The sequence below is a fragment of the Coffea arabica genome, chromosome 3e, assembly GCF_036785885.1.
Source record: "Coffea arabica cultivar ET-39 chromosome 3e, Coffea Arabica ET-39 HiFi, whole genome shotgun sequence".
NCBI classification, from domain to species: domain Eukaryota; kingdom Viridiplantae; phylum Streptophyta; class Magnoliopsida; order Gentianales; family Rubiaceae; genus Coffea; species Coffea arabica.
In genome coordinates, this window is record NC_092315.1 from 47,379,403 (window position 1) to 47,451,491 (window position 72,089).

General features: G+C 35.2%; 6 protein-coding genes across 6 annotated transcripts; 3 read left to right on the forward strand and 3 right to left on the reverse strand.

The window, feature by feature from the left end:
• Positions 1 to 5,004: 5,004 nt before the first annotated feature.
• LOC140038582 (uncharacterized) lies at positions 5,005 to 7,470 on the reverse strand. The gene is made up of 2 exons (XM_072083967.1): positions 6,020 to 7,470; positions 5,005 to 5,875 (listed from the first exon to the last, which is right to left on the reverse strand). The coding sequence occupies exons 1-2, from the start codon at positions 7,468 to 7,470 to the stop codon at positions 5,005 to 5,007; spliced, it is 2,322 nt and encodes a 773-aa protein (XP_071940068.1).
• A 7,794-nt stretch (positions 7,471 to 15,264) lies between these two features.
• Positions 15,265 to 21,953, reverse strand: LOC113736985 (ubiquitin-like modifier-activating enzyme 5). The gene is made up of 14 exons (XM_027264221.2): positions 21,645 to 21,953; positions 20,864 to 20,932; positions 20,657 to 20,770; positions 20,048 to 20,176; positions 19,700 to 19,768; positions 19,096 to 19,248; positions 18,892 to 18,928; positions 18,245 to 18,327; positions 17,848 to 17,922; positions 17,276 to 17,350; positions 17,103 to 17,189; positions 16,895 to 17,010; positions 16,674 to 16,720; positions 15,265 to 15,720 (listed from the first exon to the last, which is right to left on the reverse strand). Exons 1-14 carry the CDS (start codon positions 21,744 to 21,746, stop codon positions 15,575 to 15,577), a joined length of 1,302 nt encoding a protein of 433 aa, XP_027120022.1. The 5' UTR covers positions 21,747 to 21,953; the 3' UTR covers positions 15,265 to 15,574.
• A 9,629-nt stretch (positions 21,954 to 31,582) lies between these two features.
• Positions 31,583 to 34,447, forward strand: LOC113737742 (tabersonine/lochnericine 19-hydroxylase-like). Its single transcript, XM_027264924.2, has 2 exons — positions 31,583 to 32,735; positions 33,671 to 34,447. Exons 1-2 carry the CDS (start codon positions 31,626 to 31,628, stop codon positions 34,277 to 34,279), a joined length of 1,719 nt encoding a protein of 572 aa, XP_027120725.2. The 5' UTR covers positions 31,583 to 31,625; the 3' UTR covers positions 34,280 to 34,447.
• A 7,280-nt stretch (positions 34,448 to 41,727) lies between these two features.
• LOC113737743 (uncharacterized) lies at positions 41,728 to 50,002 on the reverse strand. Its single transcript, XM_072083968.1, has 2 exons — positions 49,839 to 50,002; positions 41,728 to 41,960 (listed from the first exon to the last, which is right to left on the reverse strand). Exons 1-2 carry the CDS (start codon positions 50,000 to 50,002, stop codon positions 41,741 to 41,743), a joined length of 384 nt encoding a protein of 127 aa, XP_071940069.1. The 3' UTR covers positions 41,728 to 41,740.
• A 10,452-nt stretch (positions 50,003 to 60,454) lies between these two features.
• Positions 60,455 to 68,213, forward strand: LOC113737745 (tabersonine/lochnericine 19-hydroxylase-like). The gene is made up of 3 exons (XM_027264927.2): positions 60,455 to 61,451; positions 62,345 to 65,893; positions 67,343 to 68,213. Exons 2-3 carry the CDS (start codon positions 64,946 to 64,948, stop codon positions 67,949 to 67,951), a joined length of 1,557 nt encoding a protein of 518 aa, XP_027120728.1. The 5' UTR covers positions 60,455 to 61,451; positions 62,345 to 64,945; the 3' UTR covers positions 67,952 to 68,213.
• On the forward strand, positions 60,507 to 62,716 carry LOC113737744 (cytochrome P450 71A3-like). Its single transcript, XM_027264926.1, has 2 exons — positions 60,507 to 61,451; positions 62,345 to 62,716. Exons 1-2 carry the CDS (start codon positions 60,507 to 60,509, stop codon positions 62,714 to 62,716), a joined length of 1,317 nt encoding a protein of 438 aa, XP_027120727.1.
• Positions 68,214 to 72,089: the final 3,876 nt, after the last annotated feature.

Genomic DNA, 72,089 nt, shown 5'->3' on the forward strand with positions numbered 1-72,089 from the left:
TATGGTGGTTGCCACGGGGTGTCAATTAAATGAATAATTACGGATTCTATTTAATTAACGTGGCAGTAGGCTATTAAATTAAATCAAATACCCGGCCGTTGATATTCAATTAATCAAATACCCATGAACAATTAATTCAGGAAACGCACGAATAGCAACAAAATTGGAGGAAATAATGAAAGCTTGACTAGATCTCACAGATATTATGGACCGCGCCCTTGCGTCAACCTTTTGGGTAGAGGGGGAAATTAGCCGCTTCTCATCGTTTCAATCCCGCGTGATTTAATTGAATTCATTCAATTATTTGCCAAGGAATTGGGAAAGGGAAATTAACTGCAATAACAACCGAAAAGGCCCTGCCTTCGTCCCTGCTTCGGAGTCCCAATTACAAAGCCAAAGCTACGAATGAATTGTCCAGCGGAAAAGTTGAAAGTCAGAAGAGGATAGCGACGTCTAGTGCCTGGGAAAGAGAAAACTAAAGCTACTGTTTTTGATTCAATGTCAATCTAGCTATCTAATTTGCTGCCGAAGAAAAAACCAAAAAGAAACGACGGAAAGCGTCTGACAAAAAGTAGAAAAGGAGAATTAAAGCTAAGGTCTTGATGCTGTGTGAATCCTACTTCCTCCCTTCTTTATAGCCGCCGCACTAGAGAAAAATCAAGGCCAGAGACGTCTGGAGCAATTCAAAAAGCTATCCCCTTTGGAGTTTTGATCCCCCGCTTCGGGTTCACGTGGACCACGGTCCGTCTTTCGGTTTCGTCCACCTTCCAAGGCGTGGCCACGCCCTGGGACGACAAGTCTTCTGGAAATTTTCCCCGCGAGATCATTTTTAATGCCGATCACCTATAATTCATACCAATGTGAAATACGAGTTAGACCTCAGTACTTAGCACAGTAAATAGCCAAAATTAGGCCGAAATAACACTGCAAAATGTGCCAAATAACTGTTCTATCAAATCCCCCCACACCTAGACAATGCTTGCCCTCAAGCATTTTAAAGCTCAGAAGTACAACCAAGAGAGCAGAGGTCATGCAGTAGTCTATACTAACACAAGCATCTAGGGTCCCTGACAATATCACCAAGGGCAGAACACACCGGACGTGTTGTAATTCAAAGAATATATATGAATAATAGGAGCACTCAATTCAACATCACGGAATGCCATTACCATAGGCTTGCACATTTATCACATCTCCACCCCTTAAAAATGAACTAAACACATAAATCAAAGGGACTTTAATAGGGTTGTAACGGGCTCAGGTGAAAGGCGGGTTAAGAGGGTATAGATAGGGGGTAAAGTGTCAAGAGAATGTCCGAAACTCACCAATAACCACAGTGCTTTACCGGAGGAGTTTCACTAACAAGGCAGTTTCCATTTGCTGTACACCCTGTACAAGTGCCCCAAAATTTTATTTTATTTTATTTTATTTTTTTTACTGCTCGCAAGGCGTGGGCACGCCTTGTAGTCCATAGTCCTCTGGTCACGAGGTCTCTTCATCAAATCTTTTTTTTTTTTTTTCCGAGAGACAGTCCTGTAAGGCGTGGGCACGCCCTGTAAGCCAAAGTCCTCTGGTCAGTGGCCTTTTTTCCAATTTCTCCTCCTTTACACAAAGATAGCATCATATAGCTCCTAATCTATCAGCACTTTCAACCCCAAATTCGTTTGCTTTGCGCAACTGATGGATTTCAGACATTCCTTGACAACACAGGGATGAACAAGAAAGTTTAAAGAGGTCTTGGGTTAACAAACACGGATATCAACCAGAAACGAAGGACAGAAGCTCAAATTGGTTCACTATTGGGATATAAAATGAGGGCTTGATTTTTTAGATAGCTGAAGAGGGTTAAATCCTAAATGCCCTTATCATTTCAAATGCACTCAGTTCATCAAAATGCGGTCTTGACATGTACAAAATAGCAAGTTCTAGAATGTTCATACCATGTGCGATACCCACTCAATCAAACAAAATAGAGCAAACAAGAATAATATGCTCAAGTAAGGCTCAAAAGCTCCCCAAAAGTTACAAAAATGGGTAAATTCCAGCATACTCAACATTCAATGACATTGCCAAGGGAAACAAAATGCACAGCCAGCATATACGATCACATACCCACTCACTTTGATTATGTCATTCATCACAGCAACATGCCCCAACACAAACAAGCATAAAAATAACCAAAAAGACGACTAACTACAATGTTTTTTTCTTTTAATTTTTTTTCTTCTTTTTTTTTTTGAAAGAGTAACAAAGCAAAAAGAACTAATGACAAAGAACTAATGGAAAAGTACTAATGGAAAAGAACTAATGGAAACCACTCCCCCCACACCTAAGACCTACATTGTCTGCAATGTAACCTGGAAAAATAATTTGCAAGGCTAGAGGTAGCGAGAACTTCCCTGACTACTGAAAAGGTGCGGCTGGAGCCTAAGGAGGCGGCGGATGCGGCGGCTGGAAGCCAATATGAGCATAGAAAGCCGCTTGATTCTCTGCCTGAATGCGGGCGAAAACCTGGAGCGCCCTAAGACGACCATCTATCCTTGACAGTTGGGTGTTAAGCTCATGGACACTCTCTTGGAGATCCGGATAGCGGGGGTCCCCAGCAGGAGGAGGATGAGAGGAGGACGGACCCGCCTGATCCGGATGGGGTGGCGAGTTAGTGGAGGGTGCAGTTGTAGGCACCCGAGGCCGCGGCCCGCCCTCACCAGGAGGCGTAAACTGATAAACATCGCCCACTTTGAAAATAACCCCCATTCGCTCCAAGCTACGCAAATCCAGGGGTTCATTTTCTCGAGTTAGAGTGTAGTTGTGCTCCTTGTCCAGATCAAGCACTCCCACTCGAATGGCCAATGAGTAATGAGTGATCCCAGTATCACCGGCTTATTATGCTTTTGCATGACCGTTTCCATCTGGGTGGCCACCCAACATCCAAAGTTAACCTGAACCTTGTTGCGCATGCACCAAAGAAAATAGGATTCCACTTTGGTAAGCGTGCCGGAGGTATCCTTTCGCCCCGAGAAATTGTGAGCTAAGAACCTGTGGACAACCTTCAAGACCGGATCCTTCAGATGGGAAGCCTTCGACTGACTCGGATTGTAAACTTGACGATCCGTGGACCACTCCCTCCAAATGTCAATGTAGTCAGTAGAGAACGGTCGGGTGTAGTCACACGCACTGTTTATATATGCCCCAGAGGCAATGGTGTCCTCACTAGCAAACCCCAAAGTCAGGTTAAACTCATTAATGGACATACCAAACTGAGTACCTCCCAATCTGAAATTAATGACCTCCGGCTCATCCAAAGTGATGAATTCATTTCTGTTGAACTCGAATGTGGAGAAGAATTCACAACACAGCTCCTCAAACGTAGGGTAATTAATGGTTAGATATTTTTGCCAACCTATGGCTGAGAATAACTGTTCAACTTCCCGTGCAATTCGCAAATGGTCCAAGGTCGGGGCATGAAAGCACTTACAAGGAGTAAAAGGACGGTTTGCCAAGTTATTAAACCGCTCCACTTGTGCCTGTGTAAGATTAGTGACCGTTTCCCTCCCTCCTCCAGGAGACATAGTGCTCTTATTCAGGCCCAGACGAGACCGAATGGTGGGTTGAACCGGGGCTCGCCTCTTGCGAGGTTGGGACCCAGACGACCACCAAGAAACAGATAGGAGACCACAGTCCACCGAAATTACTAAGTATTCAGCAGCTCACAGCAAAAGGGGACACAATTACCCCACCAAACAACAACCAGACAACAAACACCAACCAATGCCCCACTGCTGTCAAGTAGCCGACAACAATAAAGAAGACCGAACCAACTTCCCCCAAATCAAGAAATCAGTCGCTAAAAGGCAACAATCAGTGAGCTACCGACCACGTGTACCAAAGAATAAATTCACTAGAGCCCACAGATTTCTCAAGTATATAATCACAGGGAAGCAGAAATAAGGTCTCTCCCTTCAGATAATCAAATAGCCCAACACAAAGCAAAATCCCAACAATAAAAACTCCAAGACATCAGTTGCCAGTTCAAAAAGAGAGAAACAGGAGTACCACTCTTATGCTCAGTGCTCCTTCTAACCGGAATTGGCCGAGCCAGTGCCGCACGGCGAGAGGACTGCGGACGTATGACTCGCGTGGCTGTGCGCAGAGCTGGCGGTCGCGCGCTGAGTGGGGCTAGCGAGGCGCGCTGCTGGGGTCGCGCGCGGGCTAGTGCTGGGCTGCGCAGCGGGTGGTTGCTGCCTGCGTCGCGCGCTGCTGGGGTTGGGCCTGAGTGTCGTGCGCGCGGTTGCGCGCCTGGCTAACGCGAGGGGAGGACTGGCGCGCGCGGATCTGCTCGCTGTGGGAGCTGGGCGCACGCGAAGGCTCGCGCGCGGTGAGAGGTGGGCAGCGTGCAGAATGCGCGCTGGAGGTCGCGCACTTGGCCGAGCGCGCCTGTTGCTGAGGAGGGCAGGGCCTACGCTGCGCAGGTAGCCAGATCCGGGCGGAGGCTTGCTGGGCGCGCGAGGCAGGGACGCCAGTGGCGGCGGACAGCGATGGCAAGCGGCGGTGACGGCGGTGCGAGGTGGGCGGCGAAGGCTCGACCAAAACAAAGAGGAGAAGTCTGGAAACGAAGGCAATAAAAATTGGAAGAAGATTGTCCAAGACTAGTCAAAGAAGATAGAAAAGTGGGGGGAGTAGGGTCTTGGTCAAAGTTTTTTTTTTTTTTTTTTAACTTTTTCGCTATCGGAGGGGTTGGAAGGCGTGGGCACGCCTTGGAGGGCATTTTCTTCTGCCCACAACATGTAAATGATGTCCAAACGATTTTTTTTTTTTTTTCAAAGCGTGGGCACGCCTTGGAACCCCTACTCTTCTGTCCAACACCACAAAAACCATCAAAACATTAAAATAAAACTGAAAAATCATAAAGTAAGGAAAAATGATCACAACTAATATTGTAATCCTTGGGTTACCTCCCAAGCAGCGCCTTTCTTTAATGTCTTTGGCTAGACATAGCACCACTCTTTAGTCTGGATGTAATTGAATTTTCCTTGTAATTGGTGGCCCTCCTCCAGGATCCACATGGCCATTGAGTGCAACTTTTTTCCTAAATTTTCTCTCCATTTTTACCTCATGAATTGCTTTCATCCTATAGGACTTGTTCGCAGCAACCTTGAATTTAACCCTATAAGCAAACTTAGAAAATTCTTGCACAGAGGGATTAGTGGTATACATAGCAAACACAGAATGAGAGTTAACAGGATGTTTCATTGTATCAAAAATATTAAAGTGGACTGTTTCTCCATCAAATTTCATCGTGAGAGTACCCTTACTAACATCAATTTTAGTCTGGGCAGTACTCAAAAATGGTCTTCCTAGTATAATGAGTGATGAATTTGGGGCACTTCTATCATCCATGTAAAGCACATAAAAATCAGAAGGAAAAATTAATCCATCTACTTGCACTAAAACATCCTCAACTATCCCATCCGGATAAGCACATGTACGATCAGCCAATTGAATTATTATCCCCGTTTCTTTTAAAGGTCCTAAATTTAGGGAATCATAGATTGACTTAGGCATCACATTAATAGAAGCTCCTAAATCTATCATGGCATTTTTGATACTAGAATGACCAATCTTACAGGGGATAGCAAACATACCTGAATCTCCGCATTTGGGTGGGAGTTTCCTTTGTAGTACAGCTGATACATTCTCTCCTACCATCACTCTTTCATCACCCCTTAGCTTTCTTTTGTTAACGCACAAGTCTTTCAAGAACTTTGCGTACTTGGGTACCTGTTTGATCGCGTCCAATAGGGGGATGTTTACTTGAATTTTGCGGAACACATTCAGGATTTCTTTTTCCTTCTCTACCTTTTTTGTCCTCTCCAACCTGCAAGGAAAAGGAGGTAAGTTAGATTTAATAGTGGGCGGAGGAGTGAAGGTTACCTTAGGATCCTTGCGAATACGCCCTTCCTCTTCAATTTCCTTCTCTATCTCCTCTTCACTTTTGCTTTTTGAACTTTCCATTTTAGGCCCTTCCAGTTCCTTGCCACTCCTCAGCGTCATGGTACTTACATTCCTGGGATTTACCTCGGGTTGCGATGGCAGTTTCCCATAAACGTGGGACTCTAAGCGGTTGATGGCAGTTGCCAGTTGGCTTATTCGAACGTCTTGGTCCTTCTTGTCAGCTTTGGTGTCCTGCTGGAGCTGCGCGGTATTCGCGGCTAAGAATCTGATCTCCTGTTGAAGCTGGGTAGTAGTCGTGGCCAGGTTGGTAGTAGTCGTGGCCAGGTTTTTGACTAGGTCCTCTAGAGAACTTCCTGAGTTGGAGGACGAGGGTTGCGATTTTGGTTGCCATGGCTGGTGGAATCCTGGTGGACGATTTGGAAATGCATTTTGTTGCCTGTTCCCATAACTGAGATTGGGATGGTCCCTCCAGCCCGGATTGTACGTATTGGAGTATGGGTCGTACTGCCTGCGGGGCGCGGGCACGTCTCCGGCCATGTTTACCTGTTCCGCCCCGTCCTCTTGCAAAATGGGGCACGAGTCTGTGCAATGGTCCATGCTAGTGCATATTCCACACACCTTCACTCGCGGCGCGTCTCTCATGGCTAATTGCCTAACAACTGACGTCAATTCTGACAGTTGCTGCTGTAAGGATGAAGTCTCTACCTCGTTGACTCTACGGGGAGGGTTGCTCTCACGGAAGCCAAATTGCTGGGAGTTCTCTGCCATGGCTTCGATGAGCTCCCACGCTTCTCTTGGTGTCTTGTTTGCCAGTGCTCCCCCACTTGCAGCGTCTACGATACTCCTATCGGTTGATTGGAGCCCTTCGTAGAAGTATTGGATTAACAGTTGCTCACTAATTTGATGCTGCGGGCATCTAGTACACAACTTGTTAAACCTTTCCCAGTATTCGTACAAGGACTCACCGGGGTATTGTTTAATGCCGCAGATCTCCTTCCTCAAACTCGCAGCCCGGGATGCAGGGAAGAATTTTTCCAAGAATTTCTTTTTCAGCTGCGCCCATGTAGTAATACTACCTGCTGGTAGGTAGTACAGCCAATCTTTAGCTGTATCTTTGAGAGAGAACGGGAAGGCTCTCAGTCTAATTTGCTCTTCAGTGACCCTAGGAGGTTTCATACTAGAGCAGACCACCTCGAACTCCTTTACGTGCTTGTGGGGTTCTTCGCCAGAGAGACCATGGAAAGAGGGTAAGAGTTGAATCAACCCCGACTTCAGTTCGAAAGCGGTATTCTCAGCCAAAGCGGGGAATGTGATGCATAAGGGCTGGTGAGTCAGCTCCGGGGCAGCCAGCTCCCTCAATGTTTGGTTGTTGGCCATGCTTACTTCGTCTTCCGCTGACTCGTTTGCAGCAAATAAGTGTCCTTCTTTTTGCCTCTTGGTCTCTTGCCTCCGCCTACGCGCTGCCTTCTCAACCTCAGGATCGTATACTAATTCACCTGTGCGAGAAGAACGGGGCATAAACCAGCAAAAGTACCAAGAACAATAGAATAAAATAAAAATAAAAATAAAAACTGAATTTGAAAAGAAACAAATAATCCAAACGCCGGCTCCCCGGCAACGGCGCCAAAAATTGACAGGTGCCGAACCTGTGCAATAATAATTACTAAAAAGTCCTAATTACCACCTCAATTAAATAATTATAGAACAAATCCAAGTACTGGAGCAGGGACCCTAGGTGTGCAATGGGTTACTTGATTCACCCTGTTCCCGAAGAGTTTGCTTGATCCGATATACCGGATTTGTCTATAAAAATACTAATTTTGCGTACAATGGCAAGTAGGGTCGATTCCACAGGGAGCAGGTAGGAAATTATTTCTTTCCAAATTAGTAGAACGAAATTGGGGGATTTTCAATGGGAGGCAAATAAAAATAAAATAAAATAAAACCAACAAAATTCAAAACTAACTCACAAAGCACAATTCACTGAAAATAGCAATTAACAAAAGTTCTACCCAAAGGATCAACTGCGCAGGCACGGTCCAATTAAATGATCATCGATGCAAAGATATTTCATCCATTTATCACTAGATTGGTTATAGTTATCAATAAGCTCTGACAACCAGTTCTTCCTTACCTTTTCGACAGTCAAAGTACGACCATTGACTGCTTCCCTAACCAGATAACAACCCTAGGTACGACCGTAGGAATTTAATTACCCAATTGCATTAAAGCTAGAAGAACCCAACCCTAACCAATAAACGCGCTAAGAGGGTTTATTTAAGCTAGATCCTGCGTTTCCCCATCATAAAACCAATTATGGTGGTTGCCACGGGGTGTCAATTAAATGAATAATTACGGATTCTATTTAATTAACGTGGCAGTAGGCTATTAAATTAAATCAAATACCCGGCCGTTGATATTCAATTAATCAAATACCCATGAACAATTAATTCAGGAAACGCACGAATAGCAACAAAATTGGAGGAAATAATGAAAGCTTGATTAGATCTCACAGATATTATGGACCGCGCCCTTGCGTCAACCTTTTGGGTAGAGGGGGAAATTAGCCGCTTCTCATCGTTTCAATCCCGCGTGATTTAATTGAATTCATTCAATTATTTGCCAAGGAATTGGGAAAAGGGAAATTAACTGCAATAACAACCGAAAAGGCCCTGCCTTCGTCCCTGCTTCGGAGTCCCAATTACAAAGCCAAAGCTACGAATGAATTGTCCAGCGGAAAAGTTGAAAGTCAGAAGAGGATAGCGACGTCTAGTGCCTGGGAAAGAGAAAACTAAAGCTACTGTTTTTTATTCAATGTCAATCTAGCTATCTAATTTGCTGCCGAAGAAAAAACCAAAAAGAAACGACGGAAAGCGTCTGACAAAAAGTAGAAAAGGAGAATTAAAGCTAAGGTCTTGATGCTGTGTGAATCCTACTTCCTCCCTTCTTTATAGCCGCCGCACCAGAGAAAAATCAAGGCCAGAGACGTCTGGAGCAATTCAAAAAGCTATCCCCTTTGGAGTTTTGATCCCCCGCTTCGGGTTCACGTGGACCACGGTCCGTCTTTCGGTTTCGTCCACCTTCCAAGGCGTGGCCACGCCCTGGGACGACAAGTCTTCTGGAAATTTTCCCCGCGAGATCATTTTTAATGCCGATCACCTATAATTCATACCAATGTGAAATACGAGTTAGACCTCAGTACTTAGCACAGTAAATAGCCAAAATTAGGCCGAAATAACACTGTAAAATGTGCCAAATAACTGTTCTATCATGTCTTAATCTATCCAACAAGTATTAGGATAACTTTAATTAAGAAACTAGAATTCTTTTGAGACCAAAGACTTGGACTTATATCCAATTTGGCACCAGCCGGTAATACCTTTCAAATACTCTTCAACCCAATTTTTCTTTTCTTTCCTCTGGTTTTTCTTAAGACAGACAGAATATTACATAGGATCTTGAAGGCCCATTTAACTGGTTGGAACATGAGCCATATAACTTTGAGCTTCTTCTCAGACTTTCAAACCATTCTTTTTCTCCCTCCTCCTTATGACGAGTTTCATTCGACCGAAAAATATACATACATACATACATACCTACCTACCTACCTACATACATATATATATATATATATATATATATATATATATATATATATATATATATATGGACATGCACACACATTCCAAAATATCAAGACTAATGATATTTTTTATATAGTAATGATAATGATAATACTAATCTTAGTTTGTTACATTAAGCATTCTAAAGTTGATCATGATCATCGTTATTTGTAGGGCATTAAAAATTAGAGTTTAGTGTGGTGCCTAATCAGCCTAATCAATGAAATGGTGATGCAAGCTTACTTCACTGAGTAGGTTGAAATGCACCTAATCAAAGAATTTTCCATGTGTACATACTCATAGTACGTGCCAAAAAATAAAAAAGTTAACAAGCTTGTGGGTTTTGTACATGTATTCGTAACATGTAGAAACGTGTGACTTAATTTGTCCAGATTCATGATTCTTGACGAGTTCCTTGGAATATGGCCTTTCAAAAAAAATCCGTCAAATATGGATGTGTAGAACTTTGTTCTTGATCTATGCCTGTCGTGCCTACATGACACAACAGGCCAAGGAATTTTTCTAAAAAAAATAAACAAAGGATCATTGCATAATGTGAAATCTATGCTCGTAGTGAATCAACTACTTATAACTAATTCATACCTACTCCGTGGTTAGATATAAATTCATTATTTCTATGAAATTGTATGAAATAAATCACTAAAACCATAAAAGTGCACATCTACTCTAGTGAATGTACTCCCTAGGTATAGTATTTCTTTGTACCAGTGATAAATTTCGATTTTCATTGCAAATCTAATATATTAAGATTATCATAATTAATGACCAGTAAATCATGATTAGAAGAACAAAAGTGCTAAATAATTTACTCAAGATAATAGCATCAAATAACCAAAAAAATTAACACAATACAATTATAGAAAATTCAATCGAAACCCAAAGTATAAACTTGAGAAGACATAATAAACATAAAATTCAAAACTTATTTATTAACCAAACATAAGAATCCAATACAAATGATAAAGAATTGGAGAAGAGAAAACCCTTGTGGCATAAGTTTCATGCCCTCCTTCTTGATCTTCATCTTCATCCTAATCTAGCTAATGTACAAGAGTTAATGACGCACAATACTACCTAAACTATACCATACTAACCTAAAAGTAAGAAAATATAAGAGCTACATTTTTGTAGTGTGCTCTTGTACTCTCCAAACTCCCCCAAAATGAAAGATACAAGTTCTATTTATAGAGAAATCTATAAGTTCCTTCACTTGTATCTTCAATATGAACAAAGCTTCCAATATGTCAATATTTTGCGCTTCAAAGCTAAAACACATCATTATAGAAGAAATAATATCAAGAATTATTGCTAGAATCTCCATTTTATAGCTATAAATCTTCTATAAAATGTCTCTCAAAAGGTGTGAAATAATGAAGTTGAAATCAAGTTGCGCAAGTTGTAGCCGCAACATTGACCTGAATCCCTCTAGCAATCCTTCCAAAATTGTGGCCGAACTCTTGGAGGGATTGGTCTCTGTTTTGCCAAAACTATCTACCTTGAATCCCTCCGAAAATCCCTGCATGAATTCTTGGATGGATTTGGTCCAATTTTCTTTTTCGACAAGTTTCTTTATACCCTTGAAACTTGTCAACTTTGTGAATTTTAGAACTTTAATCAACATAATGCAACCATTTTTTTTGTCCAAATTGAAATCAATTACCAGCTCATACAAAATCAACCAAAAACATACGAATAAAAGGGATAAAAAAAATCTCATTTAAGCACTAAGTAGCATTTAGAACTAATTCAAGCCAAAATAGATCATTTTCTTCTTATTATAAAATATTGAAAAAAAAGTGACTAAAAGTAACATAAAATGTTATTCAAATATAGCACAAAATAGTCACTTATCAAAAGGGCAAAGGAAAAAGGACTAAGGAAACTATATGTGTTTAATGTTAAAAAAATATGTTACTTCATTTCTTATTTACATGTGCTCATTTATATGCATCTTTTGCAGGCTCATGAACCTGAAATACCACTGGAGAGTGATTGCAAGGACTCTAATGCAGCTTCCATAGATGTTGCTGAAGAAGTTGAAGTCTAAAGGAAATTATAAATCTTTGACATATGTTTGTGACCTTATATAACTCACTACAATTATGTATATTTTTGGTGGCTTTTAACTAATATCGAATGTAGACTTTGTTTTGGTGGCATATAGACTTGTATTCTGATAACCGGAATTATATGCATTGCTAAATTATATACTACTTTAGTGATAACTGAATTATATACTAAATTTGGTGGCTGATGCAGTGATTGTTGTTGAATTTTTCAATTTAGGGATATTGTTTGTTTGGTTGCTGTTTGGGAATGCTCATATTGCAGGGTAAACATTGCCAAATTTCTTAAAATAAATGTTGTCACATTAAAACTTTTTTTAATGATTTTAATGCATGCTGGAATATAAGCTTCTTTTTTGTGCCTCCTCTGTCTACGAGAGAATTTTGTATTATTCGTGATTCAACTCAAAAAGGACTAAATTGACTAAACATGTATAGTTAAGGGACTAAATTAGCCCCAATTAAAGTTTAGAGACTATTGTAGCTTCTGATAAATAGTTTAGGGACTATTTTGGCCGTTTGCTCAAAATTTTCTGCTGTAGAAGACGTATCTTGTAAGTGTTATTTGACTGCATTTAAATTCAGAGTAGTTCTGAACTCATACCCATATGTTTTGCCGAAATCTACAACCGGATGACAACCCAAGTGCCCAAGCGACAAGGCAATTAGACCAACCGTTAATTCATCAATATTTCTTGATAGAAGACTCCTAAATGATATAGATTATGGCTTAAATATCTCTTCCAGCTCAGTTAGTCCAATTTGGATTATGTATTGTATTGTGTAGTTATTGCACATGCCTCTTATTCGCTGTACATTACTGTTTTTATCCTCTCTCTGTCTTCTCCGGCAATGGCATTCCTCATGTTGTCCAGCACCAATTGTCTATCTATATCTCTCACGAATATGAACATGAGGATTATCAAATAATCACATTCACAACAAAATAGAAGGAACTTTGAACTATCAATAGTGTTGTGAGTTTTTTCAACAAATTGTGACAATGTTGCCACTGGAATATGGCTTCCATTATTTGTTCTAAAGGCATTAAAGATGATTATTATTCCTCCAACTAGTAGGTGGATTTCAAATCCAAACCCCCTAAATTATCCAAACCACAATAGGGGCTTTCAGTAGGGATTTGATATCGGCCATGTTTGATAACTCAATTCAATACTTAAATTTAATTTATTCAGATATTAATATATTCAGACGCGTTTAATAATAAAAAATAGAACATCTAAATTAATTGACACTGAATTTTTCAAACAAAACTCACTCCCAAAAAACAAAAAAGTAACAAGCTATTCACTTATTACTTAATGTAATATCTATTTAATGTATCAGATTTAGTATTTAATAATTCAATAACTTAATGGATTCAAGTTTCACATTGGATGTTTTCCATTATTGACATTTTACGTACAACTATTAGATTGGATTTTTTTATCCAATTTTCAATTTAGTTGAAACCACAGGAAGCTGTAGTGTAAGTTTCCAAACCAGAGGAAGTTAAATTATACATTTGGCAAACCACAGGGAAATTTTTGGTATTTTACCCTTATTTCTTTGTAACAGTTCATTATCATCAATTGAAATGTCATTGCAAAGTAGTGGGTTTTTTCATTTTCATTTATCTTTAATTTTTCTTATAATCTTGTTTGAAAACAATGCAACATAAAGCGCAAACAACATGGACTCCATTTTTCCTATTAATCGTAAAAATTGCATGTTTAACATGGAGACATTTAATTTTATTATTGGTGCTTTTTGTTTTGTGGTCTTAGATGAAGTAGTTAAAACAGAATCAACTTGGTGTTTATAAGTGAACTACATGAAAAGTTTTTGTTGTTTGCATCGATTTTGATGAGATGAAATGTTGTCTCCATTAAAACTAAATTGTTTATTGTTTGTTGGTTGTATAAACATTTTAAGTGCTCTCTTTTATGTCGTGCTTATACCTGGCAATTGGACGGGTTGGGTGGATTTGGACGGATTAATATTGGGTTTTCATTTAAATGGGTTACACTCAACCCGCCCAACTTTAGATTGGGTTAATTTTGGGTTGGGTCATATTGGGTCATCTCAAACCCATGACCCAAATATAATCCAATATATTAATTAATAGATTTTGATACATAAATTCTCTCAAATATAATTTCACGTACAAAAAAAAATTTTTAAGTGGATGCCCAACACAAATACCCAAATCGCCCAAAAAAAGATTTTATGCTAATATTTTCACAAAGAAAGTATGGTAATTTTGGATTTATGTAGTTTTTACATATTGAGAATACGGTTTATAAAAACAAAAATCTTTAGCATGAATGAGTTATGTGGTAGTTATTAAGCACCGAGGGCACGAGTAGTGGTAAGTTAACATTAACATCTCAAAATTAATTTCAAATTTAATAATGTTCAAATTCTTCACACTACACATTTTGATGACGATAATATAAATGAAAAAAAGTCACATTCGAACTCACATTGTCACGATGAATCTGGCAATTATTCTAACACATCTGGCCTTTTCCATATCTATGGTAATACCCTATTAAGTATGTAACCAAGGAATTAAAAATAGGCCAAGTAAAAAAATTTTAACTTGCTTGGCGAATTATGTTATAATCACAAAAGATGTTTATAGCAAAAAATAATAATAAAAAAAGTCTACAGTTGATGCTTTTGAGTAACTATTCACCCTTTTAAGATTGTGTTGATTATTCACTTGATTCAATTAGCATAAGTTGGGTAACGGATGCCCAATACAAATACCCAAACCGCCCAAAATATATGTGGATTTTTATTACCCAACCCAAAATTGATCCAATACCCAACTTACCCAATCCAACCTCTCAAATTAGTGGGTGGGTTGGGTGGGTTGTTGGATTTTGGGCATAATTGCCAGGTCTAGTCGTGCTAGTTGTTCAACTTTTCAGTTTTTTTTTTTTTTTTTGAATAATGAATTTGAATTGGATAAAGTGAGGTGCAATATTTTATTGAATTTGAACCATTTGCATTTTCAGTTGTTTAGTTGGGTGTTTTTCTTTTTAATTTTATTTTGTATTAAAAAAGAAAAAGTACATAATTGTTCAATTGACTCGTGATCTTTGTATCAAGATATACAAATGAATTATGGACTCTTTTTCTCGTTATATATTTCTCCAATTTTCACCGGAGCATTTATTTTTCAAATATTGATTTTTACAGTCTCAAATTGTGGCTAGTGAAAATTTTTATCATTGCTCTGAGTAAGAAAGTTGACATATAATAATTGGAGATGGAATGCATGAGTTGATAAATTGTTTTAAATGAAGAGTTTTCAATTTTAATTATCAACATGATTGAGATGCAATCAATTGAAATGTTCTATTTTTCTAATTAGTACCACAATTGAAATAATGCCAAGACGAGTACATTGTATACCTGACAACACAGTTTACTTGAAAAAATTTGAGCCAAATGTATGCTCCAAAAATTTTAAAAATATATATTTTTTTTTTATGCTGCTGTTTTTCAGAGTTAAAATGCCCCTCTAAAGCCTTAATTACTGATTGATCGTAAACAAATCTACCTATAGAACAAAGTTATAGTACACCAAATTGATCTCACAAAACTGTCAAGCCTCCTTTAGGGCAAAACACAAAGGCAATTGCCCTGCAACTACAATACAGATTCCATCTTTGTTGACAAACTACTCTTCCCAATAACAAGCTTATACCTGCAGGTTCCATACAGGTAAAGCTGTTGTGTAAGAACTGAAGAAAAGAAGCCTATTTAAAATCGCAACAAAAACAATTGTACAGTTTAATCACTTTTTATCTTCATGACCCTTTGAGCACTTAGTGTCTGCCTTCACCTGAGATTTTCCTAGCTTAAGATACTAGCTGAACAAATTTATCATGTACTAAGTCAGGACTTATCAGCATTAAGGGCCTCAAGTTGCTTTCTTAGTTCATCCAAGTCGTCCAGCAGGTTGCTTCCCTCCCCAGAAACAGGCAGATTTGAAAATCCATCTGCACTTGGCAACTCGTGCGTAAGGCCATCCGGAAGAATGCCTGAAAGAAAGAGATTTAGGATCTTGTCAACCTCTGCTGGCCTTTGAATAACAATAATAGCAGAAAAAAAAATAAACCAAAGAAATCGGATTAGTTAATATCAAGCCCTTCATCTTCTTAGCACAAGCTCGAGATACTGGGAGGACATTTTTTAAGTGCAAAAACACTTCTAAGATGACAAAACATGACAATAAAAAAAAAAATCAATAGTTTACTGCTACCTAAAGTTCAGTTGCAGATTTGTTGTAGAGACTAAAGTGGGAACAACAGAACTAGGAAAGCACCAATTCCAGGTTCGTATTTTGCTTCTCTCCAAGTGAGAGAACAGAAAAACAATATGAACAAAGGTAAGATATAGGCTCCAAATTTCTGGCAGAGCATTAAACTGTTAATCTGCCACAATATGTTTTGTCCAATCTCCATCCTTACCTTTAACTTTTCAAGTGAAAAATGAGAAGTGATTATTGACACCTTTGCTGCCTCAATTAACACCATCCTTTCCTTTCAACTCCAAAAATAGGTGGTCTAAAAGGGCAAGCATTGGTTATGTAGTATGATAAAAAATGCTGATTTTACCCATGGTTCAAGAATATAGATTCCTTGATCTTAAGGAAAGAACAAAAAGAGACCCAAAACATTAAACAGAAAAGGAGTAATATTTCCAGAATCTTATAATCTGCCTTTGAGACTATTAAAACAGTTCTCTATGAAAACTGAAACCATCTAACCAACACATTCTTGGATCTTATATGAGGGAACCCCTTATAAGCATGTGACTTCAAACCAACATCACAAAACTTCTTGTTCCATGATTAACATTCTTTGACCAGCTTTACATTCTAAAGTTAGATCTTGAAAAATCAACAGAAAGTTTTAACATCAAGTAATAGTTGCCACAGGCTAATTAAAATCAAATTAATGATAGCATGATTATTCTGGAAAAAAAGAAAAACCTGAACTTCTGACATCTGGACCAGCCACTTCACTGTCATCAACGACACTGAAAAGCACAAAAGGACATGATACAGCATCAATCACAAGGCCAACAATAAAGACTAGAGAAAACAAATGTACTCCTCAAATAGATCATCCACTAACAAAACAAGGAAATCTTAATGTCAAATGTTTGGACTACAAGACTAAGAAAATCAAAGAAAAACTTCTATAGGCTTACCTTATGTTCCATTCATTATCTGCATGAATGGGACATTCTGTTGCAGACTGTGCTTCGGCCTCCATCTTTGCTCTAGCAGAAGCATCCCTGGCAGGCTTTGCAAGAATGTATTCTTTCTGCAGCACATGTAGCACTTGCTCAACATAGAAGCCAATATGTAAAATAAAAAAGCAAACAACTTGTAAATTCTCCATTGTGCTTTATTTACCTGTCGTTCCAAACATGCTGAATTTGAACATTGAGGGTTTGGCTTCATTTCCATTGTTGGGAAATAATCTTTGAGGGCATTGTAACCCTGATATCAAAAACAAGAATCAGTGACATTTGATGCATAATTCCAAATATATTTCTTACGGAGGAGAATGAGGATTTAAATTGTACCAGATAAGGGGTAACTTGCCCGAACTTTAACAAATATTTAAGAGCATTTTGAACAAGAAGCCCAGCAACAACACCCTGTCAAGTCAAGCAAAATAGCAAAAACATAGAACACAAAATTCAAAAACTAATCAGCAATGCTCAAGCCTTCACACTTAATATGCACAAGAAATTTGGACTTATAACCATGTAATAAAAATTAATGAAATGCAGCATTATGTAAAAGTTTTAGCAAAAAGAGAGGAGTGATCAATAATCAAAAACTCATTATGTAAAGAAAACCCCATCCGGTTAAAAAAGGGTTGCAAGACGGTCTCTCAGGTACAAGCATGTAAAATAACATGAATGTCATGGAAAGATTTCAATCCAAGATTGAGATTTCCTATCATTTATTAGTTAATCATTGGTATACGATATTACTCTATTTTCAGGAATCTAATGCTGAGGATGATGAAGGTTCACTATTTGCCAAAGGAAGTTGTCAAACAACTTGAGTTATGCTATATATAGCAAATAACTCCATGACAAAAAGATAGAAACATCTCTACATTTTCTGAAAACTGAAAAGTTATTACCATGGTAGTTGGTAGAGATGCAGCACAAACCCCTTCACGCTTTAGTGTGCGTTCATCAACACCAGAAGCAACAACCTGACAGATAATTTAGTTGTAGATTACTTTCTTAACTTTGAAAGATAAATAATCTCCCTCCCCCCCCCCCCCCCCCTCTTCCCAAAAAAAAAAAAAAAAAAAGAGCATAGCAAGCAAAGATGCAAAGGACCAACATAAGGCCAATTGATTGCAAATGCAAGATAAGTTTCAGAATAAAAAATTTATCAGTAATACATAAATGCTACAATATATGTCAACTAAATACAGTTTTCATGAGAAAATGGAAATGAATCAAACAAGAATCCAACTATGAAAGTTTTGGCACCAAATATTTCAAATCCACCCAGATCACTGAAGTTACCAAGGGAGGTGCACATGCAAAGCACGCAGTTTCTCCGGGAACCAGCAATTGTATGTGACCTGAAACCGCATTTTCAGATACACCTGCCCAAACAATCTCTCTTGTGAGTCCTCCGCAAAATTTCCAGCTCAAATAAAAATTTTCATTTGAAGCATCCCATCAACTATGAGACAGAATCAGAGATGAGAATACAACAGCCCTGAGGCAGAATCAAAATATTGACTTGTGTCTTGATATCCTAAGCTCAACAACTAGTTACATATAGAGGCATAGCATTCAAGTATTGTGTGTCATATAGACGGCAAATAAGATGGATTCGAAAAGGACAATATGCTAAATACAAATTTAATGAGATATAGAGACATAATAACCAAGCCTATTAATGCTTTGTCTGTAGCCTAGCATTTTAAAGATGTTTTACACATGGTTTTTAACCAGATTAGGAGGACAGAAACAAAAATATTGCAAAGCATTTCAGCAACAGAAATTAAATGTGCTACGATGTAGCATGTCCATCATTGGAGTTTGATATACCAATGAACCTACAGAAAATGAATAACCATACTCAAAGATGCAACAAAACTTTGTATGATGCCAAACAAACTGACGTTTTCATACAGAAGATACAAAGGAATCATCTTCCTTACCAGATTCCATCCATGTTTGGTTTAATTCATTGCAAGCCTGGAAAAAAGTGCAACTTTAGTTAAGACAAAATTGTAACATTGAGTCACAAAAAAAAAGAAAGAAAAAAGGAAACGGAAGAGATTCCAACATTTTCTATAGAACTAGTGGAAGTAAAACAAATGCATCAGAACCAATCCGAAAATGCATCTAGTATCAACTGTTACCTGATTTACTACCATCCTTGCTTCATAATTATCCACACAGCTTAATACAAGATCCACTCCGCTACCTTCTGTATGTGGGCCAAACGACTTATTTTTGAGACTTGACATAAAAGTTTCAAAACCTTGAACAGTTGTAATATTCAGTGTATAGCTCTGCAACATTCAAAACCTAAATAGTATCATTATCTAAATGATAATGTAATAGCTATATAGTGTTTTTCTGCTAACAGGAAGCAAACTTCATGCTCAAATTAAGAATAACAACATACAGTGAAAGCAGACAATAAAAGTGATAAAAATCAGAATATTCTAGAGCAAAACTACTAGCACATTCACTTTTTGATTTATGTTTCTTTGTTTGGGAGCTGGGGTATACAAGGTGCAAAGGTGCTAACACAAATTTTAGTAATGTGGATAATACCACTAATGAACGAAACAGGATAACAAGAATAGTCAAATGGTATAAACAAGAAGCAGAATTTATCAGTGGAGATGTAACTGACTTCCATGCAGCAAATTTGGCATAAACAAGGGCAAACATTGAAGGGTTAGGAGTATAAAAGGCAAAGGAATCAGAAGCAGGAATATCACTTGAAAACATCACCTCAAAGACAACATCTGGATTAATGTCAGAAAGAGTTTCAACAGCAGCTTCTGTTTTCGTCATGCCAACCTAAGACAAAGAAGAAGAAGGAAAAAAAATTGACAGTTAGACAAGTAACTATAGATTATAATTTCATATTTAAAGATAGCAGCATTATGATTCCGTGAATATTGTTGAAAACTTGGGAGAAACAACCATACATGCCCAAATTAAAACACCTCAGCTTTCTTTTCGAGGAAAAAAGGAAGAAAATAAATTTAAAAAATCAAATAAAATGTACTGATTTAGTATCTACATCATACTATCCAACGAGAGGAAACAGAATCTGAAAATGCTTCAAGAACAAACCTGCTCTGGACGGAAGAAAAGCCTATTCATGTTAGCTAACTCTACTTTGTCATAATCATACAACAATAGACGACCAACGCCACACCTTGTCAACATTTCAGCGGCAACACTGCCCACACCACCTATACCCTGTACATAAAATCAGAGAATGAAGAGAGGCAAAGCTTATTTTTGGAGGCAGAAATATAGTGTGATTGAAAGATCCAACTCATCTATCCTCTCCAAAATCAAAGCACAACATTGAGCTCCCAGTGGAGTTTCAAATAAACTTATCAAGTGGATAAAAACTATTTACTAGAAATTGGATATGATATATAGTAGACTGATAAACAAGTCCATATTTAAAACAATATCAGGTTCAGGAGTTGTTTTAATAATTTGAAAAAGCAAATGATATGAATAAATCTTCACATCAACAAGTAAAGAATAATAAAGATGCCTTTCTAATCTTGTGTAACTTCCAAACCTAAGCATATGTATTTATGAACTAGAACAATGTTCATGCAGAAATCTTGAGAAAGAGCAGCATATTAAGACAATCATGTGAAATGAGAAACAGGCATTGGAAACATAACAAATAAGGATAACGGGATATGCTAAGATACTTACAACAATGGCAATTGAAAATTGCCTTATTCTTTCATAGTTTTGCACAATGCCCATTCTCTGAAGCGCCATAAGCCTACTGTAGGGATTGCTATCAACAACTTCAGCACTCATATCCTAAAATAGAATAAGTATAAGATTGTGGGATGCAATATAGTAAAGCAGCTGAAATGGTATGATACAACCATAGGAGCAGCTGAACACAGTTACCTTAACTTTCGAGCGGTGCATGCCTCCTGACTTAGCAAGATTGGAGAGCCTTTCAATTCGACATTGTAACTAAAAGCACAAACACTAAGCCATTAAACCACATTTCCTTATATGCACACATTGCAGTGAAAAAGATTGAAACTTTTTCAAAAAAAAAAAAACAAAAATCCAAAACCAAGCAAAACCCATTATTTGTATTAGAAAAATTCAACTTTTTAATCAGAACTAATATGGAACTTGGTCAAAATTCAAAACCCAGAAAAACAACGAATTTATATGGCATTAGCAGAAAACATTAAACTTTATAACTAGAACCGATAAGCCATTTGGACAAAACCCAAAAAGCAGCTGACTTTTAAGTCTTTGCAGGCCTGCTCTAGCAGCTGTTCTTTGCATCAAGATGTTTGCACATAACGATTCTTTGCAATAGTATAGTCAACGTACTTGGGGATTATTCCCCTTTATTCAAGCTCCAGTTCTACATTAATCAAAACCTGTCCCCCATAAAAAGAAACAAAATAACAAAAGAAAACCAGCAAAACCCACAGTTTATATGAGATTCAACATACTGAATTCCTCCTGATGTAACCTCAAATTGGCATTTAAAGTTAACATAACTTGAAATTCAAGAATTTCTAAAATTCCCTTTTAATTTCATATGTCATGCAAGCTTTGATCTTTCGGAGCTAATTACAATATATACAGCAACTGTATTAAAATTCGAACAGAAGAATGGAATCAAAATTAAATAGCTGAAAAGCCCAATAATAGGGAGGCTTACTTGATGGATTTGGGATTGATGAGAGGGATCTGGCAATGAATTTTGCAGAGAATTAAGTTCGTTTAAAATCTCTTTGAGCTCAGTCTCCATTGATGATCCCATTGCTTATGCTTCCAATGCCTTCAACCTTTTCCCTTTCCTTGAAAATTCGAAAAACGATTTGGGCAATAAATGCGGATACGAGGCAAGGAATCTGAATCCAAAAAGGCTTTCGAAAGCAGAAACGCAAAGGGGGCCTGGGTTGGCGCCTCTGTCCAAGTGCTCTGTCTAAGGGGACAAAGTAGTAATTACAAATATTATCAGTCTTACGTTAATAGGGCGAACAATTAATATTCATTAAAATGTGGTTTTAGTTATAGCATGAAATGTATGCATAATATTCAAATTACTTGATCACAATTTGATAAAAAGTGTGGTATGAAATCGATTCGGTAGATCAACAGGTTGAGTTTGAACGCCAGTACAAGCTAACACACGAACTTTATAATTAGAGTATTTAATTTAGAAAAAATCGTTCAAAACGTCCCTCATATTTTATAAAATAACTTTTTTCGTCCCTCACTTTTAAAAATATAATTTTACGTCCCTTACAAATTTGCATTGATCAAATTTGGTCCTTACTTAGGTTTCCGACTAGTTTTTGGTCGGAATTCACCATGTGCCTTGCACGTGATCATATTTTAAGGGCAAAATTGTCAAATCAAATTCAATATAATTCGATTTATAATCCCCCACATTTCATAAAATAAATTTTTTTGTCCCTTACAGTTCACAAAATGAATTTTTTCATCCTTCACATTTTTCAAAATGAATTTTTTCATCTTTTATTGATCATGTGTGTGCATAATTTTTTTTAAATCCATATATATATCTATTTGATTTCACCTGAACAGTACGAATAGCATATGAAATCAAATAGAGATATATTACATACTATTCGTACTGTTCAAGTGAAATCAAATAGATATATACATGGGTTTAAAAAAATTGTTAATTTTTCACTTATATTCATTTTCTTTTACTCAAAATTTGAAAATAAAGAAGACATTTAATCTTAAATATTATCGAGTGTTTATATCGAATTAAATTTGGACAGAAAAAATAAACAAAAGAAAAGTATGACAAAAGGAAATAAGTGATTGGCACTTTCAAATTTTAAGACAATTACAAGGCAAGTAATTCAACTGTTGGTCTTAAAAGTGTCGAGTAGAAATTCAGATTTAAACTGAAATTTGTTAGTACAATTATAGAATTCAAGTTAGGACCCATTAATTAGATGATCTTATTATACAACTCAATAAATACATTATTACCAAAAGAGAAAGGTCACAAATATTGAATAGGTTCAAATGGTGAAATCATATAAATATATACATGGGGTTCAAACAAAATTATTACCTTAAAACCCCTATATATATCTATTGAATAGCATGTGTATAACTACGATTAGCATGTTTAGATGAAATCCAATAGAGATAAATTACATGTTATTCGTACTGTTCAGCTAAAATCAAATAGACATTTACATGGGTTAATAGAAAAAAAACTATTCATACACATGATCAATGAAGGATGAAAAAATTCATTTTGAAAAATGTGAGGGATAGAAAAATTCATTTTTTGAAATGTGAGGGACGAAACAATTCATTTTGTAAAATGTTAGGAACGAAAAAATTCATTTTGTGAAATGTGAGGGACTATGAATCAAATTATATAAAATTTTGGTTTGACAATTTTGTCCTTAAAAAATGATCACATGCAAGTCACGTGATGGATTCCGACAAAAAACTAGTCGGAAACCTAAGTAGGGACCAAATTTGGTCAATGTGAATTTGTAAGGGACGTAAAATTATACTTTTAAAAGTGAGGGATGAAAAAAGTCATTTTGTAAAATGTGAGGGACGTTTTGAACAATTTTCCCTTCAATTTAATTAAATTCGTTTACACGTCTATCTATCTATCACAGCAGTTTGATATGTACAATGATTACAATTTTATATTTGTACACTTACTTCTTTTGATTCATATTTATAGTTGGTTTTGGGCAACATGATTTCATCAAGAATTGTAATTATTATTATGTGTGGATGAGGTGCCTATATATACTAATGTCTAATTAAAAATATTAACGGATTAAGAATAGAATAAATGGTATAAGTGGTCATGGAACTAATTAAGAATTCTTATTTCTGGTATTAAACTTTTTCTTTCATCAAATTGATCGCTCAACTAATGTAAAAATACATCTTTGAACCTATATATTTTTGTTTCTGATAAAAAATTAATGTACTTTTCATTATTTGATTGACCAACTTGGCTAAAACAAATTTTAGTAATCAAAAAAAAAAAAATCTTTGATAGTTTAGTGAACGCGTTTGCCATTTTGCTCCTAAGGAGTGATTGCAAAGAATACGGATCCAAACATTTCAAGGGTTATGTAATTAGGAGAAGAATTGAAGTGAATTTAGAAAACCAAACGTGGAATGCGTCCAATTCTACGAATATAACAATGCCTATCACCTATAATTAGAGATAGTGGTTGTGCATTGTGCTCCTCCATGCTTGCATCTCAAGTATGTTATATAACATGAAGTTTTCAAATTCACTCAAGCCTCTCATTGATAAATTAGAGGATAAAATAAGTAAACTGGAATTCATGGAACCTCCTTGTCTTTCAAACATGTCCATGAAACTCCCTGTGATTTAAACTGATATGGAACAAAGAAGTTTGAAATTCCCAAACTATCCCAATTTTCTAAACAACAGGGATCAATTGAGGGGCTTAATTATAATTTTAAAAAGTTTGTTTTCCTTTTTTATTTCTTGAAGAAAAACACTAGTTTAGGGGCAGAATTGAAATTCTAAAAATTTCTTTCTTTCCTTCACTGAACGAGACAGTTTTCGTGCCCAAATAACCCACATTTGCGATGTTACCACTGAAACTTTCATCTTCGCTCTCCAATTTCACCACCTCGTCGTCATCGTCGTCGTCGTCGTCATATCCAAAAAAAGAAAGTTAAAAAGCTCTAGTAAAAAAAAAAAAGAAGGAATTTGAAATCAGATGTGATTTTTGGTTATTATTTTGTTTTTGCTAATTAAACATTGATCTAGTCCGGTCTTCGAAAGAGAAAATTAATCTCGTCCATGCACACCTTAAGATGAATTTTTTTTTTCTTGTTTGCTTTAGAACTTGAGGCGTTTGAGGTTCAAAAGAAGTGAATCTTGGTTTTGAGGTTTGAGGTTCAAAAGAACTGAATCTTGGTTTTGCCTCAAACTCGTGGTTATCCTTGTTTTATCATGTTAAATCCTTATACTATATAAGAACGAGTTTAGGATTAGATTTCAACCGCAGGGGTGAGGCTATTTTGGGAATGTGAGAGTGTTTGAAGAGTAATTGGAACATTGAGTACAAGTCATTATAGCTTTAATTTCACTATAATTACTTATATAACCTTTCAGACATTTAAGATTAGGGGCATGTTTGGTATGTTACAATGTTTGGTGCCAAGTTGAGTATCAAGTACAACTGAATAAAGCTTGTGTTTTGATAGAATTACATAAAAGTCCTTTTAATCATTTATTATACTAACATCCAAGCCTTCCAATTTCCTGAAACCTTTCTCATCCGTTAAGGAATTAATTGGATGTTTACATAATTGGATTTTAATTACAATTAATTAACTTAATTATTATCTGAACAATCATTATCATTTTTATGTCCCCATGTTTAGCCGATACCCTTTCTTCTTTTTCGGTTTCACCTCTTTGGTTTTATTATGGCTATTAAATATTTGGTGAAATGCATAGCTTTTCCTTTAAATTGATAAGAACGAGTTTAGGATTAGATTTCAACCGTAGGGGTGAGGCTATTTTGGGAATGTGAGAGTGTTTGAAGAGTAATTGGAACATTGAGTACAAGTCATTATAGCTTTAATTTCACTATAATTACTTATATAACCTTTCAGACATTTAAGATTAGGGGCAGGTTTGGTATGTTACAATGTTTGGTGCCAAGTTGAGTATCAAGTACAACTGAATAAAGCTTGTGTTTTGATAGAATTACATAAAAGTCCTTTTAATCATTTATTATACTAACATCCAAGCCTTCCAATTTCCTGAAACCTTTCTCATCCGTTAAGGAATTAATTGGATGTTTACATAATTGGATTTTAATTACAATTAATTAACTTAATCATTATCATTTTTATGTCCCCATGTTTAGCCGATACCCTTTCTTCTTTTTCGGTTTCACCTCTTTGGTTTTATTATGGCTATTAAATATTTGGTGAAATGCATAGCTTTTCCTTTAAATTGAGGTGAGTTCTTTGGGTTTGTCTTCTTCGATTGTAGTTTTTTTTTTTTTTTTTCTGATGATTGGTTTATTCAAGAACTCCATATAGTTTGCCTTTTGATACTTCTAATTCCAAAAACTGATTAATTGTATTGTTTTCTTTAGTAGATCCCAGAGATTCTGTCTCTGGTCAAAGTACAATTTGAGATAATGTTGTCACTTTCTAAAATAATTAGAAAAACAATTTTATCATCTTCTCTTCCTCGGCCAAGGTATTATCTCTTTATTTAAGTTAAATAACCTTATTTCTCATGAACTTTCTCCTATTGTTCTTGACTCCAGGAATCTGTTGACTACATTCCAACAGTTATGGTTCAAGTAGTTATTTTTCATGTAATATGATTTGGAATTCAGCTTGTGTTTATTTTAATTGAGAATTTTATGATTGTAAAATTTATTAACTTAGAATTTTTTACTTCATTGAAACTAAAAAAGAAAATTAATCATGCTACATAGTACTAAGATGTCATTTGCACTCTATTTGCTTTCCATGTTATGATATCGTTCTTGTATTATACTGTTTATATAGTTTCAAATACAAAAAATTTGCTTTTTTATGCTATCTAAAAGAATTTGTAGTGGAACTTGATAAGTTTAAATGCTTTAGCTACAGCACCATTTTGATTGCATTGTATTAATTCATTTACTCATAATTGTATGTTGTACAATGATAAATATGTTTCTTGATTTAATTGAAGCAACTATTATCCATAGTTCAAACGAGTCAATTAAGTAGAGATGTTATATTAGATACTTATACAAGTAAACATTGGAAAATATCATTAAGCAGTTCCTACCTATAGTTTGCAATTCGAATTCATATCAGAAATTTCTTCTGATTTTAGTTACCATTTTCTACAATTTCAAATTTAGAAAATATTATTTGCACCAATTTTTTTATAATCAAGATAGTTTCAATTCAGATCTTTAACAATTATGCAGATTTGAACTTATTTATGAGATTATAAAGAAATGCCCCTAGCAAAAAACACCAAATCTGAATAGTTTCTACAAAACTTTGAAAAAGACCATTTAAGTTTCTTATCTATCTATCATTTTTGGGCATTATTATCTCTATAAGAAACATGTGATTAAGTCGTATTATGCCCACCAAATTATATAAATAGTTAGTCAAAAATAAAATTATTTTAGATTAGATTGGACGCAAAGTGATTGATGGATAAACTTGACTTGATAATTCAGGTTGAGCTTAAGTCGATGGAGAAATCAGAAGCATTGCTTGAGGGATTTTTCACAAACATATATAGATTCGAGAGATGAAGGGTCCAATTGATACTTTAAAATGTTTTATCATCTTGGATAAGTTTTAGGAGAGACTTTTTGATACTTTTCAATTACACTTCAAACATTCTTACATTTTCAAACTACCCTTATCTTTGCAGTTGAAATTCAAACATAACCTTTGATCACAACGGATTCTTATATAGTATAACGATAAGGATGTCTCATTGCACATTATTTTTATTGACTCACTATGTAACTTATGATTTTTCTATTAAAATCACATGATAAAATCATCGTACTTCAGGTCCTATACCACAAAATATTAAACAATAATTATTAATTATCTTAAATCACAAGTACCAAATTCCCGCGCGTCGCGCGGGCCGTCCCTCCCTAGTAGTTACTATATAATTGTGTTGTGGCTTCTAAGGATTGTCCTGATGTGAATTTTATAAGGATTAAAAATGATTTAGATAGACCAAGCTGGCCAATTTCAATGTTGGGTCTTTTTTACCATTTTCCGCCTGCTTTTGGCCAAAATCGACAGTATTATAACAATCTATACGAAAAAGTGCAATTTAGGTTGAAAATTTGTTGAAATTCTGCCACCAAATGACGGTAGCCGGAGTGGCTATTGGGATAAGACGGCGGTGCACCACCTGAGATTTTTGACAATTACTGAGTCCCCTCAAGTTTTGTAAATTACATCTACCTCCCTGGTTTTTACTGTTCATGTAACAATATAGACCTAATAGTCTAAATTTTTCCTCAAAAGTCATAAACTACCATTTTTGTACGATAACAAAACAAAAAGTACTTTGTCAATCACCTTATTTATATACTCAAGTAATTCCATGTCAGAGTCATAAAAATTGTTTCTCACAACCCGTATGTTAAATTCCACGCAACACTGAAAAATTGTTCACCCCTTCAGCAAAATTCTATGGATCCCATGAAATGGTCAAGCTTATAATCAATTGCCCATGTTTGCATAATCTTCAGTATAGGATGCCAAGGTTTGGTTCCACACAAATCCTTGTACACGAGCCACATTGTAGCCATCAAGGAAATCCTCAGGAGAGTTTTCTAGGTTTGGATAGAATGAATTAGGCTTAAAAGAATAAAGTCATCCTTATGACTACTAAGATCTTTAAGAAATTCATCTTGCCAAAACCAAAATTCCATTCGCAACCAATTGTACCCCAAACTTCAAATCCAATGTTGGAGACCATATCAAAATAAATTAATCTAGCCTGACTACTAAGCGTTGTTGAACACATGTAACTGTTAAGAGCCAATAAATATTTAATGAATGTTTATATATTATACCAACGTGCAAAGATTGGCTTCTCTTAGTGTACTTTGTGTGCTTATTTGTATAACAATTTGCAAATATATGAATATATATGTAACATACATGGTCCAACAAGGGTGGTATATTTTACTCACTGAACATAGTGATGCTTACCCCACCACTTTAACATTTTTATGTAGTGAGCGAGTACGTTTTACGAGTTTATTGCGGATAGTGATTGGAATTGGTAGAGCTAGATTACTATTGGAAAGCTCGAATAATGATTGAATAGATATTGTTTTTGAATTATTCATGTAATAATGAGCATGTATGGCTCAATAGACAAGTTAATTTGTCATTTTATTATCTTTTGTTGTAGTGTTAGACATAAGTCCCGCACTAACTATTTATTGCTTCCGCAAATATGATGTAATAGTGAATGATACCCTATACCCTCAAGAGCTACTTCTTGAAGATACGGCGGCTGTTCCATTCTGAGTAAGATGCAGGCTTGGGGTGTGACAATTTTAATGGTGTCAAATGTGAGTCCCGGACTACTATTCCTACTCCTACATCGAGTTTATGAAAGGAAAGGAAATGGCTTATGAACTTGGGTCTCTTGGCTACTAAGTAACTGGGGTTAACTATTTGGGACTAGTAAATTTTGATTTAAAAGTTATTTGGGTCAACTCTTGGACTTGATTTGTGATAGTAAGTATTTGAGTGAATCTTGCATGATTTCTGTGTGAGGTGAGTCTAAGTCATTGAATTATGATTTTGACTACATAAGGGAGTATAAGGAACTACGTGTCACATACAGGCTCCATCTGGAATTCGAGTATAACCAAACTGACAGTTTGGATTGTGATGGATTTTGTAAGGATGCAAAGTCCTTAAGTATGGGTGAATGTGAGGCTCGACCTACTATTCATAAGGAGTAGTAGTCCCGCGTTGAGTTTGTGAAAGGAAAGAAAATGGTTTAAGGTCTTGGGCCCTTGGCTTCTGAGTCATTTGGATTAATCATATTGGACTAGTGAATTTTGATCCAAAAGGGATATGGGCCAGCCGCCAGCTCTTGGATCCAAGCCTTGACCATATCCATACAAAACCGAGCATGTGGTGACGTAGTATTCCGAGCATGTGATTTAACTGCAAACAAAACAGAACTTTGGTTGCACAGCACTGTATGCAGATTTAGCTATACTTGTATACATATGATGTTTCTAATGTTTAGATAAGACCAAACTTTCATTATTTCTTGCCTCTAGACATTTTGTAATTGGTTGCACTATGAGATTTAGACTAGTCTCTGTTTCTATCCTTTTTCGGCAAATCCAGGGAGCTTAAAATACAGAGGGAGTTTGCTGTTGCAAGTAAAGAAGAATAGAGAATAGGAGATTAAGAGAGAGGAAGCTAAGGTGTCGACTACTGAATAAATACGTGCCAAGCTTGAAGCCAGAAAGGGGAGAGATGGATTAAGTAGCATGGGAAAGGGAGTGTAAGTTAGAGATCTTGAATTTAAATCCTCTCACTTAAACTAAAAAAGAAAAAAAAAAAAGAAAGAAAGCTTGAGGCCAAAAAGGTCAAGACGATGGAAATGAGAAAGTGTAATATATTTTTCTTCAAAAATATTTCACCAATAATTTAAGTGGACAAATAGACCTACCTTGCATTACATTTTGGGTAAGGGTATCAATTGAGTTAAATGAACCAGGCTTTGGCAAGGTCAAGCCATTTGGTTGGATTAATGTTAATGATTTTTTTATGAATGAAGGCTAAATGCTTACAATAAATTGTAGTGTAGCTTTTCCTGCACACCAGCCATGCGTAGCATGACTCACTAGACAAGTCACTAGATATTGAATATTTTCCAAACGTTATTAGTAAAACCTAGACTTAGTTAATTAAGGTGTTATCACATTAAATCAAAGCACATTAGTGAAGAGTTTTGGCATGTATCTTTATTTTATATTTGTTTGAAAAATGCGATGTATATTTTACTCTAGAAAGATGTGATGGATCACCAATTAATGATACCATTATCTTTGCTATTATCCCTTTGTATGATTGCAACATTAAGTACATTAATTATCTGATCCTTTTGTTTGTCCCAACTAATCCTGCATAGATCTCACCTAACTGATTTCCTGGTGTGGCTTGTATCTATTACTGTTTTAGCCGTCCAAAAAATTTAAATTTTTCTTGCGGACCCCTTTTCCAGCTTGAAAAACAAGCTTTTCTTCTTCTTCTTCTTCATGACTCCATTTTGGCACGGCGAAATGGAAATTTTCTTTCTTTTGGAAGTGCAAAGCTCGTAATTTACTGTGAAAGGTAAGCAAAAAGATGCACAATTTACTGCAAAAAGCAGAAAACAAAGAGTATGAACCTTAAAGATCCATTCAGAACCCGTTCCTTCTTACACTGAAAATGTTTTGCAAAATATTCTAGTGTTGCAAGAGCTTAAGGGAGAAAATAATCCAAGAGAGTAGGGAAAAGAAAAATACTAAAGTCCTTGTTTTCACTTTCCTGTGCAAGCAATCTTGCTTGCGTTCGGAGATTTTAGGAAAGGGACATCGAGTAAAGTCAAGAAATAAGACAAATAAACTTCAGAATTTTAAATTTAGCAGCTTTTTTTCTATTTTTTCCCCTTTCTCATTCTCGTCTTTTAGTTACAAATTGGGTGACTTTTTGGTTCTATTACATTGTAAAGGACTTCATAATTGTCAAACCTAAGGAAAGGACTCAAAGGATCATGTTTTGAATCATTCTCTTCAATTTTACCTCCGGTCCCTGAGTGTTAAAAGATACATAATTATTTATAAATGTATTTGTTGTGATTTTTTTATGTTCTTTTTTTTTTCTTTTATTATCTATCCAATGCGTGAAATGATGATTGTTTATGACATTCTGTTGCCTAAACCTTATTTATTCAATTTAATACATTAATTATTCATGATTGTTGTTCCTATTTAGAATCACAAATAAACTAGTATCAACTTTCACTTTCAATTAAAAACTCCTACCACTTTCAAAATGGAAAAGAGGAGGGCCTAAGAGTCCACCTTAAAATCTATCTCTAGTTACCTGATTAATGTCCCTATTAGGTAAAGAGGCTTGCACTCATTTTTCCCCCCTCTGGAAGTTGCATTTCAATTTATCTACAAAAGGTGGCACTTGGAGGAAGCTAATAAGTGTAGTAGGGAACTCAGAAGAAGCAATAGCAAACCAATTGATATTTCTGAAGGGAAAAGCAAAGATGTATATACTTCCAATTGAGCAAATAATTGCCTTCATCTTGAAACATTCTATCTCATTACTTCTTTGTTTCCTCTTCACTATCTTTGTTGTCAAATGGCGAAATTCCACTTCAAACCCCTCACAAAACCTTCCCCCTTCCCCTCCAAAGCTTCCCATAATCGGAAACCTTCATCAACTCGGTTCAATCCCTCAACGCTCTCTGAAATCATTAGCTCAAAAATACGGTTCCCCAATGCTGCTTCATCTAGGCAGTAAGCCAGTGTTAATTATCTCCTCCCCTGATGCAGCTGAAGAAGTCATGAAAACACATGATTTAATATTTGCCAATAGGCCTAAAGCAGGCTTTGCTGGAAGGCTTCTCTACAATTTCAAGGACATAACGTTTGCTCCCTATGGTGAGTATTGGAGGCAGATAAGAAGCATTTGTGTACTGCAGCTTCTAAGTCACAAGAGGGTTCAGTCATTTCGAAGCATAAGGGAAGAAGAGATTGCACTAATGTTGGAAACAATTAGAGAATCTTGTGCTTCGTCTTCAGTAATACATATAAACAAAATTTTGGCAACACTTACGAACAATATAGTTTCGAGAGTTGCCATTGGGAAAAGGTATTCGGGAGAGGAAAGTGGGAGCAGGTTTCAGGAACTCTTTGTGGAATTTACCATGTTGTTGGGTGTTTTCAACGTTGGAGATTACATCCCATGGCTTGCATGGATAAATAATGTCAATGGCTTGGAAGCAAAGGTGAAAAAAGTGGCCAAAGATTTCGATGAATATTTGGAAAAACTTCTTGAGGAGGGAGTGAAGAAGCAGGACAAAAGAGGAAACAATAATGGTGGTGATGAGAAACAGCAGGAGAATCTTGTTGATGTTTTGCTTGAAATCCAGGGAACTGATGCCACCAGTTTCGCTCTTGAGCGAGATTCCCTCAAAGCCATCATCATGGTAAAGAAAATTAACTTTCTTCTGATTATCTTCCCCGTTACAGTTTTATAGTTCTTTTGTTAATACGTAAGTTTGTCAGTGTTTGGTCTGTCAATGGTGAATTGCATAAGTTTTTTTTTTTTTTTTTTTTTTTGTATAAAATGCAAATCTGATGGGCATTGGATTTGAGCTTTGGTTTTCTAAGAATTGATTTTCGAAAACTCACACAAATCACCTAGGAAAAATAACAAATTCAGATAAAGAAGTATAGCATCGCCTTATCTCACGTGCAGATTTGTTGAAGTAGTACAAACATTTTGTTGTCCGCTGATTAGATCGTGACACCATCCTGGATATTTCTATGTCTCCTCATAATGGGATGATGCTGGAATATTTTTTCTATTCAAACATAAGTTAACTGGCTTTCACCATATTTGCAAACACTTTGAAACAACCCTAACCATTTACTACAATTTTGAGATACTATGTGAGCCAGTTGATGCACTCTTTTATCTTGGTTGTGTGGTTTTGGTCCCTATCGAATGATACAAGCAATGAGTTAAGAATAGAGTGAAAAGCAAAAAATTAACGACTTTATATAAAGGTCCATGGTTGAGTTAGTTCGTCCATTAATTTCTTTGTCTTCTAAGTAGGTATCTAATCCTTTTGAATATTTTGTACAATAATTGAGTACAAGTCAAAAGTTTTAGCTGTACAAACTATTCTTATTATAAAGCATAAAATAACATAGACAAGTAGAATAGCAATATAGTCTTTATGAGGTAGGTCCCTATGACGTATAACTGAAAGAACAAGCAATTTTGAGTTTGCAATCATGCAAACACCAAATTTTTCTTCAAGGAATCAAAATATTAGTTTTCATGTAGCTTGTATCGGAAATTTGACATAGAACTTTCTATGTCCCGATTTTATTATCATTATTTTTGTTTTTGCAGGACATGTTTGTTGGTGGAACTGATACTACATCATCGCTGCTGGAGTGGGCAATTTCAGAATTATTAAGAAACACAAATGCCATGCAACAATTGCAAAAAGAAGTGAGACAATTCTTGGGAAGCAAATCATGCATCCAGGAAGATGATTTAGAGAATCTCCATTACCTAAAAGCAGTAATAAAAGAGGCTCTTCGTTTGCATCCACCAGTTCCATTACTTGTTCCTCGTGAATCAAGCAAGGCAGTCAAATTGATGGGATACGATGTAGCTGCCGGCACTCAAGTGATTATCAATGCTTGGGCGATCGGAAGGGACCCAAAATTGTGGGAAGCTGCAGAGGAATTTCAGCCAGAGAGGTTCTTGAATAGCTCTTTGGACATTAAAGGGCAAAATTTTGAGTACATCCCATTTGGTTCTGGGAGAAGGAGCTGCCCCGGTTCTGCATTTGCTATGGTTACAGCTGAACTTGCACTTGCAAATTTGATGTGCAACTTTGATTTTCAATTGGCTGGTGGAGCAAGACCAGAAGATTTGGATATGACTGAAGCACATGGGATCGTTACACCAAGGAAAGTCCCACTTCTGCTAGTTGCAAGTCTACCTAATTAGGCACTTCAAGATCCAAGACACCATGTTGGTAGATATGTGTATATTATTCTATCTTGTCACAACTTTAAATTTGAGATGGAGTTTGATGGGGAAAACTTTTAAAATGGTGAAATATTGCATTATCAGTAGCATTGTGTCCTTGTATGTAAAATGTGTGATTTTGACACAGTTATGGTGTAAGGTCACCAGCTCATTCCGGGGATTTTGGATTTGTTTGGGATCATAATGGTCTATAGGGCGGACTAAATGATTTTTTCTTGGGTAAATTACTCATAACCTACTGTACTTTTATATGACACCGGATGACTATCCTATGATTCAAAATATCTACATAACTCCCCTCTATTGTTTTATATAAATTGAAAATTTAATGAAAAATGATCTCTATAATATCATTAGTTGAAATACTAAGATTACGCTTAATTAAGTACTAAATTGAATATGGGTCCAGAGATTTTCATAAAATCATGAATCGATGCAAAATTATACGGAGTTAAGTGAATATTTATACAAAATTATAGTTATATGGAGTTATGCGAATATTTATGCAAAATTATAGGGCTTGAGTAGATATTTATACAAAATTTTAGAAGGTTAGGTGGATATTATTATTTCATTACACGCACTTTTAGAATGTGTCTCAGTCAATCGTGGTAACCAGAGATGTTTTACATTTATTTTTAACTTTATATAAAATTATAAGAATTTATGTGAGTATTTTGGAACTTTAGGTAGTCATGTGATAGTATGCAAAAAATACCAAACTACGTGAATTATTAGTTTATAAAAAAAAAATTGACAACGAAAACTTTCCAAAGAATTTTAGTGCGTAAAAAATGTTACTTTTAGAAAGGTATTGACATGCAAGGTACATGAATTATTAGTTTATGAAGCGTACAATTACATACCACAATATTTAGATGTTTTGCACAATCCGAATAAATATACCGTGTATATATTTTACCGATAATCAGCTTGTAATTGAGCCATATTTATCCTTGAAAGTTCTTTTTATTTAGATGTTCGGCATTTTTTTTCTGGTGATTGTGGCCATATTTTCCGAATTCTATCCTTGTTACGTCCTGTTTCTGAGATCGCTTGGCGATTAATTCTATTTGCAACCAAGTACACGCTTTTCCGCGGACATCTTCTACGCCATCTTGTTCTAAAAAAGGTACTCATTACTTCTTTCCAACTTTCTTTCTTACCATTGTTTCTCACCATAGCACAAGTCTTTTCTTGTCACTGTTAGTTGAGATCTTGAACGAGTCTCTTATGATGGAGCAGCATCCCAACCTCACTGGCAAGATGCCATGCAAGCAAAATTGGCTATTTTGCAAGCCCATAATCTTGGATTCTCACTCCTCTTCCTTCTGACAAACAACCCATTGGATGCTATTGGGTTTATAAAATAAAACGCAAAACCGATGGTCCTCTTAAGTGATATAAAACTCGCCCTGTTGTCAAAGGATATACTCAACTGGAAGGTGTTGATTATCATGGCACTTTTTCTCCCATTGCTAAAATGGTTACTGTCCGTTGTTTATTGACTTTAGCTACTGCTCGAAATTGGTCTCTTCACCAGCTTGATGTTTACAACGCTTCTCTTTATGGCGATTTTCATGGAGAATCTTGTATGTCGTCTCAACAAGTCATTGCATGGTTTGAAACAAGTTTCTCACCAATGGTTTGCCAAATTCTCGATCAATAGCTATCCAATCTATGGGTTTTGTATAATCCAAGGCACATTATTCTTTATTTATATGTCAGAAAGGCACGTCATTCACAACTCTATTAATTTATATTAATGATATTCTTATAGTAGGAAATAATTCCACAGCTATCTCTGATATTAAACATTTTCTACACAATCATTTCCGAGTCAAGGATTTGTGACGGGTGCCGAATTTGTTTAGTAATAAATTACGTGCTCAAGAGAATATAAATTTGAGAATAGCAGAGAGAAGGATCATCTCCACGGAGATTGGGGAAAATTTGTTCTTTTTAGAGCAAGATTTAATGGGGGAATTTAAATAATTAAAACAAACAATTAATTCACACTAAGATAATTAAACAAAATTAAGCTAAAATTAAATCAATAAATAGCAAAACTCTAGCAAAGGAGTAACTTTTAGAGACGGTTCACACAACTGATCCTTAGTGCAATAGTAAATTCAATTATTCATTGATAAATTAGTTATAGCTATCAACAAGTTCTTACACTCAGCTCTTTGTTACTTTAATTTGTCGATAGTTAAGGTACGACCATTTACTATTTTCTTAATCAGGAGATATCCCTTGATACGATCATAGGATTCAATCTCTCAATTCCAGTAAAAATTAGAAAAGCTTAATTCTAACCAACAAACACACTACGATAGTTTATTTAAATTAGATTGTGTGTTTTTCTGACACAAATCCAATCATACCAATCACTACAAGGATTAAAATAGCCAAATAATTATGAATTCTGCTATTTTAATTCGTAGTAGATTATCTAGTTCAATCAAATATTGAGCCTTCGATATTCAGCTAAACATAGCAATCATAAGAAATTAATCTAAAAAGCACACAAATACTAATGAATAGAAGAAACAATAAAAATTAATTCGATCTCACAAATGCTTATAGAACCAAATCTTCAAGTTATCCCTTGACTAAAAAAAGAATTTAGTTGCTTTTCATAGAAATGACCCAAGCAAAAGTCGATGTACAGTCAAAGAAAAAAAAGAGAAAAATTTGAACCCTACTCTAATGTCTTTACCTAATTTTATAACTATCTAAAACATATCCAAGTTTCTCTAGGAAAAGAAAATAAAAAGAGGAATAAAAGAAGAATAATAGTTTTCTAATCATGATGGAAGTCCACATATTGAAAAGGATTCTCATTTGCAGTAAGGAATTCGAATTGGAATTAGAAACATCCATGCCTGACAATCGCGAACTTTCTGAACTTGCGCAAATTGGCGCACCCATGACTAATTGGGTAGAAGTCTTTTGAAAAAATACCACTTTAACTCCTTTTCATTCCCAATTCCTATAATTAGCACCAAATGTAGAATTTAAGCAGAATCCATTAATTAACACAATATTTAACTAAAATAACAAGAAAATATCCACAAATTCAGGCACTATTATGCACCCTATCAATTTGGGTGATTTGAAAGACTTCTGGGCATCGAGGTCTCTCGATCAAAGAAGGACAATTTTATTTTGCAAAGAAAGTATGCTTTGGACATTTTGAAGGATGGAGTATATTTGGGAGCTAAACCAGGGGATTCTCCTGTAGAACAAAATATTAAATTATCAGATGAAGGAAATTTACTTAAGGACCCATCTCAAGATAGACGACTTGTTGGACGTCTGATATATTTGACAATTACTCATCCGATATCACATATTCAGTAGATGCATTAAGCAGGCTTATGCATGCACCTTGGAAACCCACTTGGAGTTTGCTTTACGTGCACTACGTTACTTGAAAAATAATTCAGGACAAGGTTTGTTTTTTCCCTTTCAGAATGATCTATTTTTCAGTGCATTGTTACACCAAGGAAAGTCCCTCTCCTACTTGTTGCAAGTCTACCTAATTAGGCACTTGAATATGTTATGTTCATAGATATTCTTATCATTATGGCTGTCACCTTTGACTTTAATTTCACGCGGGGATTCATTCAGAAAACTTTTTAAATGGTGAAATACTAATTTGTGTTTGCTTGTGTAGTATAATAGAGATGGTTTTTTGAGTTTTGAAAGTGCTATATAGAAAATGAAAGGATACTGAAGTTTCAGAATATGTGAATATATTCTTGAACATTTCTAAATAGCAAATATAACAAGATTCAAAAAAAAAAAAAATCTTGTAACTAACTCACGGTCCTTATCTTTGTGCTTTGCTAATGGCAATCATCAATCATGCACTTGAGCTCTTTATGATATATATTTGAAAGTAGCTTGTGATTGAGGACGTATTATCCATGTTTTATCTTTGTTATAATTCTATTTTAGTTCGTGATTGACGTCAAGTTTTCCAAATTCGGTCCTTGTTAAGTTCCATTTCTGGGATACCTCGGTGCTTGATTTGAAAAAAAAAATACAGTTTAGCCCGATTTTATCCATGAGCTCGAGTTTGCATATGAATCTGATCACAAGTCAATAATTGGTTTGGAATGAAAAATTAATTTAGAAGAGGATCTATTTATTGACAACACAGAAATTTGTAAAATTTGTGAAATGACTAAAAAGGGAAAATCACCAATTTGGTCCATGAACATTTTCACTTAAACCAATTTTGTCATTTACTATTTTTTTCACCAATTTAGTCCTCAAACAATTTTATTGGGTTCAATGTAGGACTTATTGGGCAGCGTCACCACATTTTATGTATTTAGCACGGCGGGTTCGGGGTACATTTGGAATGACTGGTTCGATTGTCTAATTATAGGGATTATAACAGCAACTTTAATGCGATGAAGGAAAGAAACCTCTGAAAATTGTGAGAGAAGAGCTCATAGAAATTAGGGCAAGTCGCTGAACTTGGATATTTGCAAGTGAAATGCAGCTAAGGAGAAACTTCGATGACTCCGCCTCAAGTTTATGTAGCAGACAACTCAAACCTGGATAGTCGAGTAAGTGGGCAATTGACAGGAGTGAAGGGAGAAAGGGTAGAATGCTACAATAGGGATGAGGTTGTACTTTGTCACTGTCGTGAAGAATGTAGAATTGTAACTTTGCAGACATTGGCGAACCTAGGTAGAAGATTTCATGGATGCATAAATTACGTGGTAAATTTTTGCAATTAATCATGACATATTGCTTGTGTATTTTGATGTATTATATATTTTACTACAACTAATGGCTAGAATTAATGGTCATTGTAGAGACTGATTAATCACATCAGCCCCACAATCAATTTATTCCACTAATTAATCGCCCACATGCTAAACACTGCCATCGAAGAAGTTGAGAAGAAAATGTTGAACTAATTTGGATCTGATGAAAGTTTATCCACATCAGCCCCACAGCCAAGGATAAAGTACAAACACATCAGCCCCACAATTTGATGAAAAGGTTAAACTAAATGCTTGCCACAAACAAACAAAAAGCAATATAGCAGAAAATGTTAAACTAAGTAAGATCTAACAAAAGCTTACTCGACATTGTTGCCAGATCTGCCATCAATGCATTCCATCGTCGAAGACACGGATCTGTTCATCAATCCCAATCACAGTTTTCTTAAATTTTCATCTTTATGAAACCCTACTTCTCTCTCAATTTTTAGAGGTTTTTGTCCCATCTAAAAGTCTCTATTATAATCCCTATAATTAGACAATCGAACTAGTCATTCCAATTATACCCCTAACCCGCCATGCAAAATACATAAAATGTGGTGGCGTCACCAATAAGTCGTACATTGAATCCCATAAAATTGTTTGAGGACTAAATTGGTGAAAAAAACCATGAAGGATGAAATTTGTTTAAGTGAAAAAGTTAAGGGACCAAATTGGCTATTTTCCTGACAAAAAAATTTTGATTTGCATACATTCTTTGGGATGAGTCATGAAGAAGAATTTGTTATTAACGGTACAAATTTTGATCAAGACAAAGAAATTTTTTTATTTTACTTGCGGGGTGGATTCTCTTATTAATCTTTTCATTAGAAATTGTGAGGCTGGAAACTTTTGTGGTGGAAATAATTGGCAAAAAGAAGGTTTGCCTTGGTTGCTGAAAATTTTGTGGATGATTATTATTTTGAAAAAATATATTGGCTTTGATGGTGGGCTTGATTAACTAGAATTGACAGCTACATTGTATGCATAGTACAAGGCTAATTTGCTTCCATATGCAAAGATAAAATTGAGGATCAACTGCAAATTGTAATTGCATGTCACCTACGTCGCAACAGAGTTTTACATACAAATCGTTGGCCACGACGATGGTGAGTTTGTTTTAAAAGGGACAATGTTGACGATATTAAATCAAGATAATTACTATGTTCTTGGTTAATTAGGTGTTTTAGTTAAATTGGGCTTAAGTGTTATAAGTGGTATAGGAATTGGTTTCACAGTTAATTTGGTGATTGAGTTTGTATATGTATGTGATAGTAGATTCCAATATTACGTTAGTTGATTAGATTGGTCGTTTTTAAAGGCCTAGTGGCCGGTTGGTTAGGTGTGCAAAACAGTAGTAAGAATTACTTATACTATATAAGATTGAGTTTTAGTGAAAGAGAGGGTTGCATTTCAACCGCATAGGCAGGGATTTTTTGGAAATGTGAAATATTCTGGTGTGTTTTACAAGCTATAGGTACAAGTGAGGGAAGCTTGTGATTAGGTATATTATCCGAAATACCCTTATTTATAGACATTTAAAACTTTATGTTGTTCAAACATTTGGGTATTTATGGTATATGCAATTAATCTGCAACCATTTGTTGCTTTTGGTACAACACACATAAGCCAGTGAGTTTGTGAAATTACTTAAATGCTTTGGATGCAAGTTAAGGAAGCCTGTATTTGGGTATATTTACCTTTTTTTTTTGGTTAGCAACGATACATTTGTATAACCTATTCTATCCTAATCTAGGGAGAGGGGGAGCCTAAGGAAGCCGTGGCTTAGTGGGTGTATAAATCCAACTAGACCAAGGGAGTGCTATAGCACAACCCTTGGATTTTTTTCGCTGCTAATAAGGTTTAAACTGTCACCAACAGCCCAAGGAGGAACTTAAGTTCCTTCCTGGTGGCCATTGAGCCATTGGCCCAGTAGTTCTGTATTTGGGTATATTTACCGACCTAACCCCGTTTTAGTGCATTTAATTCAAGTTTTCATTCACGAGGCATCAGGCTATTGGTGGAATGAGCACTTAATGTGCAACCGTAATTGCATTTAGTACAACCTATACATGCTCGTGTGTTAGTGTAATTACTGTAATATCCCTTAACTAACAATTAGTGGGGCTTTCGAGCCGCTTCCTGTGTCTGAAACGTTTGCTTGGTTGCTGCACCCTCATGAATGCTAAGGCTTTGGTCGGAACCCATTTCTTGCTCATTTATCTCTGAATTTAACGGCCATAAACGTGGGTCAGTTTACTCCCCTTTGCGCTTCAGTGCTTCAGTTTTCTTTTTTTGTGTAATTGATGAAGCAATCGCCTAGAAAGGAAGACAGGAGCACGATCGTTCGTGCAAAGAGCAACAAAAAATGAACAGTGCAATTCAATTGAGAGGAACTGAACAGAGCAAGTAGTTGAATGGATAAGGCGCAACTCTCAACTTAGACATATTGCAGGAAAACCGAAAAGTCCAAGGCCAAGTATTTAAAACAGCAGATACAAGTACTACTACTATAACATTACTATTGACATTTGTATTTTACGGAAAAAAAATTTTTTGGCGGTTAAATTAAAAAAAAAAAGGAAGAAAAGAAAAGAAAGAAATTCGTGCCTCCACAGTCGTCTCTGAGACTCTACCCCAGGTACAAATGGAGCTTGATGGCCAGTAAGAAGACAGAAATGAGAGCAAAGTAGAGCAGGGAATGCACCATTATGGCAGCGCCACTGGTCTGAAGATTGGCGAATTCCACGCACCTGTGGTGGCCGGGAATTTGAAATAGCAGCCCCGGTGATAATAGAACGAACAGTACCACTGCCACAAATATTGGACCCCAGTCTGACGTCTCTTGTTTACTTTACCAGGCAGCCCCGGTGAAGGAAGGATCGAGTGGCCGCTGAAAATGGAGAAGTGAAATAGTATATTAGATTAGATGATGAGCTGCAGTCAGTGGTGCCACAATTTAGGTAGTGTTAAAGATCTCAGACGGCGCACTTCGGAGTTTGGATGGAACGGGGAAAAAAAAGAAAATAGAGCAAACAAACAAAGCAAAGCTGCAATAAGAGTGGATGGGACTTGGGAGAGGAAACTAAAGGGAGTGGCTCAAGTTACTTGGATGCTCTCTAGCCGTCCCATTTTCCATTGCTTACACTTCTTTCATGCACGTGGGGTGCCCACTTCAATTCCATCAAAAAGCTGTAAGAATTGCGTCAACTCAACTGATTCAAACATTGCCTCCCATCAATGTCCCTCAATATAAGGTTTGTTCTAAATTCATACGTACGGGTGTGTGGTGCACCCGTCTGGTCTGATGGTGGTTCAGTCCCTATCAGGTTCCCCCGGCTCAGTTGGGCCACTCCATAGAGTAAGTTTTCCTTCCCCTTAGGAGTAGGAGTAGGCTAGATTAGGCTAGATGTGCCGTTAAGCTAAAAAAAAAAAAAAACTGATTTAAATTGGTTCGTGATTCCACTTCTTTATTAAAATGGAAATGAGAAAAACATCTGTAATGATATCACTGATTTTGATCAGAGTTAACTGGAGGTAGGGAAAAGTGACCGAGAGAATTGGGAAGGGAAGAAACAGAGAGGGAAGGTATATTGAAAGGGATTGAGAAAACTGAACTTGTTCTGTTTGATAGCGTGCCCCATCCGTCCTCTTTTAGGCTTATTTATACAAGATTCTTCCTCTAGATCCTTCTGCGTTCTAACCTCCCAACTGAATGAGCATGCATGCAAGCATGCTATTTTTGGATGTCTAACAGAGTAACTAACTTCTGGATCGCTAACTAACTTCTTAATAAGGAAAGCATAGCAGATACATTTCTGCTAAAAGTATTTATATTATCTAGGGTCATTACAACATCCAACTCCAACTATTAAGGTGAGCTCTCAAGAAAGAAATCTATTTTATGTGGCCACGTAAGGAATTCACAGCTTGCAGTTAAACCGGGGATTATTAGATTGGTTGGTCCTGTGCAGTTACTAATTAGTAGGATGAGTGGGTGGAAAGATTGGCTTTTGCAAGATGATAATTACACACCCTACCCTACGTGTTGTGTCAACTCCACGGCTTTGATGAATTGATGGCGCATTGCTAATTTGTACCGTTACTATTTAAATTTGTGCAATGTTAGGATTTAGGAAGGAAAAATGTTGATTTAGCCTCATCCATTGCTTTGTTTTTTTTTTTTTTTTTTTTCTAAATGCTAGATTTCAATAAGTTATTTTGTTAACAGTATGGGAAAAAATAAGAGAAAAATTTTAGTAGTACTAGTAGTAGATTTGATGTAAGGCTTCCAGTTTTTGAGTTTTGGTCTCGTTGCATCGGCCAATTCAGGAGTATATTAAATTACCTTAAAGCCGTAATTAGCACTCAAATACAACAAGGACATTGAGTGGGCTACAGTACACATCTGTCTCCTGATGCCCTATACGTGAAATCGCTTGACCTGGATTCACTCGGTTGTATCCGGCTTCAATGGGCCCAATATTCTGGGCTGTAACGACTTTTTACAAAACACGTACGCTCAGAACTCTTTCGCGACGCATCCGATCCGTGCTGCCTGGATTGGAAGACTTCGGCCGTTGTTTTTAAGGATAATTTCAGAAACCACCACCCCCCAGCCCCGGACGCCGGGGGCTGAGGTGAGGTTTCTGACACTTTCAAGCCTTCCTTGAGGTTTTAAGAACTATACTAATTTTCCTTGAACTTGAAGTTTTTGTAACAAATCAATTCAATTCAGACAAAAGTACTATTATAACTTGAAGCAACAATAGTCTATGCACATAGCCAGTGCAAGTTGTAATGGTCATAATTTTTTGTCATTTGCAACTACATATAAAAGATACAACTAACGTCATAATGCTATTAAATTATTAGTGTAAGCATCTAAATTTGGGTCAAAAAATTAATCTTTTTATTTTAGTTGATGAGATAAAATTATAAGTGTTAGTGCAGAAAACATACTAGTCTTAGTCAACAAATCAACAACAAAAGGCATAAATAGTTTGTCTGAACACAAGATTGAAGAAATAAGTCAATCAGAAAATTCTTCTATTTTTCTTATCCATAAGATCTACACTTGTCCATACTATTTGACACCGGAGTTCTCATGCTTGACTATTGTTTACTCCACAAGACAACCTCCTTCCCCGTAGGCATCAAAAACCCGCGCATCGCCCTCTAGTTGTTCTAATCAAATTGAGTTTTGGGACCCAGAGTGCTAATATTGCTTATCTTCTCTTCTTTGCCAGTTGATATTTTTGGTAGCGCAATCTTCCATTGCGTAAATTTATTGAGTCATTCCTCCTCCGATTTTAAGATGTTATTTATACCTCCACTGTGTGGATTTTTGTACTAAAATAAATTCCACTCGTGATTTTGCTAATGGCTAGATTCAATTAGAACTAAATGCCCTTTCTGACTTCTTTGTAAAATTATCTGCCTCAATACAATTTTAACATTTGGATTTGCTATTCTTCTGTAATGTAAGACTCAGTGTTTGTTAAGTTGAGTACAATTACGCTTGTGATTAGAGCTGGCAAAAGAGCTCAAAACCCAACAACCCGCCCAACCCGCACATTAATTTTAAAGGATGGGTTGGGTCAATTGGGTTATGAATTTTGTTGGGTTGGGTAAGAACAACCCAACTTATTTATTGGGCGGGTTAGGTTTTTTATTTCAGTACCCAATACCCAACTTGTTTAAAAGTAATTCAGAGTAATAAATACAATATTCCCCAACTATTTGTATTTGGACATGTGTTAATAATTCATTGATTAATTTGTATTCAAAATTCTCATATATATATATAGTTTCAATCAATTTTTTAAATTTTTATTTAAATGTCAGAATAGTTCATGAATTCTCCTCTCATAAACGGGATTTCAACTAAGCTTATGACCCATATTATTTTACTCCCTAATTCTAACAAAAAACAAACAGTTTGGCTAATGGAATTAATAGATATTCCTATAATTAAGAGAATCTTTAGGTGTTACATTTTTCAGAGAATTACAATTATTTTAAGAAAGTTTTTTCAAAGGAAGAGTGTAATAATTGTAATTGTGCGTATTCACATGTTAAATTACGATATAAGATGAGCCTATTAACAACATCGTTAGAAATATCATATTCATAATTAATCGGGCATCCGACAAAACGTTGCTTATTAAGATACAAAACAAGTTAGCATAATCTCACACAATCCCAAATATAAATTCCCCATATAACATGTCATATATATTAAGAGTAGATGTACGACACAAAATCAATATTTTTTAAGGGACACAAAAATCGATAGTGGATCAATGGAAGAGATTATTGAAAAGATTAAGGTGGTGTTTTGTGTTGGGGGGGGGTTGCTATGCTGTTCGTTAAATGTACAATTTATTATCTAAAATTCACAATACAAGCAATATAAAATATTATTCTATTTACGATATGTTTCCAAGGAACTTAAGAAGTGAGTGTGTATTTGTGTGTGTGAAAATACATTTATGTATGTGAAAATGTGTTTATATGTGTGAAAATTTTTTTTTTTGTGTGTTAAAATGTATGTGAAAAAAGTTTATGTATTAATTAATATGTTGGGTCATATTTGGGTCATGGGTTTGAGATAACCCCATACGACCCAATCCAAAGTCAACCTAATCTAAAATTGGACGGGTTGGATATAACCCATTTAAGTGAAAATCCAATATTAACTCGTCCAAAATCTGCCCAACCCGCCCAATTGCCAGCTATACTTGCAATTATAGGACAATCTCACAATAATACACAGAATGAATATATATACATAACTGAGCATTCGGTGATGTAGTGTCCCAAGCATATGGTTTAACTCCTAACAAAACAGAACTTTCGTTGCACTATATAGATTTAGCTAGACTTGTACACATATCATCTTTCTAATGTTTAGATAAGACCAAGATTTCATTATTTCTTGCCTCTTGACATTTGTAATTGGCTGCACTATGAGGTTTAGACTAACATCTGTTCCTATCCTTTCTGGCAAATCCAAGGAACTTAAAATACAGAGGGAGTTTGCTATTGCAAGTAAAGAAGAGCAGCAAAGAGAAGAGTATGAGAGAAGAAGCTAAGCTGTCAACTGCTGTATAAATACATGCCAAGCTTGAATCCAAAAAGAGAATACATTTTTCTTCATAAATACGTCACCAATAATTTAAGTGGGCAAATTTACCTACCTTACATTGCATTTTGTCAATGGGTTACATCAATCGAGTTTTGGCAAAGCCAAATTCAACTCAGAAAATGAATACGAATTTCAAACTTTCAGACTTGGATTTAATTTAGAAGGCTCAAATTCAGCTCATAAGTTTAATATGAGTTTTGGGCTCATATCAGGATTGGGCCAAGCTCATAACCAAGTACACAATTATATATCATATACTCCTTTCATCCCATTGTTAACGTCATGTTTCTACTTTTTTGTTGTCTTATGGCAAAAGTCAAACAAATTTCACTACTAATTTTCTTTTATACCCTTAGTAATAATGACAAGATTCCATCAATTAATAATAAATAATTGCATATGCCCACCACAACACATGCACACTTTCACCATTCCTGTGGCCTTTTGCTTTTAGTTGGCTATTTCCGTGTGTCAGACAATGGGTAAAACTGGAAGAATATAAAAAGTGCAGTTCACCATTTACATAAAAAGTGCAACTCCCGAAAAACGTCCCAAATTTTGGGACGGAGAGAGTATTAATATTTATGAACTATTATTTATATATAAATTATTAATATCTTAATATTATGATATATATAATCTACAATTTTTAATTACGTATTAATATGGGTCGAGTTTTAATTACGTTTGAGTCTAGTAGAACCCAAATTCAGCTCACACTTAATTTGGATCTATCATTTAGATCCAAACACTTTTTGACCCTACTATGAAGTGGCGTCCTCTAATTTATGAGCAGCCTTGAAAATTTCTATCTATATTCTGAACTGGAACTAGCAATTGCAAGTACTTCTTCTCAATACTAGGATGATAGAATGATATTTTCAGTCGGACACTTGTGCAGCATCCTATATTAAAGTACCTCATCCTAAATGGCTTAACTTTTGCAGTTGAACACTGTCCAGTAATTTATGAATCCACTTGGTTGGATTAATGTTAATAATTTTTTATGAATGAAGGCTAAATGCTTACAATAAATTGTAGTGTCGCTTGTCCTGGACACCAGCCATGAGTAGCATGACTCATGAAACCTATGTTTTGAAACTCGAAACGGATAGTGACTAGGCTGACTCAAGAGTCAATGGGTTCAATCAGATTCGGATTAATCTAAGAATCGGGTGACATCATCATAATATTATAAATATATTAATTAAAAATTAAATAGATTATATGTAAAAATATATATAAGTGTATTATCAATATGGAAAAAATGTTCCTTTTATCTCTCTATTTGTATTCTTATACATCCTAAATTTTAGCATCCTCCGATCATAACTCTAATTGAATGTTCTTAAGCTTGAAATGAAAATTGATGCGCCTAAAACTAATTTATGAAACTTGTTTGACAAATAAAGAAATTTATGAAAGCATTTACCACTGTTCAGAAACTTGAGAGGTCAAAATAGAATAATAGAAAAGTTGTGAACCAATGTCTAAATCTTTGCTTCTTTCCAAGTTTTCGGTTTATAAGGAAGAGTATGCCTCGTCCGGTCTTCTTCAACGTTTCTTCTTCTCCAGCCTGTAACATCCAATTTCCTATTATGTTGTTTTCTTCCTTTTTGTACTTTTAATCTTCTAAAATCTTTTGTCTTCTTTTCTTTCCTCACCAAAGAAAACATTAATTTCTATTCTTTATGTTCATTTTTGTCTTCAATTCTCTTCTCATTTCTTTACAATTCTTTTATTTTATTTTTAGATCTTGTTACATTTGAATGCTGGAAGAATTGTAAGTGGCTATGCTGCAGCCACCGCGATGGCCACCACCAATCTATGCTTTTTATTCAAGAACATCAATTTCTATTCTTTAGATTCATTTTTATCTTCAATTCTCTTCTCATTTTCTCACAATTTTTCAGTTTTAGATCTTGAAGATTTGGATGTTGGAAGAATTGTAAGTGGTTGTGCCACCAACACCGTCATAGCCAAGACCCGAGCTTTTTAATCAAGATCTGCAGATAAAATCATCAGAAGTCAAAAATTGGAAAAAAAAAAACTGGGATTTTTCATTTTTTGGGTTTCTGGTCTAATCGAGGTTTTGATCGAGTCTTAGCCATGCAATTTTTAACACAAACTCGAACTGGATGCTTTGCTGGTTCCTGGTTCATTTGGTCGAACTAGTCCATTCGGTCCAATTTTAAAAACAATGCACGAAACAAGTCACCTACAGAAAACTCGAAAACATAACAAACTATTTCGGACGTTAGAAGTAGAGATTGAATATTTTCCAAACGATATAAGATAAAACCTAGACTTAGTTAACTAAAGGCTTTATCACATTAAATCAAAGCACATTACTGAAGAGTTTTGGCACGTATCTTTATTTTATATTGTTTGAAAAATGTGACGTATGTTTTACTCAAGAGAGATGTGATGGATCACCAATGATACATTAATTATCTTATCGTTTTGTTTGTCACAACTAATCCTGCATAGATCTCACCTAATTAATTTCCTAGGATGACTTGTATCTATTATTGTTTTAGTCATCCAAAAAATTTAAATTATCTTGCGGATCCCTTTTCCAACTTGAAATACACGCTTTTCTTCTTCTTCATGACTCCATTTTGGCAATGGCAAAATGGACTTTTTCTTTCTTTTGGAAGTGCAAAACTCGTAATTCACTATTAAAAGTAAGCAAAAAATGCACACAATTTGCTGCAAAAAGCAGAAAACAAAGAGTATGAACCTTAAAGAACCATTTAGAACCCGTTCATTCTTACACAGAAAGTGTTTTACAAAATATTCTAGAAATTCCAAGAGCATAAGGGAGAAAATAATCCAAGAGAGTAGGGGAAAAAAAAAATACTAAAGCTGGCTTTCACTTTCCCGTGCAAGCAATCTTACTTATGTTCGGAGATTTTAGGAAAGGGACATCGAGTAAAGTCAAGAAATAAGACAAATAAATTTCAGAATTTTAAATTTAGCAGGCACATACATGAGGTTCCCTTCTTTTCACTTTCCCTTTCCCATTCTCATTTTTTAATTACAAATTGAGTGACTTTTTGGTTCTATTACATTGTTAAGGTTTTCATAATTGTCAAACCTAAGAAAAGGACTCAAAGGATCATGTTTTGAATCATTCTCTTCAATTTTACCCTCCAGTCCCTGAGTGTTAAAAAATACATAATTATTTTAGAATCACAAATAAAATTAGTATCAACTTTCAAAGGAAAAGAGGAGAGCCTAAGAGTCCAGCTGAAAATCTCTAGTTACCTGATTATTGTCCCTATTAGGTAAAGAGAGGCTTACATTCATTTTTTGCCCCCTCTGGAAGTTGCATTTCGAATTATCTATAAAAGATGGCACTTCGTGGAAGCTAATAAGTGTAGTAGGGAACCCAAACGAAGCAATAGCGAACCAATTCACATTTCTGAACGGAAAAACAAAGATGTATATGCTTCCAATTGAGCAAATAATTGCCTTTTCTTCAAACATTCTATCTCATTACTTCTTTGTTTCCTCTTCACTATCTTTGTTGTCAAATGGCGAAATTCCACTTCGAACCCCTCACAGAAACTTCCACCTTCCCTCCAAAGCTTCCCATAATCGGAAACCTTCATCAACTCGGTTCAATCCCTCAACGCTCTCTGAAATCATTAGCTCAAAAATACGGTTCCCCAATGCTGCTTCATCAATAGCAAGTGGCGTCCTCAACTTTATGACCAGCCTTGAAAATTTCCTATCCATGTTCCGAAGCGGAACTAGCAATAGCAAGTGCTTCTCAAATACTATGATGATAGAATGCTATTTTGAGTTGGACGCTTGTGCAGCATCCTATATTGAAGTGCCTCATGCTAATGGCTTAACTTTTGCAGTTGAACACAGTCCAGTAATTTGTGAAGCCATTTGGTTGGATTAATGTTAATAATTTTTTATGAATGAAGGCTAAATTCTTAAAATAAATTGAAGTGTAGCTTGTCCTGGACACAAGCCATGCGTATCATGAGTCACAAAACTGGTCACCTATAAAAAAGTCAGAGTGAAACATAACAAACTATTTCGTTGGTCAGAAAAAGATATTGAATATTTTACAAAAGTTATTAGGTAAAACCTAATTAACCTTTCTTTCTTTATTTCTCGAATCAATGTGAGACATAATCTTTTACTCATGAATCTAACAAATCTCCCCTTTCATGAGTAACCCCTCACATTAAACCCAAATTTATAAACTCTTCTTGGATCTCACTTTAATACTAAATGCAATCTCACCTTATCACTTAAGATTACCTCTTCTCCCAAACACGGATCCACTCCTCTTCAACATCTAAATTGTATTCTGGACCTCTGCCAACCTTTGGCTTCTTGGTCTAATACTAACCGGACCCATTGCCAAACCCATGTTGCACCTGGTACAACACTAGCCAAATTCATTAGCACTTTGGTACTTCGATCCACCATCAAGAAGAGAATTCACCGTTCCAACTCTTAAAAGAACTCACTTGCCCATGAGTAGTCCAGTCTTGTAATCTAAAACTCTAATACCAATTCGATATGGAGAAACACCTCGAGAGAGTTCACCAAAGAACTTAATATGTAAGTCAGGAATCCAACTTTAACCCAAAAGCTTAAGTCATTAGGTCTCGAGTCCTTACTTACATATTAATCACTCTTTCTCTCGGATCAATATGGGACATAATCCTTTTTTCATTAACCTAACAGTTTTGGCATGTATCTTTATTTTATGTTTGTTTAAAAAATGTGATGTATGTTTTACTCTAGAAAGATGTGATGGATCACCAATGATACCATTACCTTTGCTATTATCCCTTTGTATGATTGCACCATTAAGTACATTAATTATTTGATCCTTTTGTTTGTCCCAACCAATCATCCATAGATCTCAAGTAATTAATTTTCTAGTATGACTTGTATCTATTAGTGATTTAGCCGCCCAAAAAATTTAAATTTTCTTGCGGACCCCTTTTCCAACTCGAAATACATGCTTTTCTTCTTCATCACGACTCCATTTTCGCATGGCGAAATGGATTTTTTCTTTCTTATGGAAGTCCAAAACAGTAAGCAAAAGATACACAATTTACTGCCAAAAGCAGAAAACAAAGAGTATGAACCTTAAAGAACCATTCAGAATCATTCATTCTTACACTAAAAATGTTTTACAGAATATTCTAGTATTCCAAGAGCTTAAGGGAGAAAATAATCCAACAGAATAGGGAAAAAAATACTTGAATTCTGGGTTTCACTTTCCTATGCAAGCAATCTTGCTTACGTTTAGAAATTTTAGGAAAGGGACATCTAGTTGATAAGCTTACATTTTACATGTTGAAGTGTATTTTACTATTTAGTTTTGGTGTGTTTTATTCACTTTTATAGCTAATTAACTACATTTCTAGTGAAGTTTACATTTTGTGGTTTATAGATTGAAAAATTGAATTTCTATGGATTAAAGTGGTGAAAACTTCATATTTTTTTTAATGATTTAATCATCAAATGGAGTGATTTGAGAAGATATTTGGATGATTGTTGATGATTTGAAAGGATGTAAAGAGAATATGAAGTGCCAGAAACTCAAAAGATGAAATGCAATCAAGTATAAAAGAAAGGGAGTTTAATAGTTTTGACACATGTTGGTATTTTAGCTATATCTTGAGTTACAAGCATCAGATTGAAGTGATTCTTTAGTTATTTTGAAATTAACACATATCTCTATAATTATTATGAAGACATTGAAATCTAGTTCATAAGGTTTCCTAGTGAAAAGGTCAAAATACATTTAGCCACTCTTGTTGTCAAAAATTGAAACAAAGTTTTGATCAATCGAGAGTATTTTGGTATTTTTCAGTCCACAGTACTTCAAATTAAGTGATTCTTGAAGCATTTGAAGCTAACTTAAAGTTTATCTTTTGCAGAAGAGCTAGTTAAATCTCTATCATCGACAAAGTATCAGCTAAAATTGGTACCAAAATAGAGTAAAGTTAATTAAAGGCATTATCACATTAAATCAAAGCACATTGTTGAAGAGTTTTTGAAGGAGAGAAATACCTTGAGGGAGTTCATTAAAGAGCTCAATATATAAGTTTAGAACTCAATTTTGTCCCAAAAACTTAAGCCATTAGATTTCGGACCCTTACTTACATATTAACCGCTCTTTCTCTATCTCTCGAACTAATCTGGGATATAATCCATTACTCATGAATGTAACAAATTTCTTCCTTCATGAGTAACTCTTCACATTAAACTCAAATTTACAAACCCTTTTTTAAGCCCACTTTAATACTCAACATAATCTCACCTTATCACCTAAGGTCACATCTTCTCTCAAACATGGACCCACTTTTTTTCAACATCCAAACTACATTTTGAACCCCTACCAACCTTTGACTCCTTAGTTTAATACCAATCGGACCCCCTGCCAAACTCATGGCACACATGGTCCAACACTAGCTAAATTCATTAATATTTTGGCACTTTGGTCTACCATCAATAAGAGAATTTTCGCCGGTCTAACTCCTAGAAGAATTCACTTGCCCATGAGCAGCCTAATCTTGCAACCTGAAACTCTGACACCAATTTGATGGGGAGAAACACATCGAGGGAGTCCACCAAAGAGCCTAATATGTAAGTCAGAAATCCAACTTTGACCCGAAAACTTAAGCCATTAGGTTTCGAGCACTTACTTGCATATTAACCACTCTTTCTTTATCTCTCATACTAGTGTAGGACATAATCCTTCACTCATGAACCTAACAGTTTTTACATGTATCTTTTTTTTTTTTATGTTTGTTTAAAAAATGTGATGTATATTTTACTCTAGAAAGATATGATGGATCACCAATGATGCCATTGTCTTTGCTATTATCCCTTTGTATGATTGCAACATTAAGTAATTAATTATCTGATCCTTTTGTTTGTCCCAACCAATCATCCATAGATCTCAAGTAATTAATTTTCTAGTATGACTTGTATCTATTAGTGATTTAGCCGCCCAAAAAATTTAAATTTTCTTGCGGACCCCTTTTCCAACTTGAACTACATGCTTTTCTTCTTCTTCATGACTCCATTTTCGCATGGCAAAATGGATTTTTTCTTTCTTTTGGAAGTCCAAAGCAATAAGCAAAAGATACAAAATTTACTGCAAAAAGTAGAAAACAAAGAATATGAACCTTAAAGAACCATTCAGAATCTTTTCATTCTTACACTGAAAATGTTTTACAAAATATTTTAGTATTCCAAGAGCTTAAGGAAGAAAATAATCCAAGAGATTAGGGGAAAAAAATACTTAAATTCTGGCTTTCACTTGCCTATGCAAGCAATCTTGCTTACGTTCAGAAATTTTAGGAAAGGGACATCTAGTTGATAAGCTTACATTTTACGTGTTGAAGTGTGTTTTATTATTTAGTTTTGATGTCTTTTATTCACTTTTATAGCTAATTAACTACATTTCAAGTGAAGTTTACATTTTATGGTTCATAGCTTGAAAAATTGAACTTCTATGGATTAAAGTGGTGAAAACTTCATATTTTTTTGGTATAATGATTCAATTATCAAATGGAGTGATTTGAGAAGATATTTGGATGATTGTTGATGATTTGAGAGGATTTAAAGAGAATATGAAATGCCAAAAACTCAAAAGATGAAATGCAATCGAGTATAAACAAAAAAGGGAATTTGACAGTTTTGACACCTATTGGTATTTCGGCTATATCTTGTGCTACAAGTATCAGATTGAAGTGATTCTTTAGTTATTTTGAACTTAACACATAGCTCTACAATTATGATGAAGACATGAAATCCAGTTCATAAGGTTTCATAGTCAAAAAGTCAAAATACATTCAGCCACTCTTGTTATCAAAAGCTGAAACAGAGTTTTAACTAGTTAAAAGTATTTTGGTTATCTTTCAGGCCATGGTGCTTCAAATTAAGTTATTCTTGAAGTATTTGAAACCTAAATTAAAGTTTATGTTTTGCAGAAGAGCGAGTTCAGCCCCATCATCGAGAAAGTATCAATTAAAATTGGTACAAAAATAGAATAAAGTTGAAGATTGATCAGAAATGAGGAAACCTACAATAAAGCAAAACAGAAGTAGATATTGAATATTTTCCAAAAGTTATTAGGTAAAACCTAGACTTAGTTAATTAAAGGCGTTATCACATTAAATCAAAGCACATTACTAAAGAGTTTTTGATGGGGAGAAATACCTCCAGAGAGTTCACCAAAAGCCCAATATGTAAGTCAAGAACCCAACTTTGATCCAAAGGTTTAAACCATTGGATTTCGGGTCCTTACATATTAACTGCTCTTTCTTTATCTCTCGGACCAAGGTGGGATATAATCCTTTACTCATGAATCTGACAAATTTCTCCCTTCATGAGTAACCCCTCACATTAAATCCAAATTTACCAACCCTTCTTTGATCCCACTTTAATATTCAACGCAATCTCATCTTATCACCTAAGGTCATCTCTTCTCCCAAACAAGGACCCACTCTACTTCAACATCCAAACTGTATTCTAGACCCCTGCCAACCTTTAACTCCTTGGTCTAACACCAATCGGACCCCCTGCCAAACTCATGGCGCACCTGGTCCAACACTACCCAAACTTATTAGCACTTTGGCACTTCGATCCATCATCAGTAAGAGAATTTTCACTGGTCCAACACGTAGAAGAATCCACTAAGTCATGAGTAGCTCTGTCTTACAACTTGAAACTCTAATACCAAGTTGATGAAAATAAACACTTTGAGAGAGTGCATCAAAGAGCCCAATATATAAATCAGGAACCCAACTTTGACCCAAAAGCTTAAGCCATTAGGTCTTGGTCGCTTATTTACATATTAACTACTATGTCTCTATCTCTCGGACCAATGTGAGATATAATCCTTCACCCATGAACTTAACAGTTTTTACATGCATCTTTTTTTATGTTTGTTTAAAAAATGTGATGTATATTTTACTCTAGAAAGATGTGATGGATCACCAATGATGCCATTATCTTTGATATTATCCCTTTGTATGATTGCAACATTAAGTACATTAATTATTTGATCCTTTTGTTTGTCCCAACCAATCATGCATAGATCTCACGTAATTAATTTCCTGGTATGGCTTGTATATATTATTGATTTAGCCACACAAAAAATTTAAATTTTCTTGCGGAGACTTTTTCCAACTTGAAATACACGCTTTTCTTCTTCTTCATAACTCCATTTTGGCATGGCGAAATGGATTTTTTCTTTCTTTTAGAAGTCCAAAACAATAAGCAAAAAATACACAATTTATTGCAAAAAACAGAAAACAAAGAGTATGAATCATTCAGAACCTGTTAATTCTTGCACTGAAAATGTGTTACAAAATATTTTAGTATTCCAAGAGCTTAAGGAAGAAAATAATCCAAAAGAATAGGGAAAAAATACTTAAGTTCTGGCTTTCAGTCTCCTATGCAAGCAATCTTGCTGATATTCAAAATTTTTAGGAAAAGGACATCTAGTTGATAAGCTTGCATTCTATGTGTTTATGTGCATTTTATTATTTAGTTTTGGTGTGTTTTATTCACTCTTATAGCTAATTAACTACATTTCTAGTGAAATTTACATTTTGTGGTTCATAGTGTGAAAAATTGCATTTCTATGGATTAAAGTGGTGAAAATTTTATATTTTTGTAGGTTTAATGATTTAATCATCAAATGGAGTGATTTGAGAAGATATTTGGATGATTGTTGATGATTTGAAAGGATATAAAGAGAATATGAAGTGCCAAAAACTCAAAAGATGAAATGCAATCAAGTATAAAAGAAAGGGAGTTTGACCATTTTGACAACTGTTTGTATTTCGGCTATATCTTGAACTACAAGCATTAGATTGAGTTGATTCTTGAGTTATTTTGAAACTAACACATAGCTCTACAATTATTATGAAGATATTGAAATCCAGACCATAAGGTTTCCTAGTCAAAAGGTCAAAATACATTCAGCCACTCTTGTTGTCAAAAGCTGAAATAGAGTTTTGACACATGTCGAGAGTATTTTGGTCATTTTTCAGTCCATAGTACTTCAAATTAAGTGATTTTTGAAGCATTTGAAAGCTAACTTAAGGTTTATGTTTTGTAGAAGAGCTAGTTGAGCCTCTATCATAGAGAGAGTATTAGTTAAAATTTGTACAAAAATAGAGTAAAGTTGAAGACTGATCAGAAATGGAAAAACCTGCAATAAGGCAAAATGAGGGGCAATACGCGACCTTATGCCCACGTTTTGATGCCCGCGTATTCTTCAAACGAACTTTCAACCTGTACATCAACTTGTTCTACATTTCACACAATTTTTTCAACTATTTTCCAATTCAGAATATCGGTTGTAGCTGTAAAGAAAAGTGTGGAAACTTGGAGAAACACCTTTGATAATTTCAAGAGACAAAATTGCCAATTAAAAACAATTCATTTTGAGTTTTAATTCTCTAAAAATAGGGCCTTTGTTGAACTTGTTTAATAACTTTGGAAGGCCAGAAACACTGCTAAAATGTAGTTTTCACTAGTTTTTCTTAGTTCATTAGTTTAGTATAGAGTAGTATAGTTTCCATCCACTCTTGTGATAGCTAAACTTGGTAAAGTTGAGGATGAAAATATTGAGTTTGGAAATCATGTGACAAGGGTGACATTTCTCCTATCACTTTAATTCTTATATTGATTCTAATGTTTGATTATAATATAAGTTTGGATCTTGTTTTCATGTCTTTCATGTTTAGCTAAAGTTTATACCTAGAGTTATGAATAAACTTTTTATATCTTGTTGCGATGTTTATTTGGTTATTTGATAATATTATTTTGATCAAGTTATTTATCACTTTTATTTATCTGATCATGATTAACTGGCCATTAATTATGATAATTTTAAGGTGTTAAGTTTACAATGAAAATTGGGATTTGACACTAGTTTAAAAAAGTGATAAACCTAGGAAGTACATTCACGAGAGTAGAAGTGTACCTATATGGCTTTAGTGGCTTGTTCATGTAATTTCATAGAAGAAGTGAACTTGTAATTAATTTTATAACCACGAGAGTATGCATTATTTAGTTACAAGTATAGTTAATTCACTATGAGAGTAAATTTCACATACATTAGAAAATTATGTCATAACTAGTCAAGATAATAACATTCAATTAAACGGTAATTTCACTTGCAAGACTAGTGTGGAATTCCGTGACCCTAAGAGATTTCTATTGTTATTTTTATTACTTTGATTTCATGTTTATTGTATAGATTTAACTTCTTGCACTTGTAAGATTCTAAACAATGAAGAAGTTCAAAAACCATCAATAATTGACAAACTTCTTTGTGGGATCGATATTTAATATCCCTATACTGAATAAACGATCTGTATACTTGCAAAAAAATGGGGTATTTAGATTTTATTAAAATTGTTATATGGTAGAATGTCGTCACTAGTAAAGTCAAAAAATAAGACAAATAAACTTCAGAATTTTAAATTTAGCAGACACATACGCGAGGTTCCCTTTTTCCCTTTTCTCGTTCTCGGGTTTTAAATGTGAGAGGTTATAAATTACAAATTCGGTGACTTTTTGGTTGAATTACATTGTTAAGGTTTTCATAATTGTCAAACCTAAGAAAAGGACTCAAAGGATCATGTTTCGAATCATTCACTTCAATTTTACCCTCTGGTTCCTGAGTGTTAAAAAATACAAAATTATTTATAACTATGTTTGTTGTGTAATTTTTATGTTCTTTTTTTTCTTTTATTTGCTTTCCAATGCATGAAATGATGACTAATTATGATATTCTTGATGTGCGCGGAGTATGCATACAAGAATAAACCTCAATCCACAGTCAAGGTTTGAATTTATAATTTTCTAAACTACCTCACACGCGATTTTCTGTAAGTATGGTTCGTGAGCAAGTATAGGGTAATTAAGGTAGAACCCACAGGGAAAATGGACAACTACCGGCACTACTAAAGTTTCTCTATTACTTAGACTATCGACAAATTAAAACAAACTAATCTAAACCACTGATGGGCAGAAAAATATAAATGAAAGCTCCATGAGTAATGAAATTACTATCTATTCATGCTAGTGCAACTTCCTGACTAAATTAGTACTAAAACCTCAACTAAGCCATGGCTTAATTTCCTATGTACATGATACTTGCTTTCGCCGGCGTACCACCTAGACCTACAGCTAATCCATATCTACTTTTGTGGTTATGAAATCAACTATAAACTTATTTACTTCTATGAAATCACTACAAAACAAGTCATAAAGACGCACCACTATTTTTGTGAGTGTACTCCCTAGATTTAACACTTTCATAAATTAGTGTCAAATTTAAATTTTCATTACAAATCTAACACCCTTTAGATAATCATAATTAATGACAAGTTAATCATGATTATGAGAGTCCAAGTGCTAAATTACTCAATCAAGATAATAGCCCAAAATAACCTAGAAATCAACACATAACAACCATAAACAATCATAAATAGTCCACCCAAATATCCAAGGCATAAACTTTAAATAACATTACAAACATAATATCCAGAATTTGCATTAACAAAACTTAGAATGCAATACAAGATAAAGAGGTGGAGAGAAGAAAAACCCTTGCCACTAGAGCTTCTTAAATCTCTCCAGCTTCATCTCTATCAATCTCTTTGTCAAGCCAATGCAAGAATGGATCGACAACAACTAGATTATCTAACTCTATCCTACACTAAAACATGAAAAAGAATGAGAAAAGTGCTACATTTGTCGAGAGTTTATGTCACAACCTGATACAATTCCTAAGAGTTGCCCATGCCAAATTTCAAGATCAAACAATAGTTCATTGGGGTCTAATGAATAGGGTTAAATTCAAGTCTCTTATATGTTTATTCAATCCATGTTAGTGAGTGTTTCGTTGTTTGGTTGGTTTGAATTAGCTCATGTTGAGCATAGGTTCGATTTGACCAATAGTTAGTCGTGTGGTTGGTAGATTAATTAATTAGCTTAGCTTAGGTCCGGCCAACTACAGTGACAAACTAAAGTGAGTTAAAGCTGTGAGTTTCTTTTGTTTGCAAAATTCTAATTAGGTTAGGAGTTGAGTCTTGTAAGCCTATAAAAAGGCAACTCTTTCATTCAATAGAGGAGACGACGATTTTATGAAAACGTGAGAGTTTAACTCTTTTTCTTGTTCTTTTGTGAATGCCTCTTGACACAAAGTAAGTTATGTCTCTTTTGTTCAAGTTTTGGTTTATCAATTCAAGATCGCTTTGAATTGTGACGCCTTACTACCTTCTAAATAGTCTTGAACTGTCCTTGATTGGTTTAGAATCCATCTTTTGTATCTATAATCTATTCAAGATAGATCGTTCCGTTGTCTGATCAACCTGGTTCTTCAAAATAGGTTCTTGCTGGGTCGAGTTCGCATCACAACCCCTTTGTCTTCCGACTCAAGTATTCAACACGGTATTTGAAATGAATTTCAACCATCTGGCACCATATACTGCTAGCAACTCTTCTTCGGAAAATCCTTGAAGAGTATCTAGCGCGACTATCTCTATCTAACACCATATACTGCTCAATACCCTTTCTATTGCAAAACCTTCTAGCGGGTATCCGGTTTAGTATCTGACTCGAAATTCATTGTGTAGTCCCGTATACTCTAATCAAATCCAATGATGACTTTTGGTAACTGGTCCCGGATTGTCCTTGCTTGTTGATCCCTACCAAAAATAATAAATTTTAACAAGTAAAATGCAATGAATTCACAAGTCTTCTCAAAGTTATTCAAAAGCATCAAATACTGCCAAATGATTATTCACATTGTCGTAGGAGCTCAAAATTAATTATAATTGAACTAAAATATACATAAACTATTAGATAAAATGGACACTTGTCAATTTTGTTGCGTAAACCTTATTCAATTTACACTAATTATTCATGATTATTGTTCCTATTTAAATTACAAATAAAATTAGTATCAACTTTCACTTTCAATTGAAAACTCCTACCACTTTCAAAGGAAAAGAGTAGGGCCTAAGAGTCCAGTTAAAAATCTCTAGTTACCTGATTATTGTCCCTATTACGTAAAGAGAGGCCTACATTCATTTTTTTTTTGCCCTTCTGGAAGTTGCATTTCAATTTATCTATAAAAGGTGGCACCTAGTGGAAGCTTATAAGTGTAGTAGGGAACTCAAACGAAGCAATAGCAAACCAATTCACATTTCTGAACGGAAAGGCAAAGATGCATACACTTCCAAATGAGCAAATAATTGCCTTCTTCTTCAAACATTCTATCTCATTACTTCTTTGTTTCCTCTTCACTATCTTTGTTGTCAAATGGCGAAATTCCACTTCAAACAACTCACAAAACCTTCCACCTTCCCCTCCAAAGCTACCCATAATCGGAAACCTTCATCAACTCGGTTCAATCCCTCAACGCTCTCTGAAAGCATTAGCTCAAAAATACGGTTCCCCAATGCTGCTTCATCTAGGCAGCAAGCCGGTGTTAATTATCTCCTCCCCTGATGCAGCTGAAGAAGTCATGAAAACGCATGATTTAATCTTTGCCAATAGGCCTAAAGCAGGCTTTGCTGGAAGGCTTCTGTACAATTTCAAGGACATAGCGTTTGCTTCCTATGGTGAGTATTGGAGGCAGGTAAAATGCATATGTGTACTACAGCTTCTAAGCCACAAGAGGGTTCAGTCATTTCGAAGCATAAGGGAAGAAGAGATTGCACTATTGTTGGAAACAATTAGAGAATCTTGTGCTTCGTCTTCAGTAATACTTATAAATAAAATTTTGGCAACGCTTACGAACAATATAGTTTCGAGAGTTGCCATTGGGAAAAGGTATTCGGGAGAGGAAAGTGGGAGCAGGTTTCAGGAACTCTTTGTGGAACTTACCATGTTGTTGGGTGTTTTCAACGTTGGAGATTACGTCCCATGGCTTGCATGGATAAATAATATCAATGGCTTGGAAGCAAAGGTGAAAAAAGTGGCCAAAAATTTCGATGAATATCTGGAAAAACTTCTTGAAGTGGGAGTGAAGAAGCAGGACAAAAGAGGAAACAAGAATGGTGGTGATGAGAAACATCAGCAGAATCTTGTGGATGTTTTGCTTGAAATCCAGGGAACAGATGCCACCAATTTTGCTCTTGAGCGAGATTCCCTTAAAGCCATCATCATGGTAAAGAAAATTAACTTTCTTCTGATTATCTTCCGAGCTACAGTTTTACAGTTCTTTTGTTAATACGTAAGTTTGCAGTGTTTGGTCTGTCAATGGTGAATTGCATATGTTTTTTTTTTTTTTTTTTGTATAAAATGCAAAGCTGATGGGAATGGGATTTGAGCTTTGGTTTTCTGAGAATTGATTTTCAAAAACTCACACAAATCACCTGGGAAAAATAACAAATTCAAATAAAGAAGTATAGCATCGCCTTATCTCGCGCGCAGACTTAGTACAAAACATTTTGTTGTCCGCTGATTAGATCATGACACCATCCGGGATATTTCTATGTCTCCTCATAATGGAATGATACTGGAATATTTTTTCTATTCAAACATAAGTTAACTAGCTTTCACCATATTTGCAAACAGTTTGAAACCACCCTAACCATTTATTATGATTTTGACATACTATGTGAGTCAGTTGATGCACTCTTTTATCTTGGTTGTGTGACTTTGGTCCATATCGAATGATACAAGCAATGAGTTAAGAATAGAGTGAAAAGCAAAAATTAGCAACGTAATATAAAGGTCCAAGGTTGAGTTAGTTCGTTCATTAACTTCTTTGTCTTCTGAATAGGTATCTATACTTTTGAATATTCAGTGCAATAATTGAGTAGAATTCAAAAGTTTTAGCTGTACAAACTATTCTTATTATAACATAGACAAGTAGACTAGGAATAAAGTCTTTATGAGGTTGGTCCCTATGACGTATAGCTGAAAGAACAAGCAATTTTGAGTTTGCAATCATGCAAACACCAAATCAAAATATTAGTTTTCATGTAGCTTGTGTCGGAAATTTGACATAGAACTTTCTATGTCCCGATTTTATTATTATTATTTTTGTTTTTGCAGGACATGTTTGTTGGTGGAACTGACACTACATCATCGCTGCTAGAGTGGACAATTTCAGAGCTATTAAGAAACACAAATGCCATGCAAAAATTGCATAAAGAAGTGAGACAATTCTTAGGAAGCAAATCATGCATCAGGGAAGATGATTTAGAGAATCTCCATTACCTAAAAGCAGTAATAAAAGAGGCTCTTCGTTTGCATCCACCAGTTCCATTACTTCTTCCTCGTGAATCAAGCAAGGCAGTCAAAATAATGGGATACGATATAGCTGCCGGCACTCAAGTGATTATCAATGCTTGGGCGATCGCAAGGGACCCAAAATTGTGGGAAGCTGCGCGCCGAGGAATTTCAGCCAGAGAGGTTCTTGAATAGCTCGTTGGACTTTAAAGGGCAAAATTTTGAGTACATCCCATTTGGTTCTGGGAGGAGGAGCTGCCCTGGTTCTGCGTTTTCTATGGTTACAGCTGAACTTGCACTTGCAAATTTGATCTGCAACTTCGATTTTCAATTGGCTGGTGGAGCAAGACCAGAAGATTTGGATATGACTGAAGCACATGGGATCGTTACACCAAGGAAAGTCCCACTTCTACTAGTTGCAAGTCTACCTAATTAGGCACTTCAAGATCTAAGATAACATGTCGGTAGATATGTGTATATTATTCTATCTTGTCACAACTTTAAATTTGAGATGGAGTCTGATGGGAAAAACTTTTAAAATGGTGAAATATTGCATTATCAGTAGCATTGTGTCCTTGTATGTAAAATGTGTGATTTTGACACAGTAGCATTGTGTATGTAAAATGTGTGATTGTGTCCTTGTATGTAAAATATGTGCTTGTGTCCTTGTATTTAAAATGTATGATTTTGTCACTAGCTCATTCTGGGGATTTTAGATTTGTTCGGAATCATAATGGTCTATAGGGCGGACTAAATGATTTTTTCTTGGGTAAATTGCTCATAACCTACTGTACTTTTTTATGATACCAGATGGCTATTCTGTGATTGCAAAATATCTACATAACTCCCTTTTATTGTTTTATATAAAGCGAAATTTAATCAAAAATGATCTCTATAACATCACTAGTTGAAATACTAATATTATCCTTATTTAAGTACTAAATTGAATAAGGGTCCAAGAATATTACATAAAAATCGTGAATTGATGCAAAATCAGAAGGGTTAAATGAATATTTATGCAAAATTATAGGGCTTGAGTGAATATTTATACAAAATTTTAGGACGTTAAGTGGATATTATTATTTTATTACATGTACTTTTGGAGTGCGTCTCAGTCAATTGTGTTAACCAAAGATGTTTTCCATCTATTTTTCACTTTATATAAAATTATAGGAAGTTATGTGAATATTTTGAAACTTTTGGGAGTCATGTGATAGTATGCAAAAGCACAGAGAGGCTTATGAGTAATTTACCCTACTTTCTTCTGTGCTTTTGATTCAATAAAGATGTGTGATTTGATGCATGTAAAATAAACATAATTTCTTTTTCATACATGATACCTATGCTTAACAAAATCTTGATTGCGAACAATAGTAAACTAATGTTGAGTGTTTATTTCTTTTTATACCTTGATATTAGTGCACCACAATTATGTTTTTTCATTCTAGCTCATTTTGAACATACCATGGGTTGGATTTCAAAAGACCAATTCCAAAATTAGAAGTCATCATCATAACATTTGGCTGCAACATGTTGCAGTATTTTGTTTTCCTACAAATTAGAAAAAGTTCCACTTTGAATTTAGCAAAGTACCATGTTATGATGGTGATGATCAACATCGGGAGATGAGGATCAGATACTGATGATGATGAGCTCAATAGCTACTCGAGCAAATGGACAGTTAGTTTTACTAGTTGGTAACAAAAGTTAGTCGTAATAACTGCTCCAGTCGGTTAGACAATCCATCGAGTTGAACAACTGCCCATAGCTGGCTATATAGAGATGTATGGAAGAGATGTAAAGATTCATTCTGTTTTGTAGGAAAAAACCCCCCAGTATTAATACTCTCATCATTTCCTTCTCCAATCTTTTCTTTCTCTTCTATTTCTATCTCTCTCTCTTTCTATCTATTCTGGATTCTGCTTATTAAAGCAGGATCAATTAATTCCATATCTAAAATTGAAAACCAACTTTTCCATATGATTCATTCTTCAAGTTAATTGTAGGGCAAAAAATGATATCTTCTTCTATGCTCTGATTCGGTAAAGACGTGTGAATTGACCCCATGCAGATACACAATATCTTTTCCTAAGCATCTTTTTTAAAATCTATTTTCTTATACCTAAATATTATTACATCACAACCGTCTTCATTTATACCAATTTAAGATGAACATACTACAGGCTGGAATTCAAAAAAAAAAAACTTGGTTTTTTTATCTCAATCTCAAATAAAAAAAAACGTGCATCACGATAGTACAATTATTTGATGGTGACAATGTGCAGTGCTTCCTTTCACTTTGATTCTTTTTTCTTCACAAATTTTGATTCAATTCATCTTTAAAACAGGTATTAGTGGAAGGCAAGTGCAGTAGGGATCCCAAAGAAAAGAAAGCAGTTCTCAATTTCAGAAAATAATTTAGAAATGTACACATTTCCGATTGAGGAAATTAGAGCATTATTTTTAAAACATTCAATCTCTTTCTTTCTTCCTTTCCTCGTGATCATATATGTTCTCAAATGGCGCAATTCTACTTCAAACACGTTGCAGAACCTTCCACCTTCCCCACCAAAGCTTCCCATAATCGGAAACCTTCATCAGCTCGGTTCAATCCCTCAACGCTCTCTGAAATCATTAGCTCAAAAATACGGCTCGCCAATGCTGCTTCATCTAGGCCGCAAGCCAGTGTTAATTATCTCCTCCCCTGATGCAGCTGAAGAAGTCATGAAAACTCATGATTTAATCTTTGCTACTAGGCCTAAACCAGTCTTTGCCGGGAGGTTACTCTACAATTTCAAGGACATAACGTTTTCCCCCTATGGCGAATATTGGAGGCAGGTAAGAAGTATTTGTGTACTTCAGCTTTTGAGTAACAAGAGGGTTCAGTCATTTCGAAACATAAGAGAGGAAGAGATGGAAATAATGTTGGAAAAAGTTCGAGAATCTTGTGCTTCTTCTTCAGTCATACGCATTGATGAAATTTTGGCAACACTTACTAACAACATTGTTTCAAGGGTTGCCATTGGAAAAAGGTACTCAGGAGAGGAAAGTGGGAGCAAGTTTAAGGAAATATTTGAGGATTTTACTATGCTATTGGGTGCTTTTAACGTTGGAGATTACATCCCATGGCTTGCATGGATTAATAATGTTAATGGCTTGGAAGCAAAGATGAAAAAAGTGGTCAATGATTTTGATGAATATTTGGAAAAGATTGTTGAAGAGGGAATGAAGAGGCAGGAGGAAAAGAAAAGCGGTAGTGATGGTAATGATAAGAAACAGCAGCAGAATTTTGTGGATGTTCTGCTTGAAATCCAGAAAACAAGTGCTACTGGTTTTGCTTTTGGGCGAGATTCCCTTAAAGCTATCATCCTGGTAAAGAAAATTAATTATGTGCATTTTTTTCTTCTTCTTTTTTGGTTCTCTCTCATTACAATTTAATTTAGCATATGGATTTGCTGTTCTTTACTTCCATTCTATCCTAGGATACAGAAATTGATGTTTGTTGCGTCCAGGCTGAGGCATTTTTGCTGACTAAATTTTTTAAAAGACTAGAATAATTAGTATCGAGGGCTGATACATTTTCTTTTTATTTTCATAATAAACAAAATTAACAGTTTGCCCTTTTTTTATTCATCATACTCTCTGATTTTTTTTTTAAATGTTGGGTACGAATTTGGACCCTGGTTCTAAGGCTTAAACTCCCTACAGATGGCTAACTTACCTATGGCAAGTTCCTTCATTAGAATTTAATTTTGGCTTATAGATCTCCTATTTTAAGATAAGAATAGTGTTTGGTATGTTGAGGTCGGAATTGCATATGTTTTACATAGAATATGCGAATTTAAGGGGATTTAGGATGGGGTTCTATCTCTAAATTGATCTTTAAAAACTCGACAAATAACCTATGAATAATAAATAATTCAAATTAAAAAATAAGAACGTAATTGTATATATGTTTCCACCATTATTGCAAGCAGTTTCAGTCCATTCCAATCACTTTTAGTGTTCATAACCTACTATCTGGAACGCTTGATGTATTCTTTTATCTTGATTGTATGTTTTTGCTCATTTCCAATGATACCAGCAAATGGTGAAACAAACAATCAATAAGTTATGAATACTAGGATGAAAACCAAAGGAAAAAAAAAATCAACAAAACTAAATAAGGTGCAAGGTAGTGTGTTCATTATTGACTTGTGGTATCATCATCTCAAAATGGTTTGGTAAAACAACAACATATTTTGAAATTATTGTAATTAAACTATCAATTTTAGCACTTAATACATTGATATATCAAATTGTGAGACATCCTTCAAATCATTGAAAAGTAATGAATTTCTCCTAATATGTTATAATTGAAGTTCATTTATTTATTTAGGAGTAACAAATGGCGAATCTATTGGTTTTAAATCCATTTGAATAATGTGTTACAAATTAATGATATGCTAACCACTGATAGTTTAGGGGCTTTATTAAATGGTCTTGACCACATGGAGCCCAACAATAGTCCTAAATCATAAATCTTATTTCTTTTTTATGGAGTGTGATTGGGGCAAGGTAGCAATCATGCAACCGCCAACATGAAAAAATAAATAAAAAAAAAAACAAAGAAAGAAAGAAGAAGAAGCAGAAGAAGAACAAATCACGTTATGTTTGTCAAGTGCAAATGCAAGTTGGGATTCTCCAAGTTGACCCAAGTTTGCTTATCAGGTTGATAGGAAAAATCATTTTTTCAGACGACTTATTTCTTTTTCCAATTTGCTTATCCAAGTTGGCCCAAATGGAAGGATTAGCTAAGTATTGGAGTGTTAAATGTTGCAGGACATGTTTGTTGGAGGAACTGATACTACATCTGCATTGCTACAGTGGGCAATTTCTGAGCTGCTAAGAAACACAAATGCAATGCACAAACTGCAAAAAGAAGTGAGACAATTGCCAAGATGCAAATCAGGCATCACAGAGGATGATTTAGAGAATCTCCAGTACTTAAAAGCAGTAATCAAAGAGACACTTCGATTGCATCCACCAGTTCCATTACTTGCTCCTCGTGAATCGAGGAAGGCATCCAAGATAATGGGATATGATATTGCTGCCGGTACTCAAGTGATCATCAATGCTTGGGCAATGGGAAGGGACCCAAAATTGTGGGAAGATGCCGAGAGTTTTTGGCCGGAGAGGTTCTTGAATAGTTCTGTGGACATTAAAGGGCAACATTTTCAGTTCATCCCATTTGGTGCTGGAAGGAGGAGCTGCCCTGGCGCTGCATTTGCCATGGTTACAGCTGAACTTGCACTTGCAAATTTGGTGTTCAGCTTTGATTTTGAATTGGCAGGCGGAGCAAGGCCAGAGGATTTGGATATGACTGAAGCTCCTGGTATTGTTACACCAAGGAAAATTCGTCTTCTACTACTTGCAAGTCTTCCTAATTAGGTAGTTGCAAGCTATTATACTATCAGCAATTAGGTAATCACTTTTGGTATTGGCGTGGAGTTCAATCAAGAAAACTTTATGAAGGTTTAATGATTTATTATTGCTCTTGCGGGCAAATAAGATGGTATTTGAGTTCGAAAAATGTTATGGTCACAACAAGAGGTAATATGATTTTACCTTTCAAAAGTGCAAAAATATTTTGAAACGTTTCAAAGATGCTATTATGGCAAGATTACTTCAATAGATAGTGAATTTTTTAAAACTTGAGATCTTTCATTAATACTTCCTTCTCCCAAACTATCCAATCCATCTCTCCCCCTAATAGATAGCAAACTTAATTATACGTAAGACACATATAGCATAGCAAACGAGTCGAGTCGAATTGAATTTTGAGCTAATCTAATTGAGTCTCGAACCAATTTTATCAAACTCGAACTTAAACTTCACAAGAGCTCAATTTTAACCTTTAGTTTTTCTTGGATAATATTAAGGGATTTCAGGCCAGATTCGAGGCAGAAACTTGAACCATGGGAACTTGAAATGAACTGCTTCATAAGAACGCGATCCGTTAGGGTATCCGTACGCTAATAAGTGTAGTGGGACAATGTCCATTCGACCGTCCCAGAAACAGCATACCATTCTTTGCCCTCCATATGTAATATACATTAATTGACAGGGCCAGCTTCAACAAATTTTGGTAGGTGCAGGAAAGTGAATGACCGAATCCACTAAATAGTGATGCCAATTATAAGAGCCTGTAAAGGTGAAGCACAAACCCTGAATCTTTCTCCACCCTGCAGTGGAAAGAGCACAAGGTGAAGATGATCGTGTGTTTCTTCAGCCTGCTGGCACAATGCTTGTTTTATCTTCTCAAGGAGTATTTTAAGTCTTACAAGGGAAGAGTTTGAGAATTGAACCAAACAGTTGAGATTGAGTGTTTCTATGATGGCCATAAACGATAGGTACCGCATGTTGTAGATAGGTATATCGACAAGTGTAAAGGAAAATTAAAATCAACTGCTCCAATTTAGGTCTTTGGGCAATGTAATACAAAAACAGAAAACGGAGAATAATATACCACAATGTTCAAAACGATTAGAAGATTTTCTGCTTTCATGAGACTATAATGGATCTAAGAACTAATGGGCCGAAAGAAATACCAAAATTAAAAGATCAAAATTGTGGCCTTCACATTGCTGTGCAAGCAATCTTGTTTAGGAGGACGGATTTTAAGTAAGGGACCTGAAATAAATTAAGAAACTAGAATAAAAACCAGAAATAAGACTATGCATGTCAGATCTTCAAATAAATTATATAAAATTTACTTTTAGAATAATATTTAGCATTTTTGTGATGTAATATATATGACATAAATGTGACCGATCAAATAAAAAGGTGATGAAAAATTGTGTTTGTAATCTAGCAAAAAGAAAAAACTTTTTTTTTCCAAATTACAAGATATCCAAATGGTAGGCTATTATTTGTTTTTAATAGTAGGCAATTCAATTTTAGCCGAGACATGCATGAATCTTTTTTCATTTACTATTTATTATTATTTTCAATAATGAGAAGGCCAGAGGAGTGACAAGACCAAACACAGACATGTTGGATGCATCAAAAGTTAGCGGGCATAAACGGACGTATACATGAGGCTGTAGATTTGTAAGCCGTAACTGTCAAAATCTGAGACAATGATTCGAGGAAACAAGTTGTGAATCATCGTTTTCGTTTTTAATTTCACCCACTTCAATGAAATTCAAATTGATTGTGACTCTTTGGTCCCCTTGTTAAAACATACACCATCCATTCCATAATTTGCGTGATCTTTAAGGAAACGTCCATTCAAGAAAACATTTAATTGTGGCGTTTAGATGTGGTCAATTTGGATGTATATACACCATAAATCTAAAATTCAAGTTCGATATTAGCCTGCGAGAAAAACAACCTCACTAAGTAACAAGATAAGAAAGGTAATAGGGTAGAAACAAAGAAAGGAGATGCAATGAAAGAAAGAGAAAAATGCTGTGACTCTTACTTTGAGACGTCCAAAAGGTAAAAAAAATAACGCTGAAAGGAGACGCAATGACTACATTATTAGTAATTGTGCATTTTGTAAATTGTGATTAAATGCTGTCCGATACATGGATTATTTATGGTTGTTGTTGTTACAATATTTTTCCTACAGTTACCACGAAATAACTCTAATTTCTATAAAGAAATGACCCCTAAAGGTTTTCTAGTATGTTTTGAGCATTCATCACATCAAAAAAATTTCTCTCCTTCATCCACAATATTTTGCAACTAAAATTTTTAAAAAAAACTATGTCCCTAGTTTTTCAAATTCTTTTCCTTGCTCTTCTTCTAGATGTTGTTCATCACACTATATGGAAGAACTAGTCCAAGAAACCTGTCAATGTGGTAAAATAGCACCCTTGAGAAGATCTTAGACACCGAAAAATTCTAGAAGAAAATTTCTTGGATATTCAAATTATACGGTTTGATTTTTACGATAAACTGATTATTTTTTTGTACTTTTTGGAAAAATAATTTGAAATACGAAAATTTTTTATCTAGAATCATCATACATGTGATTACTTCAAATGGATAGATCCGAAACTTTATGCAAAATAAAAGAAATATGAGCAATATCCGGCCCAAACCTGTGGACATTTGTGTCAATTCATTATTTTTTAAGGATAGTATTGTTCTTTTGATGTCAACCGTCAACACCGTTACTAAATGTTTGCATTGACTACCAATGAAAGGAATAAAGTGAGAACAATAATATGTTAGAGTGCAACTGTAAAACACACCAAACCTTTGGAGGACTTCTTGTAATTAACCCTAAAAAAAAATTACCTCGGTTGTAATCTAATATAGATCATTTGCTTTGTAAAGCATTAGCCACAAAATCATTAGCCCCCTCTCCTTGTAGCTTTTTTCAAAATCATTAATAAAATCCCTTGTACGGGATTTGTTATTTTTAAAAAAAAATTAGCCACAAAATGAGTTTGTACGTACCCCACAAGCTAATACATCACTCATTCATGTGTCATTTTCCAATTAACCGTCCGCTATTTTATGTTTGGACCAAGATGAATGGCAATATATGTGTCTTACATGCTCCCAACAAAAATTGGAATCACCAATACATTACTATCTACGTGCATAAAAGTACCTATCAATTTTTCCACATTGAATGAAATGTTGTGGAAAGATGCTGAGGAGTATGTTCCAAATACTTTTCCACAATATATACTATCTACATTCAAAATACTTTCAAATTTTCACAATATGTTCACTTTCCAATACATTTTGAAATTCTGGAGAGATGCAGAGGAGTTTAAGCCAGAGAGGTTCTTGGATAGTCCTGTGGACTTTAAAGGGCAACATTTTCAGTTCATCCCATTTGGTTCTGGAAGGAGGAGCTGCCCTGGTCTGCATTTCCCTTGATTACAGCTGAACTTGCACTTGTAAATTTGATATGTTACTTTGATTTTGCCTTGGCTGGTGGAGCAAGACCAGAAGATTTGGATATGACTGAAGCTCCTGGGATTGTTACACCAAGGAAAATCCCTCTTCTCGTAGTTGCGAGTCTAGCTAGTTAGGCACCAGCAATTAAGATGCTATGTTTATGTACCTAGGTGCTCTTCTATTTCACCAATGAGGTTGTGAATTTGATTTTTGGCATGTTGGTTAATTCAGAAACTTGAGAATGTTATACTGAAAACAAAAGGTAATATAATTTGACTTTTTGAAAGTTTGAAAGTATTTTAGAATGCTTCAAAAAAAAAAAAAAAAAAAAAAACCAACATGACAAGATTAATGGGGCGGGATAGAGGTTGTACAAAATATTTATGTCAGTCATGATCAACTACTTAGCAGGTCTGCCATTTTGGTCCAGGTGAATGAAAGAGTTCTATATGGACGTACAAATCCTCTACTTGATTCTATAATGATTTACTTGGGATGTAAATTAGAATAAAGTAGGTTTTTGCATGTTCACATGCAACTATCTCATTAATTTTATATCAATTACTTGCCATACCAAATAGTTGATCATGACCGACATAAAATTTAAAAAATATGTCCCAACAAAGATTCGCCGCAGAAGACATCCGGATCAAGAGATCATCCA

Coding starts and splice junctions, on each gene's coding strand:
- LOC140038582 (XM_072083967.1), bottom strand. CDS start 7,470: ATGCCCCGTTCTTCTCGCACAGGTGAATTAGTATACGATCCTGAGGTT. Junction 5,876..6,019: donor AGTGGCAAGGAACTGGAAGG/GCCTAAAATGGA, acceptor TTTTCCTTGCAG/GTTGGAGAGGACAAAAAAGG.
- LOC113736985 (XM_027264221.2), bottom strand. CDS start 21,746: ATGGGATCATCAATGGAGACTGAGCTCAAAGAGATTTTAAACGAACTT. Junction 19,769..20,047: donor TTTTCTTCCGTCCAGAGCAG/GTTTGTTCTTGA, acceptor TCTTTGTCTTAG/GTTGGCATGACGAAAACAGA. Junction 16,721..16,894: donor GATAATGAATGGAACATAAG/GTAAGCCTATAG, acceptor TGTGCTTTTCAG/TGTCGTTGATGACAGTGAAG.
- LOC113737742 (XM_027264924.2), top strand. CDS start 31,626: ATGTCCCTATTAGGTAAAGAGGCTTGCACTCATTTTTCCCCCCTCTGG. Junction 32,736..33,670: donor CCCTCAAAGCCATCATCATG/GTAAAGAAAATT, acceptor TTGTTTTTGCAG/GACATGTTTGTTGGTGGAAC.
- LOC113737743 (XM_072083968.1), bottom strand. CDS start 50,002: ATGGATAGGAAATTTTCAAGGCTGGTCATAAAGTTGAGGACGCCACTT. Junction 41,961..49,838: donor TGGGAAGCTTTGGAGGGAAG/GTGGAAGTTTCT, acceptor TGCCTGGTAAAG/TAAACAAGAGACGTCAGACT.
- LOC113737744 (XM_027264926.1), top strand. CDS start 60,507: ATGCATACACTTCCAAATGAGCAAATAATTGCCTTCTTCTTCAAACAT. Junction 61,452..62,344: donor CCCTTAAAGCCATCATCATG/GTAAAGAAAATT, acceptor TTGTTTTTGCAG/GACATGTTTGTTGGTGGAAC.
- LOC113737745 (XM_027264927.2), top strand. CDS start 64,946: ATGTACACATTTCCGATTGAGGAAATTAGAGCATTATTTTTAAAACAT. Junction 65,894..67,342: donor CCCTTAAAGCTATCATCCTG/GTAAAGAAAATT, acceptor TAAATGTTGCAG/GACATGTTTGTTGGAGGAAC.